Below are 61,651 nucleotides of genomic sequence, written 5' to 3' on the forward strand. Positions count from 1 at the left end.
CTTCCAGAAGTGAAACATAATGCATGTATCGGCCCTGCGATTCACATGTGCTCAACAATATAATGTGTTCTTCCTTGGCCCATGTTCACCCTTTCCACCTAGTCTAATGAACGTCAGAGCGACAGTCTTTGTTGTAATCCTGCTGACAAACAGACCGACAAACTGAACCAAAAATATAACCTCCTCGGTGGATGTGAGGATAATAAAGAAGATTAAACCGAACAAACAAACAGAACAATGTAACCCACATGTGTCTTTTTGGCTTGCCATCCCAGAGAATCACTCCGAGTGATACAGACAAATGTACATACACAAATACACACACGCAGACATAAGAACACCTTGACATCATGTGCTGCCATGGTGATAGGCTGAGTCTGAGTCGTGCCATGGCCAGACAGTTCATCACTGTAAGAGCACTTAGTCTTTGTATGCATGCTGTGTGTGTGTGTGTGTGTGTGTGTGTGTGTGTGTGTGTGTGTGTGTGTGTGTGTGTGTGTGTGTGTGTGTGTGTGTGTGTGTGTGTGTGTGTGTGTGTGTGTGTGTGTGTGTGTGTGTGTGTGTGTGTGTGTGTGTGTGTGTGTGTGTGTGTGTGTGTGTGTGTGTGTGTGTGTGTGTGTGTGTGTGTGTGTGTGTGTGTGTGTGTGTGTGTGTGTGTGTGTGTGTGTGTGTGTGTGTGTCAGAGCCAGCCAGTTGTATACAAACCACACAAGGACAAAATGTCAGCAACCATGAGAGAAAGACATTTTTTCGATTGCTCGTTATTGTTTTTCGGAGCTTTCAAGTGGAATTAGTACAAAATAAGCGTCAACATTTGTTGTTATTACAAGTATAGAAATGGTTTGAGAAACAGGCTCACTAGTTAAAACAGAGGGTATTGCAAAAAGGTATTACCAAATTACAGAATATTCTGATTAATGCCATTAATTAATGCTCTAAATGTTGTATATAAAGTCTTAAACTTCATTTAAGGGGGTTCTGTGCACACCATTGATGTTGTTTCTTGTGTCTGTGTTCTGGGGCCACATGTCCTCGTGTGTTTGGGTACTCAATGCAAAAGCTTGATCTGTGTGTCCTCTCCAGAGGACCCACTCACCAGTCACTCACCTCTTGCCGAGTTCAGACAGTCTAAATGTTGAGTTGAAATGTCTGGAGTGGACTTCTCAAAGAGAATAGAGGGCTTCTCAGCCACCGTATCACTGCAGAAATGTAGTCAGACAGTCTAATCACAGATACTGTCCGTTCCTTGCTCTAAAAGTTTCTTCCACTTCACCAGAGCTGCCTGTGTTTGGCCGCTTCACACCAGCCTTCATGTTACCTTCCCTTTCATATTCATTTCCTCTCTCTTGATATGCTTGTCCATCTCTCTCTTCCTCTGTATGTTTCTCATATATCCATTTCATGATATGCATCTGCCGCTGTTTCTACCTGTGTCTGACAGTCTGATTACTTTCCTCTCTCTTGCTCCCTCTCCTTTGTTTATATGCAGCTACATGAGGAATGTATCACTATGTTTCCATTGGCCAGCAGGGCCTCTGCAGGACATATAGATGAGGTATGGGGGAGAGGTGTGAATATGTGAGTGCTTTGCCTGTGTGTACATGTGTGAGTGAGTGCATGAGCGTAGGGCTGGCATGTGTGTGTTGACCATGGAGGTATACCATGGGCCATTTGTACCGGCCCAGTGCGCGTACGAAATTGCCTCTGGGTGAGGGGGTGCTCACAATGTTCTGGACCATTAGCTCAAATAAGTCACAGCCAAAACTCTTAGTATCTGTCTCACTGGCCAAATGACAAACTGTGCATCCTCCTAAATCCTCACTGCCACCAAACCGGCAGGAAGGGAGAGGGAACGGGGGGAAAGGGAACGGAAGGAAAACATGCTTTAATTACTCTCAAGTGGTGTATGGCCTTGTGATCTTAAACAACTCGTTAATTCATGCAAAGATCTGTGAACCAACAAACACACACTTTTAAAAACTTCTAGAAAGCTTTGTGTCATGATGTAGTGCGTTAAATATTTCCTTAACAATGCAATTAAGAGATTGTATTCTACATTTAAGTGCTAACTTTCACTAGCCCTTCTTCATCTGTGTCCGTTTTGTTGATCTCACAGGATCCAACTGAATTACACATCCCGCGCCAAGTTTTAATTCCACTAAAATATCACTTTCTATATTTTTAACTTGCAAGGTCATGCATGGCATAAAAGAATCACGGTTATCAAAGGACAATGCGCTGCTAATTCTGCCTTTATCTTTCCTCTGTGAGAGACCAGTCCTCTGTAGAGCCGCTGTCAGTACAAAAACACAAAATATTCAACGGACACACACTAAAGTTGAAAATACGTTTAAAAGTAGAGCACAGTGTAAATCATAAAATAAAAGACATCCCTCATGTGCGCACACGCACACATCCAGATACTCACGCACATTTACACTAGCCAGACGACTATTTGGAGCCACAGCTCTGCCTCATTGTTTATTCTGCTTTCTCCCTTTCTTCTGTTGTTCTTTAATTCATTTTTCATCTGCTCATCGTGGCTGTGTGTCTGGGGCGGCAGGCAGAGCAAGCGCTGCCCTCTGTAAGGATATTGTATTACTCTTATGCGCACGGACAGCACACACAAAGCAACTCTCAGATGCATGGGGAAATACACTCGTGTGCACAATGGTACACTCGCACACACGAGCCCGTCCTCTTGAGTAAATCATAAATAAATCTTAGAGTTCTTGAAGGCACCCCTCAGTCAGAGACAGACCTTGTTTTATTCATCCTCTCATTCCCCCGTTCCTTTCCTCACTCCTCACTTCAATTTTGCATGTGGGTACTCTTCCTTGTTGCCACCCTTCACCTGACTCTCCTGTCTGAGATCAGAGGTGGATTTCAATCTCCTCTTGGGGACACAAAGAAGCACAGCGCACACAACAACGACACATGCAACTGGATACAGTGCACCTGGAGCGCGTTTCAATGTGTTGCATCATATCGACCATCGCTTTGCTGGATACCTGGGGGTCAAGGATGTTTGGCTTCTTGGGTTGCATCTAGGTGTTTGTGTGTATGTGCTGATGTTTATTACATCAACATCCGTGAGTAAGATTGTTATATGCCTGAAAATGTCAGCGTTAAGATGTTGTTTGTTTGGTACACAGAGAAAAGGGACACCCACACTAACGCCTGCTACGGCAAAAAACACTTCTATTGAAAGACCTGTGTTATGAGCTTCACACTATGACACTTTAATTCAACCGTGATTTAAGTGCCGTTTACAGACCCCAGCTTAACAACCTGAGAGGGGATATAACATACGTTTTTAGAGTTTAAAACTGCACTGTAACTTTTATCCATGTATTTTTTCTTTTAATGTTTATTTTATTAGCTTTTCTTTGTTAATGCTTAATGTCTTTCATTTTTTGTAAAGCACTTTAAATTGCCTTGTGTTGAAAAGTGCTATATGCCTTGCCTTGCCTTGCCTTGCCTTGCCTTGCCTTGCCTTGCCTTGCCTTGCCTTGCCTTGCCTTGCCTTGCCTTGCCTTGCCTTGCCTTGCCTTGCCTTGCCTTGCCTTGCCTTGCCTTGCCTTGCCTTGCCTTGCCTTGCCTTACGACACGACAAAAGCCTCGGCCAAACCTGGTGGAAACATTTTTAAAAGAAAACAATTGATAGCAAATAAAGTAGAGCAGATACAAAGGTGTGTTCATAGGTTGTAATTGTGTTGTGCTGTTCCGTATAAAAACATCTCCGTCGTGCCTTTCACAACCTTCAGATGATGTGTAACGTGTACTGTGTTGCAGGTGTGTTGTTATTATTAGCTGAGCAGGATTTCATTTGAGTTGTAGGCCGACTCAATGTGTGTAAAATGTGTTCAAGGACTTTTTAAAGTTAACAAGTATCCAGACTTGTAAAATATTTTGGAACCTCAAACTGGCATAATACTATGTTGCAAGTCACTATGAAGCTGTAAGCAACAAGTCTGATTGTGATGCTTAAGTCGGCAGACCTTAATGCATAAAGGTAGGAATGGGTGGTTTACTTCAGCAGTGACAGCCATCAAACCAGAAAAGACACGTAGGCGCACAACCTGCAGAAACTCCAACTCAACAGATCTCTACTCAACTAAAGGTATCCTCAAATCCCAGAGGAAGTGTTGTCATTGTCTTGGCCGATTGACTGTCAACCAAACCAAATAAAGACAAAACAAGGATCTATTGGATTAGACTTTCCATAAAGTCATTTCATAAAAAGTAAACTGTTTTCAAAAGTCTTCAATGTAAAGCAAAGTATCTTCAAAGGAACATATTCCCTCTCTCACGAGTAGTGGGAACGCGGCATTGGAGGGAACTCAAGTGCTGAAGACTTAGAAGTAGGGTTGGGTACCGAGAACCGGTTCCGGTTCGGAACCGGTTCCAACATTTCGATTCCAACGGTATCATTTAGAAATGTGAATTTCGGTTCCGCTTTTCGATTCCTGAGGAAATGTTTCTCGCCGCTCTCCGTAGCCTGCTGCATGACTGCGGCGGGGCGGGAAATGTAGCGTTGTATCTACATTTCCTACAGTGTAACCTGAGACCAGGGCCGGCCCGTCGCACTGGCATTATAAATGTTCGCCTAGGGCGCCAGATCTGTGGAGGCGCTGCGCTGACAGCTCTGGGAGAAAAAATAAATGTTTTGACCGTTGGTGCTCATCCTAATTTTCGGCCTTGATGTAACAACATTCATAATTAAGTAAATGTAACACCCTTTTCACCCCGGTTACACTTTTCATTTGCCCTGTACGATGGGCGCTGCAAGTGATGAAAATGGGGGATGTTGGCTTATCTGGCAACCGCAGCTCACAGCCAAAGTGCGCGTGAGCGAGGGAGAAAGGGAGGGTGCACTGGAACCGGCGCTGTTGTTATTAGCATCTGGTGCTAGCTGCTCTGACGGAAGAAGAAGATGTTTCTACAATGATGTGGAGGGAGAGTCCTCTCCAGTCAGACTGAGAGGCTGATAACTACAGCTCAGTGAGGTAAAGGACTCTGAGGGTTTAGATAGTTCACTTTAGTCTAAGTTATCTCAGTGGGTCTCAAACGTTTTGATCACAATTTATGTAAACACATATTTCCAAGGCTCTCCTTTATAATTATTGGGATAAAACAGGTTTGAAATCATTCCAATGTATACTATAGGACAGTAAACCAGACATATCGTTTTAAACTGGAGAGATAAAAAGATATGCATAAATAAAATAGTAAAATAAGATATGAATGAACAACAAAAATAAAATGCATTACATGTAGGCTATTTGTTATTTAATTATTAAAATGTAAACTGATCTTTTTCATATGGGTGTTTAGAGTTGTACCCCCTAGATCTAGTCTCTAGTAATTCTGCGTGTGCACCAGATTGAAGCATTTTACTTCAAAATGTTCAAACATTTCTTCCCGGTATGCCTGAGAGGCAGATATGCTTGTTTTTCTCAACAAGAACTGTTTTTAAAAGTTGGACTGTTGCAGCTTCAGTGGTTCTCAGGTTAAAGTTACATAGCAGTGAATATAAATAGACTGATTAATGTGAATATTACTTTAAACTAACCTGTGTAAAAGTTTCTCAAATAAATGTAATTTTTTTGGTGGAAGAAGCATGTATCATTTGTTTACCCTGCCCCTCAAAGAATCGGAATCGAGAACCGTTAAGAACCGGAATCGAAAAGTAGAATCGGAATCGGAATCGGAATCGTGGAAATTCAAACGATACCCAACCCTACTTAGAAGGCAATCACATTAAGCCAGAGTTTTAACAGTTAAGACCTCTAACCAGAAAAACAGCTTTGAGTTGGAAAACGTGTGTAAAACAGTGAGTCGAACCCCGGCCTAACCGCCTCATTTGTCTTCGTCTCTCCGCCAATGGAACAATGGCTTTTGTTTAACCTTGTTTGATTTCCCTCTTAGCGCTGATCCCCTGACGAAGAGGGCTATTATTGGGCCTCTCAGAGAGGCATGTTTCACTAACGAGCGATCACTAATGAAGGCTTTAATGTAGGATTAATTACACTCCAAATTGAATGTCTAATTGCTTTTATTCCCTCCGATGAAATATGCTCCGGCTGCCACTTCAATGCCATCTGTTGTAATTATAAAAAGAGAGACGGAGGAGGGGGAGGAGGGTGAGAGATGGATGGTGAGGTGCAACAGATAAGACGTGTTTCAGTCGGCAAAGTTGATTCTTCATTCCTGTTCAAAGATGGTGGCTTTTGCATAATAAATTCCTCCTTGTTCCCGTCACCTCACTTCCCCTTTCTCACCTCTCCTCCCCCCCCCCCCCCCGCTGTGCCTTTGCTCGCACCTCTCTGATAGATGATGCTAGGTTATCTGTTTCCCCTCGCTAATTGCGTCTTCTGATGAGTTTAGGCAAACACATTAGCTAATTGCACGTGTGCTTCTCAGACACTGCTTGATTGATAAAGTGCATATGACGCGGAATCATTGCACTGTTTGATGGTTATTCATCTAAATGGCAGTCCACACACACACACACACACACACACACACACACACACAGAGGGGGGCAGAGATGACAGAGTTTGATTGATGTTCTGTTTAAGAGATTGTTTCTGATCTTATTAAAAATCATTGATTTCTTTTAACTGTTTTTCTACGGTGGTGTTTGATTTCTGTGAGCAATTTGTATTGTGTTGCCTCCGGAGTTGTGCCTGTGCCGTACAAGGAAAAGAAGTTCAAATCCAAATGAGCAGGTTTCTCTCTCTAATTTATTCACAAGTTAAAAGGAAATGTTATTTGTTCCTTCAGTAAGTTGACAAGCTCATTAGTGACTTTCCTCACCACTTTTGTGTCACCATTAATACATTGAAAAATGCACAGATGAGGCGACAGAACACATATTTGTTGACCTTGGAATCTAAGTATGAAGTCGTCTTTTAAAAATATTTTCTTTTGGTGCAAATTTGGCATTACTTTCGACAATGACCGGAAAGAAAATAAATGAAATGAGGCGGCAGAAGTGCAACAAAGGCCCTCGGCCTCAATCAAACTAGCCATTCTCCCTTTAGGCCACCTGACGCCCAAACCTCGTAATTTCTGAAACCCTGTGCGGCTCCGTTATACAAAAGCCAAGCAGGTGCAGTGATTAGGTTCCAGGTGCTTTTCATCATTTAGACTTGTGTTGACATGTCTTTTTCTCCTGTTGCCAGTTCCCTTTAACTGTGAAAAATCACATCTGGGATATGCCATCATTATTAGACTACAGTGGCACATGTAGAAGGCCAATAGGTGGGCCATAAGGCTATTATGTGCTATAATGGTATTATGTTCTCGAGCTGGCATTAGCATCCCAGTGAATGGGTGCGTGGCAGGTGTGCTTTGTAGCAGCACACTGCCTCCGTCCGATAAGACAAGGACACAATATGACGAGAAACAACGCTGGCTGTCAGCAATTGTCTTCATAGAAAAGATGACAGTCTTCAATGTGTGTGTGTGCGTGTGTGCGTGCGTGCGTGCGTGTGTGTGTGTGTGTGAGAGAAGGAAGGACTCCCCCAGGAGCAAATGGCTTTAAGCAACACAAGCGCCTGATCAATACATCAATATTCAGCTTAGGAGGTCTGACTACACATACACATTATTACACACACACACACACACACACACACACACACTCAAACATTCAAGCACGTACACATTGTTGCACAAAAGTACACACAAACACACACGCTTCAGGCTCCGTTGTGAGTGTGACCCTTAGCTAATCAATTTTTCGCCACATGATAGGGACGCCACGCGCCGCCATCATCACTGCTGCATAATTAGACTGTGACACACACACATACACACACACAAACACTATTGTTAGTGTTATAAAAGACTGAAGTCTACAAAGACAAAGATGGCTGTGATTAACATCTTGTCCACTCTATCCTAGAGACCAATACACACACACACACACACACACACACACACACACACACACACACACACACACACACACACACACACACACACACACACACACACACACACACACACACACACACACACACACACACACACACACACACACACACACACACACACACACACACACACACACACACACACACACACACACACACACACACACACACACACACACACACACACACACACACACACACACGTGTATCTCCTGACCTCACCCCTGCAGCTACAGCATATTGGATGGATGTCAGCTTATGTCGCCATATGTATTGTGGTTATTGTTATTCTAATGACCGACACAACAGTATGGAAACCAGAGGAGAAGGAGCTTGTGTCTTCAGATAATCCGACTGTCCGGACTCCACACACACCGATTGGTCACAGTTAGGGGTCTGCCAAGTCAGATAGCACACCACGCACGTGTGTATGCCGAGTGGTGATTCTGTATGGTTGCGTGTGCATAAAAAGAGAAAGTATGACGGGGGTGGAACGGACATGTTTGAATCTCATACCACGCTTGTGTTACTTATTATGCATGTTTCATATGACGGCTCGACAGACCTTTGTCCAGTTGGAAAATAACGAAAACATTCATTGAACTTATCCATGAGTTTAATTTTTTTTTTTAATGAGTAAATAAGTATGTGCTTTACACAGGTGCAGTATATATCTAATAAAACGGATATACTGTATTGGGCAGGTCTTTGAAAAAGGGTTTATACGTTTGGCAGAATACTGAAAGCTGTTCTTAAAAAAATAATTGGCCATTGGAAATGTGTTTGTGCAGACTCAGTATTAAGCTATTAGTTTGATTGAGGTTATTTCTGTAACCAACATCCTAGTTCGGTTCAATTGAAGTACAGAAACCAGGATTCTACTAAAGCCTTTCTTCCAAGACCAAAATTCAATTTATTTGTAGTATTGCAAGCTAACTCATATCCTGGAGTATGACCTTAACAAGAAGTGCACTCACAGTGCAAACCTCTGCGAGGCCTTTAAAAAAAATAAATAATTTGTACCTCGCAGATGTTTTCAAAATCAAACAGTTCTTCATTTGCAAATATTCAACCTTCCACCAAGTTTGATGCAAATCAGGCGAGTGGTTTTTTGGTAATCCTGCTAACCAACAGACACAAATCATCAAACTGAAGCAACAACTCAAACCTTAGATTCTACGAGAAGTACGTGAGAAATTATGTTTTAAGTTTGGCTTTACAGACTTGGACTTTCTTCATGTTAATTGCTCTGTGCTGTTATGAGGTTTATAGTGAATCTTCTCAATTGAATCATTCCTCTCTCCTCTCATTTTTCACACACACACACACACACACACACACACACACACACACACACACACACACACACACACACACACACACACACACACACACACACACACACACACACACACCACACACACACACACACACACACACACACACACACACACACACACACACACACACACACACACACACACACACACACACACACACACACACACACACACACACACACACACACACACACACGCCCATCCAGTGAAGTAAACATAATGCAATTGCATATCTGGCTAACACGATTCAATTACACCGAGGCATTTAAACCAATCACTCCCATGGTCTTCATTCAAATCAGTGACATCACTCTGACCGTTTGTGGCACCACTTAGGCCATAATGAGCCAAATGAAAACGGAAATGTGCCACTGAGAACATCACAACAGGCTATGGTTAACGAGTTAAATGGGGGTTCTGTTTTTATTGTTCCGATTAATTGACTCGTGCATGTCTGGCAAACAAACAAACAAACGGACGAGGCCTGCATTAGTGGAGTTGTTCAGCACCTTCATAAAAAAGTACATATGAGGTAAAAGTGGTAAACTATACTCAGCTATGTGCTAATTATGAGAGGAGATTATCAATAGGCATTTCATACATGCAGTAAGCCCTTGGTCAAAGATTTAAAATGGACCACATGCAGTAAACAACTCAATGGCTTAAAATGAGGTCAGTTTCGGAGCTTTGATGCAAAACATTATTATTTTGTTCATGCTTTGATGTTTGAATTCCAGCCACAGCACAGCACAGGTCTCTGAACTTCCCCTTATGTTGTCAAGACAATTTATTGTTTGTGGTTGATGTCTTGACCTTATTTAGCATGCAGATGCACACGGGAGGGCGGAGCGAAGCGTGGAAAAGAACCTCAGCTGTCAGCAGACTTTAAAATGGCAACAGTTATTAACTTTGAAATGTTAAAAGGCATCGCAGTGTGCGGGGTTGCGGTACAGTAAGTGGTTCCATCACTTAAGTGAAAGCTAATTGTACCCCGCATGCATGCTGTGTATATATATATGGCCTGGGGATATGCAGTACTTTGTTTTCCACTATGATTAAACCGATGGGGGGAAAACGCAAAAACTGCATGAGGTGATATTGGAGCAATAAGAGAGAGGCAAAAGCGTACAACCTAAGGACTAATCCAATGATTCCCATAAGAGGAGAGGGTGATTGGAATAGCTGAAAAGTAATGAAAATAATTATTTCAAGGTTTAACCTTTTTACAGGGTTTAACCTCTCAGAGGTCACCAGACATGAGCTGTATTCCTGAGAGAGCTGAGGGATGCTTTATGCACAGGCCAAGGTGAATCATCTTGAGCCGTCTTGCCTGCTTTTCTCATACATTCAGCATGTACTGTATAGGCCACATATATAGGACAACTAATAACAAAACAGTAAACATGTGCATAGAATCTGGGAGAGAAAGATGTGTTTATGTGTAGAGAGAGATGATTAAAACATATTTGAAAGAACTGTATTTATTGCCCATAGATCGGAGAGCATGTCATGCAAGTGCTTTTTCTTTTCACCTAACAATTTAAAATAGTTTTTATAAAAGGATTTATCATTTCAAGGTGGCATTAAATGAAAACAACCACAACATACTATGTTGTATTACTCAGAGCATTCGGTTTCTTTCCCTTTCTTGGCATCTAGCTCCTTTGTGTAAACTAAACACAAAACATGTAAAAAGTGCAGTAAAATGTTAGCTTTTAATTGGCTTTATGTAAGCCATAGGCAAACAAATGCATTCCAAGGTGGTGTGCTTTTTCCCTGGCTTTTGAGGACTAAACTCTAAGGCATTGAAACATCAGTTGAACTATGTGTTCTCATTTCAGAACATCACTTGCCCAATCACACGGCTCCTTTCACTTTAAAGTTCCATCAAAAGACTTCCTTTGATATATTTTGATGTATGGGTCAGCGTGTACTGTACCTAGTCCTTTCAAGGTGAAAAAGAGAAGTATATGTTTTTCAAACTTCACACATTACAGATGACACTGCTGCTCTGCTCAGTCACATTTGCTTGAACTTCTGTAAGACAGGGCCGGATACAAAAAGGGAAATAATTCAATTTCTTCCTCTTTTTTTTGTCTAAGGTTGCAACCAGACATGTGGTTTTGAGTAGGCCAGTATTCTTGGGGAGCCTATACCCTCTGACACAAAGATGTCTGTGTGCCTTTCTGGAACACTTCACTAGAGTTGTCACATCGTCATAAGTGCACACAAGCAGATGAATCAAATTAAAAGATTTTCAGAATAGGAACCGAGGTGAAGAAGAGGACAGAGAAGAAGTGTGGACTGACGTAAGAACAATCAACAGAGAGGGATCATGGAACTATTAGAGGCACTTCAAGTGAGTGAAAAGAGGCATATGTAACTCGCATTGTAATTTACTGTAGCACGAGAAAGTACAGCAATAGACGTAATGACACACCAACTGTTCAGATGATTGCACCGGAGCCAATCAGCTATTTTGAGCCCCGGATAACTAAACAGAACTTATTTGCTTCAAGTTATTTTACAATCTGATAACAAAACCGCAGTTAGATAATCTAACAATTACAGGCCAATACAGTATATACATATCTGTTCCATATATACACACAGCTAAATGTTCCTGCCTTTCATGTGTATTCATCTTCACTATTGTGACATGTCATCCATCTTTCACAGAGCGTTCATCTGAACACCGTCGTCGAGGATGGGACCGGCGGAAAATATAGATCGCAATGTCCATAATGTGTCCCCTTACGTGTATTAATCAACTCTATTGACCTCACTTTCTCTCCGCACGCCACTCCGATTGTTTGTTTACCATTAGGGGCGAGTGTCTTGGTTGTTCAATAGCCCACCTCCATCTGCATATAAACAATGAAACTATCAGCTAGGTAACAAGAGTGGGGACAGCAGCTCAATACTGCTATGAGAGGTCTCCAATAATCAACTGTGTTGGAGGCAGGCGGGACGCAGGCAAATACAAGCAGAGGTATTGACGGGCGCTGGCTGCCTTCAATCAGCTTATATCTACTGACAGGGACATCAGGCGCACTCTGCATGGGCCCAGAATTATCACTGATGAAGACATCAGTTGGAAAAAAAGAGGTGAGGGAATAAGGGTGGAGCGGGGAGGTATAATGAAGCGTTGAGGGAGCTTGCCACAAAATAAGACTCAAAGCAGGTGCCGCGAGCATTGAAGAGTAAATACGGTGAAAATGTTTATGTTTTATACTTTGGCCATCAGTCTTATTGTAAAAAAAAACGTTTTGGGAACATTTCCTTTGGGGGAAAATAAATCTCTAACTGCTATTATAATTGAATAAACAGTTTGATTGTATTTTATTTTTAACCTTTCATCAAATAAATAAATGAACTGTCCATCATGGCTGACCAAAAACTGGAGGAGCTCCCTTTGAATGTGGGAGACATGGGATCAATTCAAGCCTGATTGCATGATACACACACGTCCACACACACTTCAAACCCCCGTGGTATCGAAGCTGCCAACAACATTTACATAATCAGTTCTTGTTATGTTGGGCATCCTTGTTTTGGTAAAATATGCTTAACCTCTTCACACACACGCAGACAGACACACACACACACACACACACACACTAAAACCCAGCCACGTAGCACTGTGCTTGGGTCATATTAAGGTCATGAGTAAATTGGCTGAGGGCAGCAGGCCTCACCGCTCCTAGTTTATGGAGGCAAATTAATTAGTGGGCCATGCAGCACTGTGAAGTCAACACATTACGGATGCAGCTCACATCACCCCGAGTGCAATAGGATGTCTAAATATTACGAAATATAATGTTGCTACTTATCTCTCCGCCCTGGTGCAGGGGTCAGTGTTGGAGGAGAGCATACAGTCAAAAGGTGAAAGTCAAAAGAACAATAACAGATTTAAAAATGCAAATGGCTCTATTCCTGCTGCAGGAAAACAAGGATACATCCTATTAAAGAAGGGTAGATAGAAAACAAGTCCAGAAACAACATGTTATTATAACAGTTATAATATGAATTGAGATATATGTTATGTAGTTCAGGTTATTTGTAAAGCTGAAATGGTTCCAGTGCTTTATATCAGAGACAATTAGGTTTTTTGTCTTTTACATTATTGTTGACTAAATATATTAGGGTTTCATAATATTCAGTTATTCTGAAAAATCCAGCCGTTTTTAAGTCACATTGAGGCCTAAAACATGGTGATGGCTATATTCCTTATTGTAATCAGTAGTTGGAACCTGTTACTATAAGAAGTGTGATACCAACATATGGAACGCCTTTCGCCTCCACGTATGTGTCTACAGCTTGAAGGGCAAACTGTGAAAGACAACATGGAGAAAGTGTGTTGGTCAGTAAACACACACTTCTTCTTGTCCTCTGATCCTTTCAGAGCTGTGCTGAATCATCAACAGGAGAGAAACTCCCTCCGCGGCGCTGTCAGTCAGTCTGAACAGTGCAGGCGCTGCTGACGGGGGAACAGTTGGCAGCTCGGGGGCCTCGGGCCAACCCTGGCCATATGGCAGACGCTGTAGCACCGCTGTGTCATACTCTGGCATGTTTTAACGACCAATTAGGCTCATTAGGCCTTGATTAGAGACGGCAAAGCCTGGGGGAGCTAAGAGGGAGAGGGGGGGGGGGGGGTGACTGTGATGACTTATCAGGGAGAGAGGATGGTGGGGAGTGTATGAATGAGTAATCACATCAGTAATGATGAGCACTCGCTGCACCAAAGATTAGGAACAGGTGTTCGTTCTTTGAAATACTAGATAAACCAGTTGAATTCAGGTGGAAGCCTTGATCTTGTATCGATTTGACTTATTAAATCCCTTCCTGTCACGAAGCGTAGATGTAGATGAAGGGTGTGAGACAGAAGGGCTTTGCATGTTGAGGTAGCTGGCTTTGGGAAGAGTCGTTTCTCTCCGTTCCACTGACAGAGCTGATCAGATTCTGATTGAACTGTTGGAGTATGATGCATCCCAGCAATATGTTCTGTTACCAACATCACACCGATTGGCCCAGGAGTGTTCCTTCTCGGTCATCACTGATAGGTCATGTCACCTTTGCCTTTTTAGCATTACTGGTATTAAACCGAATGGCCTAAAGACAGATGGCACAATAAAACGATGCGGAATACTACGAGGCAAGTTCAATTTAATATCGTCTCGAGATGATATCTGGAAGTATGCTGTTTTTTTGCATTGATACGATATTGACTTAGTGCACAAGCAGAGGAGTTAGGACTGGAGCGATTGAGACATAAACCGAGTCAATGGGGGAGTGGATGAATCATGGGTAATGATTAGGAGAGTAAACCGAGTCAGAGCAAACAAAGAAAAAGCACACGGAATTCAATTTAAAAACAGGCCTATAGTAAGAAAATAATATACCATCTCTCCTAATACACTTTCTCAGCCCCTCCCATTTCTCCTCTTCAAACATTTGTTTTCACGTTCCACATCACTGAACTGACCACAAACAACTCGCATGCAGAGGAATGTGCTTTGACTGATGATAAGCACACAGAAGTGAAGACCGGCTAACTGCCAATCGCCATCGTCCCTGGGCATGTAACAGCGGAGGGGGTGTGTGTGTGTTTTCCGTGTGTGAGTGGTCTGCAGGGGGATTATAGCTCTAATGATGATTCTACATATGGTGGCTGGATAAACCTGCCTGAGCACTGAGATCATAAATCCAATCGGAGGATGATAATCCTTTCGCCAGATGAGGAATTAATACCAAATGTTGTGCGGTGGTCAGAGCGACGTGTTGGTGATGGGGAGGAGAGGCTTGTTTACCAGCGATGGGTACAACAGAATGTCGGGATCTAGCCATTTTAAATGATCTTTTAACAAAAGTATTGGTATATAACAGTATGTGGTTAATATGATATATAAGAACATATCCTTTGCTTTTAACTGAATTCCTACATAATCGTGTTTGTATTCCCGCTGCCTACAACGTGTGCATCCCAGAGAGAGTGCCATTTTTTTTTCTTTGTGTTATTGTGTGAAGTCACCCTGCACTAATCCTACAGTGTTGTTATTAAGCTCAGGGCCATGGAAATGGGCAGAGTGTAAGACATGCAGAGTGCATATGAGCCAGATTAGCACCGAAACACCCCCACAAACATTGTCGCCATATTCAAATTCATATTTATATCTGTGTTCTGCTCAATAGGCTGTTCTGCTGTGCTGCGGTTTCTGTAAGAGTCAAATGAAAAGCGCTGGGTTTAGTTGTTTGGTGAAGGAAAAGTATTTGAGAGCGCGGGAGAGGAATACAGGAAAGCACGTGGAGAGGATGGAGGGACAGTTGCTGAGAGAAACAATGAGACACATATGGATAACGGAAAGGGTGAGGCGCTTATTAACAGAATCAGATAATAGGGATGACGGCTACAGACACTGAGATTTTAAAAAGAGAAAGTGAGATGCAGGCTACAGACACTGAGATTTTAAAAAGAGAAAGTGGCACAGAGAGAGTAGTAGAGGGAGGTTACCGTTCAAAAAGGGAGAGATTAAGAGTCAGAGGGAATGACAAAGGGGGGAGAAAGATGGGAATTCATACTTTGGTGTGTGAGAGGGAGCGACAGAAATTCAGATAAAAAGAAAGATCTGTAAAAAGAAATTGAGTTTCTCATAGAAAAAGAATGATAGAGAAAGGGTGGGGGGGGAGAGAGGGAGGGAGAGAGAGAGAGCTCCAGATCCAGTGTTTGACATTTCACCTTGCTCAGTTGATAAGGGGTGTCACCCTCTGGTCCTCAGGGCTTTGACTGCTGTCTGCAGTCATCACCCCTCCCCTGCACAGGAAACTATTGATCAACCAGACAGCACTGCCTCGGCGTGTGTGTGTTAGTGTGTGTATGTGTGTGTGTTCGTGTGCTTTGCTGTTAGGTGTGTAAAGATATGTGTGTGCGATGCATATTTGTGTGTTCCAGGACCTAAATGCATGGATCTGCATTTGGCGTGTAATCGCTCAGCCCAGAGCAACGTCTTCCTCTCTCTTTGTTTTTACGTCACCCCCCTTGTTCCCCCGTAACGTCTTAACTTATCTCATTATTTGTGTAGTAGGAAGTCCATTAAGGTTCTGTGGCTTTGGCTGAGTGGAGTGAGAGATCACAGGGCTAAGAGACAGAGACTGCCATTAAAAAGCTGCGGTACTCAGTGCGGTGTGAAGAATGGCTTCACACACTCAGATGTACTTAGATTCAATGACAGTGAAACAGTGTGCTGCAAAGGCATCAATTACCGCTGCTTTCCCCCTTTGTGCAACGCTTTTTGAGGATTTTCTTTTTCAAATATTAAGGAGGAAAATTCAGTTTTTATTCTGTCACTGTGCTCTCGAGCAAGGCATCTAACCCGTACACTGAACACCTCCATGTTCCTCCGTCTGAGGAACCTTTAAATTGCATTATAGAACAAATCTTATCTTAAAATCATTCATTTATCAGACTGACTCCTCCATTGTTCCGATACTGACCAGCTACGTTTCATGGAAGAGGCTCAAATATCAGCAGCAACAAAGTGGGAGTTTATAGTCCGGACACTAGATGGGACTAGTAAGAGGCTGACAAGTGTTTCGAAAACAAGAGTTGGTTGTTCAACACCAAAATGATATATATTAATATTGAAATTCAAAGTATCAGGCTTTTTCTAGAAACATAGCCTTGCTTGCATTGTTGTTCGTTTCCCGGCACATTTACAATAATATTCATCGGAAGTTTTGACTATTTGCTCCCTTATATTTTGTAATACAATGACTGTATATGCTTCGTGAAAATAGGGTTGAAAACATGTACTGAATATCTAAGGGAATATGCATTTTCACATACCTAGTCCACTATCACAATGCTATGCATGCTATAGTGTTGCTAAACAACTATTGAAGAATTCAGAATAGAGTGATACAAAGATAAATATCGGGGTCTAAATCCACACTGTGATGGATTGCATATCTGACGTGAGTCTAACGTCGATTCATTCCATACTGGCTTCTTGTGAGATTACTCTTAAACACTATTTTATGCTTTGGAAAATGGTCGGTGGTATTGTATGTAAAGTATGTGTTTTGTACCAAATGGACTAAAACATGCACAACCGCGAGGGTGGTCCTCCATGGTCACCATCTAACAACACAAAGCTGAAGTGATGCGTTTGAGCCCATACAGGCGTGATCATCATACCCAACCTCAATGCCACACTTCACTCTCACCCCAGTAATAACCTCCGGAATATCGCACAATGAACTTCACAATAAGCACCAACCAACCCCACCTTGGTTCTCACAAAAGACACACACACACACACACACACACACACACACACACACACACGTATAAACACCAGCATTGGGAGAAATAAATGATGCACCTGCATGCAGCATTGCACATTCCTCCAGAGCTGGAAAGATGCGAGGCCGCGCTCCACTCTGCATTAATTGTGTGGCTCAGGGGAGAGGGAGAGGGAGAGGGTGGATACAATGTGGGCAAGCACAGATTCATGTTAGAAATGACACAATTAGTTCAACTCTGAAGTGCGTGTTAGTCGCGCATGGCTTCCCTTCTCCGACTCACATGAGGTGATCAGACAGGCAAATACTCCCTGGGCTGGATGTATAGTCAAATGAAACGCACTCATATGCACACGTGCGGACTCACACAATCAACAAAAAGTGTTGACGGCAGACACGGCATACTAAACATAATCATGCTTTCTCGCGTAGACTTTTAAAACAGGTCTAAAGGCTCCACACTCCGTAGTTTGTGCTACAACATATCTTTGGAGGGGGAGAAAGGAATTCCTTGCACATAACACATCCCGTGAAGATAATGCAGTCACGACAGTAAATCACTCTGCTAGTGTGGAAAAACACTGCTCTAATTCCAAAGCCTCTCACACTGAAAAATTGATCTTTATTTTCAGGGCAATGCACTTTGAAACAAAAGGGAAAAGAAACTTAATATGCAGGAAATGAAAACTACAGAACATGGAGCACTTTGAGTTTGCAGTTTCAAAGCCGGGAGACACAAGCGTTTGAATCCCCCCCCCCCCCCCAAGAGATGGCAAGGGAAAGGCAGGGTCTGATTTTATTAATTTCATCTGTAGTTATGTTTCTCCTGAATAAAACATTAATACTCCCAGGAACAAGGGAATAACAGAAACAGAAAGAAAGACCGCTGCTTCTCTTTTAATTAGCAAGCGCAACTCTCCTGCCGTTCCAGCTATCCTTGTTTCGCCCTTCAAGTGTTTCTCTGTCAATCAAGCCATCCTTCCCCTCACTAGATTAAAAGCGAACTCTTTGTCAACTTTCAAATCACAGCTTTACTTTAAAATGACATTCGAGTTGCACTCCATAAATAGCGCTAAAGACTCTAATGCAGAAAAGGAAATGAATATGTGGTCTATGAGAAAAGCCTCTGATTCTGGACACTTTCACATCTTATAGACTCATAACGCAAGTGGGTGTGTACTGACTTCATTGCCCAGACTGCATTAGTGCAGAATTATCCTCACTGGACACAGCAGATGGGAGCTGAACTAAAGTCATCCAAATAATCAAATGGAGAGGAAATCACACCAGAGAAATTAGTCCCCGTGGAAATATTAGACAAATGTGATGGTGATGCCATGGCAAATAAAAACAAATACCATAACATGAGGTCATTATAAAGTCAATAATGTTATTGGATTGTTACATTGATGTTCATTAGGGAGAGCATTAAGAGTTGCTAATGTTCACGCCTGCTATCAATAAAATGTAATCTGAATTTTACAGTTTGTTGACATTGAGGATAGCAGCTAGCATGAAGCCAGGCTAATAAGAAGCCCCTCTTCTCCAGAGGCTAAAGGACAATGTATGGAAGTAGCAGGCTGATAGTGTTGCAACGCCTAAAATCTATAAGTTCCGTCCTGGCATACGAGGAATCTCAGAGATCATGATATTGAGCTATGAAATCAAGGACACACACACACACACACACACACACACACACACACACACACACACACACACACACACACACACACACACACACACACACACACACACACACACACACACACACACACACACACACACACACACACACACACACACACACACACACACACACACACACACACACACACACACACACACACACACACACACACACACACACACACACACACACACACACACACACACACACACACACACACACACACACACACCTTGCCCCAGGGTGCAGCCAGCCTGAGATCACACTGGCAGGTTCACTTGTAAAGCTACAGCTGTAGGCTCTCAGACAGAGAACTACAGACAGTCGCTGCTGCAGGTAGAAACACTGAGCTTCTAGAGTTTCATTCCAAAACAAGATATTCCCCGTTTGGAAATGTGTGACAAAATGATTGCTAGCATGAAAGTGAAACTCACATTTGAATGTTATTGATCGCATTAGCTTTCTTTCTTTACCTTATGGGAAAGTATCTTCCAACAAGTACACACATATACTGTGTTTTTTTTTTGCCTCTATAATCTGATGCAACTCTATGAAAAGAGCTCTGAGCATTTCAGGGACTGCACACTTATTTTGTAATACACATTTTGTATTCTTAAATTCTAAGTAGGTCTAAGTTTAGCAAAGACCTAAACTAATACGTGAACATTTTAGATTTGAAGCAGCGTGTTAGAAAAAGTTATTGCAGTTCGTTTTCAACCTTGGAAATGGGAAGAGAAGACATGCCGAGGCGGGTTTGAGAGAGGCAGTGCGAGAAAAGGGAAATGGGTGGAAGTCAGGGGCGCAACGAGGGGTGAGAAAGTCCCACGAAGAGTGAAGGGCCTCTGTAATGATTGAGAGGGATTACCAGAAAACTCAGTGGACTGGGTAAGGAGAATAGAAGTGAGGGAGAAAGTATACTGTATGAAGGGCAAGAAGATGAGAAAGTGACGGAAGCTGTGTGTGTTTGGGTTTGGGGGCTAATTCGGAAATAAATGGATTCAATCAGTATAGGAAGCCATGCGTAGGTTTAACACTATTATAATGAAAATAATGCAGAATGCTTAAAGGGATACTGTGACATTTCAAATGTGGGATTTGTTTCACTTCAGCAGAGGGCAGAAAGTTGCTCTAAAGTTCTGCCCACACATGAGCACTTTCAGCAGGAGCTTCAGTAGGAGACTTGGTGTAAAACTATAAAGATTTAAGCAGGTATCTATTTTTTACGAGTCAGTATATTTATCGGAGTGAAAAAAAGGTGTGTAAAACCTATAATCCATCTCCTCAAATAATATAAAACAGCATGACATTAATACATACTGAGGTTTTGCAGGATTGGACAAAAATATAAGGTTATTTTCCATCCAATGTAATGCCAAGATGAATTGATGCTGGCTGTGTACTTAAGGTTGTGAGAAAATAACATTGAATTGATACGAACTTTTACTTTAAAAGAACATCAGCAAAATATGAAAAGGATCAAATGTAATGCTTTTTTTCAATTGATACGTCCTTTGCGGTTTATAATCTCTCATTAAAATATTGTAGATTGAGGATGTTTTGAGATTATAAAATAATAATAAAACTAAATGGAATATTTTTCACTTTAGTCTCATTGCAATGGTTCTGTTAAATTCACAAAAATATAAAGAATGCAAACATTTTAGAATCTTAATTGTTCTTATTGACGAATATAATATTTTCTCACATTATTTGTCCCCAAAATGCCCTGGTATCGAAATCAGTGTGCAACACTATGAGATGAAACTATACTGACATTATTATTGTGTAAAAAATATAATAAAGTCATTTAACATCGAGCTGTGCAAACTGTATTATCAACCTGTTCTGATCTAAGCTATAGTCAAGCCTTGCATATTAAAATGCATTTTGTTTAAGAGTAAATGTCCTGTTTTGTGTTGAACAGAAACGCAGGCAGCTTTGTGCAACACAGGAATACAAAATCGAATGTCGGATGTGAGCTCGGTGCTGCGGTCTGTGTCTGTGGTCCACCTATGCCTCCTATTGGTCCGATCGCTGCAGTCCACAACAATTTGAATCCTCTCCGAGCAGACGCAGAGAGGAAGGGAGGGAGTCAGGAAAGACAGATGAGAGACAGGGAAAAACAGGGGAGAGAAGGGAGGAATAATGGTCAGTGACAGAGTGGGAGAGGAAGAAAGGAGAAAGCCTGTGGGGGGAAGGGGGGAGCGATAGAAAGAAATTGGGTGGGAGGAGGCGGGGGCGGGGAGGCTGGAAGGAAGATCTTATGAATGTTGACCACTGTCCCTCTACATAAATCTGCACATTAACTGCATCAAATGAGGCTCCCCATGTTTTCTCATCTTCTCCTGCCTCACTATGCCTTTTTCTCCCACACACACACACACACACACACACACACACACACACCACCACCACCGGTCGCCATCTCACATCTGATTGGGCGATGTCATTTATAATGTCTGTCCACATCAGGGGACAATTGCAGGGACCTCGGTCCTAACAACACTTCCCCCTGTCACGCCCCAGTGCCTGATGGGTAGAAATAAACCAACTGCCACGCCGCAGAGGAAGCGACGGTGTCACACAGCTAATATCGACTATGAATAATGACACATTGCTATTACAACTGTTCTGCTTCTCATCTGCCTGATAAACATTTGGGAATTGAAAAATGCAGAGCCGATGCTAATCTCGTTTCATAAATGCAGCGAATGCGACGCGAAAGAGAATGTTGAAGAATTGTGTTTGTTTTCTCTTCTATGTTTAGAAAGCCCACACAGGCACATAGTGAAGAGAGGAGTCGGAGGATCAGGGGTGAACATTCATATTAAATACAACAATGTGTAATGTGGTTAATATTACAAGCTAATGCAAATGTCAAAAAATATCAAAAAGTATAGACGTAGTTCAAATTATGGAGAAAAGAAATTGTGAAAAAATGATTTCTTCGACTTCAATATCTACAGCATAATGTCGAATATAGACTTTAATGTTTACATTTACAAATCAAGACTTTTTATTTTACTACAGCGAACAAATCTTAAATATATTCATTTAAGATTTACATGAATCAAATTTCTTCATAGAATTACTCATGATTTAGGAAATGCATACCTGACAAAAATATTATTTGATTTACAAATCATGAATTAATAATTAAATAATTATCTCTCCTACATAAAAGGAAATCAATTCAAATATGTTGCCGAATTCTTGAAATGTGTTGGCGTAAAGAAATAGAAGAGTGTTTGTATAAGTGTAAAATAATGCTGTGTTGTATTAGCTCGCATGTTTTTCAAGTTTAAGTGTTCAAACAGATGTGAAATTAATGTAATTCTTATCATGGCAGACACCTTTTTATATATATTTGATAATATTAAATACAATTTAACCAAGAAAGAATTAACATATTTATTTCAACATCCTAGAAACAAAAGATCCTCATGAAATAAATACAAGATTCATTGTTGAGGTAAAGAACCAAAAGAAACTAAAAAAACAGATGCTTTTCTTTTCATTACTTCATGAGAAAGACATGAAAGATTGAGGAAGCCTTTGAAGGAGATGGCTTCCCTGGTGCCAGCCCCTCAGAGACAGCTTGACTCCCCCATGTGACTCAGACACATTAAACGGGCCCTAATCAAGTCTAATGACACTCTAGATTTCTGACCACACCAAAAAGGGGCAGCCACCAATTTGCATCGCCAGTCTGGTGTTCAGTGGCGAGCGAGCAATCTCCATGTGTAATGTTGTTTTCCACTCTTCACTCCTGGTCAATAGTTACAAGCCTTGAAGCCTGAAGTGAGTCTATTTTGGGAGGGAACCCCCCCCCCCTGTTCAACAAGCCTAACTCGGCCATAAACACACCAACTTTTATTCTTACTCTCCCTCTCTCTCTCTGGGTAATCCCACTTGTGTTGGCTGTGAAGAGGAAGGTGAGGGAGAGAGAGAGGAGGCCACAGCCGAGGAAAGGCTTCACGTCACCAGAGATCAAGAGGGTCATCTCCCCCTTCTTGTCTAAACACCGGCTGCCTCGTGTTGCCCGTTGGGTCTGAAATCTGAGGCTGCACAGGTATTTCATTCAGGTGTTCACACATATGTGAGTCCGCTGGATTGCCCAGAAACAGTTGATTGTTTGCTCGTCCCCAGGAGCTGCTTTATGCTAATGTTCGCGTCGATGCCTACAAAGCCACCGCCGCTGTCCAAAGGCACATCAAGGAAATGAGAGAGCAAGCCAAGCCTTTGTGTGCGCCGTGTACAATAAAGGGAGGATTTAGAGGCCTTGCCGGCCAACCGCAGGGGACGAACAAAATGAATGAAGTGAAGCGGAGTAAGGGTTGGGGTTGGGGACTCTGCCATACCGGGTTGGGGTGAGTGGGGGGGCTTGCTAATGCACCCCCTCCATAACCTCCCCGTCTCATCAGGACAGCCTATATATAACGCAGACACGTTTGGTCTCTCCAAAAGGTCACAAAAGGGTAAAACTTAAGAGGAAAGATGAGAGCACTGCCGTCATAAAAAAGAAAAACGTGTGTAAGGGGAGAATAAGTGGCTATTCCTCTTAAGCCGCAGATAAAATATTTCAGATTCAACGATGCAGTGTCCTGGCCACCGAGGTTCTGGATTTATTGCCGGGGTCAGAACTCGGTGCCGATCAATAGTCAATCAGAGTTATCAAACACTAATTATGTCAGGATAGCGTCCAGATGGACTGCTCTGATGTATCGTCCTGTATCTCAGCAGAATGTGTCTAGTTAGGAGTCTGGCGATGTCTTATGTTCATTCAAATTATTTAACATCAAGAAGTATGCATTTAATTAAGTGTTGTTATATTTTAATTAATCATGTACATGTTGTAAAATATGCTGAATAGTTTAAACCATACCTAATAATATAATAGCAATAGAGTAGTAGAGTAATTTAATATGTAAATGTTACATAATTAAACGGAACAATATTATAATATTAGAATAATCTATTTGATATTGATCAAATTAAACGTAAAAATGCATGATCTGTAAGAGATGTTTTTAAATCGTTTTTGCCATAGAAGAAAACAAGAAATACATTATTTGTGATTATTAATTGAAATGCTTCATTTAGGATCTGAATAAACATCAAGTAAAAGCAGAAATGAGACATTGAGCAGTGCCTCATTGCATCTGTACAATCTCACAGATCTGCTTTCAAGAAATACAAAACATGACTGGGGGGGGGGGGGCGCTGGAGATATGTGGTGTAATGGAAGCACTTAATAGACATGAAAGGTTTATACTTGAAAGCCCCATCATCCCCCTTAATGCATATCCATTTGTTTATTGAAAAGGGTCTTCATTAAAAACAAGTTGGAACGGGGAAGAAAAATGAAAAATAATAATGATGTTGATGGCTTAAGAATTGCATCGAAATTAAGATATTTATCAGAAGCAAGTGCACTGTAATCCTCTAAGTGCTTAGTGAAGTTCTTTTATAATGCCAGCGAAAAACAAAAGCAACTCTCACAGAACATCCTTTATTCCACCTCTCCCTGCTTTATTTCACCATCCATCTCTCTTCAATTTCTATGTTGTACCAGAGGAAAGGGTCTAATTGCACCTGAAAAGGAGAAGGGGAGGAAAAGGATAACATCCTCGACAGCAGACCTTTTGAGATTGAATTTTGAATTTCCCCTTGGTTTTTTTTGTATTACTTTGTCTTTTAGATTTCAAGGGCGTCCTGACGGTGTGTCTATCTGTCGGCCAACGAGGCTCTTGTTCCTCTGTCTCTGAGCGTCTTATACCTCGGCCCAGATATGCATCTCCTGACCTGTATGATAAATTCATACTTTCACCAGTGACATCAGCAATGCCTGCACAACTGAAGGAAAAAATGGTGTATCTGTATTTATATATGTGTGTGTGTGTGTGTGTGTGTGTGTGTGTGTGTGTGTGTGTGTGTGTGTGTGTGTGTGTGTGTGTGTGTGTGTGTGTGTGTGTGTGTGTGTGTGTGTGTGTGTGTGTGTGTGTGTGTGTGTGTGTGTGTGTGTGCGTGTGCGTGTGCGTGTGGTGGGCCATGGGGTGATTTTTCTGCCCCCGTAACCATGACAACCCTCATCTCTAGAGCGTTGTGAGGGAAAGGATGGCGACTCACACTCAGGGAGATTCTGATGTCTGAGGTCCCCCTGATTTCTTTTGTTGTGCATTTACTGTGTGTGTCCACGTGTGTGTAAGTGTGTACGTGTGCGTGTGTTTGAAGCACACCGTTTTATTTAATGTAAATAAATTGTGTTTAATTATTAAACTACAAAGTTAATGTCAGGCCTGGTCAAAACTTAAGTAAATGTTTCATTTTAATTAGACAAGTGAGGTACATTTAAATTAAAACAATTTAGATTAAACTTTTTCATGTAATAATTATTCAAGAATTAAGGACGATAAAAACATATATTGTCTAAATGTAATTATGCAGAGCTGCTGGTGACAAGTCAATGCTTGTTAAATATGAAAATGCATGTATAAGACACATTCAACCTTATATTTCCTATTTCTCTCTAAATAAACAGTGTTATAAACGAAAGTCCCTAAATTCCATCTACGACCATAAACATTCCTCAGATCAAACTGCATAGGGCCCTCTGAATTCATATGCAATGCGGCCGATGGTATGTAGGCAGGGATCCAGATAGGGGAATATGAATGTCAGAGGCAACATTTTAATCATTTGGCAGGGTTGGAAGCCCAATCTCCAAACATCCACATTTTGACACACAATCTCCCTCTCTCTTCCCGCCCTCCCTCCGCTCTATCCTCTGGTTTCATCATCTCATCTCACACCCTTCGTGTCTCAGGGACCTATTAAATCCTCCCTCCCTCTCTCTGCCTCCCTCTCTCTCTCAAATGTCACCTTCATTTTTCTGTTCATATTCTCCGACTGGAGCTCCCTGCAGAAGGTTTCATTTTGTCGGCCCACGTCATCACCTCCACTGCCCACAGCGCTCACAGTGGTCTCTCACACACACTAGACAGATGGAAATAGCAGGCCTGTTTGTATGCGTGTGTTTAACGATGCGTGCCTAAATATGCATAACAAGATAATGATTATGACTGATATTGTTTTTCTACCCTTTTTTATGTGGGTTTAAGAACAGGAATTGCACTTTAATTTAATCCTTTCAACCACCAGAAAACTGACAAAAATAACTGCTATCCTTATTTGCCCCATGCTGGATCAAAGTTGTCCTAACTGCAATCTCATGTTGTTCTGGAATAGCTGTTCATAAAAAAACCAGCACTACAAATGGTTTGTGTTAGTGTGTATACTCGCAGGCTTGGACAGTTTTGGCCGCGCAGAGGTGTTTGTCTGCCAGGCCTTGTGGAGTTGATAAGTCTTGTTTAACAAAAACCATCTCTACGAGGAGGATTATCAGTGCATTTATTTAAAAAAAAAACAGCAGACATTATAAATATCTACTTCTAAAGATGATGAACTATCCTAAAATATAAATTACTTGTTTTTTAGAATCTATAATGTCTCTGTAATCCCATGAAAACATACCACCGAAAATAACTACAACATCAGAACATACCTGCCTGAATCGCACACAACTTTCCGACATTAGCCGAGTGGTAGGTTCCTTTCATCGACTGTCTCGTAATATTATGTTGTGCCTGGTAGGGTTCATCTTAAAATCTAAAGATTAGATACAAAACGGGGAGATATTCGATAACATAACACTTCTGTTGTCATGGCTCTGTCCTCTGTTTCCGTGAACACTGCATCGTGTGAACCTTGTTTTCCTGAATAAAAACACGTATCGGTGTACGGAGGCAGCGATACCGAACACCTTTCAGTTAATGCCCCTTGATAATGTCACTTCGCTTCTATCGAGCATTGTAGCTTACCTTTACTCCCTTCCACCTCTCTCACACACACACACACACGTATACACACACGTGCACACTCACCGCAGGCTTTGCAGGCTCCAGCTGCTGCCAAGCACTGCATGAGGGCATAAATTGTTAGGTGTTGGCCAGTAATTCTAAAATGCAATCTTCTCTACTCCTTCCCTGCTATCTCTCTCCCTCGCTCAATTTTATTCTCTCCCTCTCTTTTCACTCCCCCTCTCCTCTCTCTAGCTCCTTCCTACCTTGCTTGCCTCTTTACTTGACCTTTCTCTCTGCATCTCTGGATGTATATATGTATGCTTTTGGTTTTGTCTCTCTGTATGTCTATCCTCTCCCTCTCTTTATTAATGATAGAAGGAAAAGGTCACTTGATAAATGAGAGGCAAAAAAAAGAGTGTGTTAGACTATAGCTCTGTTATTACTTACTGCTCAGCTGAGTGCAGGCCTCCAGCCCAATGAGTTATTTTTTAAAAAGTAAGAAATGAAAAGACAGGAGGGTGAAAAGAGAAAAAAAGACCCCGTCCATCACCTCTCCACACCCCTGAAGAGATGGAGTCAGGGAGTATATGAAAGAGAGAATAAGAATGAGACGGAGAGATAGCCGGCAGAGGGAAAGACTATTTGTCTCCTCTCTTGACACAGTGGGATGATAATGCATTTTAATGACAAGACCTGAGACTGGTTTTATGAGCGGAGGGAGGGACGGACACGGACACGGACACGGACACACACACACACACACACACACACACACACACACACACACACACACACACACACACACACACACACACACACACACACACACACACACACACACACACACACACACACACACACACACACACAGGAGCAATCGCCCCTCACACCCTCTCCTATAGCTCTCTTAACACATTCTCCAGTCAAACCCAAGGAAGCAGCGTACCGGGCCAGACATCATTCTGTTCGGAGAGGCGGGAGGAGTTCTCGCTGAGAAATCAGCAGGAAACTATGGGAGAAGGCAATTTAGAAGCAATCAGAGGGAAATTTGAGGCGGATTAGGCCGAGAGCTTATAGGAGCGGGGACCCAACGCTGTATCCATCCGTCTATGAGAGGCCTTCATCAGCAGTCATCTCCTGGCCGGACAAATCAATCTCTCCTCCTCACCCCTCTCCTCTCTCCTTTACCTCTTTCACTTCCCTCTCCTTCACTCATCTCCTATTGCTCCCCAAAATGTTAGTCAGGCAGTCTTATCAAGAGCAAACTACATTCAAGCCACTGGTGTGTTGCTGAAGAGCACACACCAGCAGGATCCCTGTGCCCAGTGGATCCTGCAGATAACTACCGACCAGTCTTCTTTAACATTACCATTTCCTTAGTAAAGTTAGCTGTGTGTGTGTGTGTGTGTGTGTGTGTGTGTGTGTGTGTGTGTGTGTGTGTGTGTGTGTGTGTGTGTGTGTGTGTGTGTGTGTGTGTGTGTGTGTGTGTGTGTGTGTGTGTGTGTGTGTGTGTGTGTGTGTGTGTGTGTGTGTGTGTGTGTTGTGTGTGTGTGTGTGTGTGTGTGTGTGTGTGTGTGTGTGTGTGTGTGTGTGTGTGTGTGTGTGTGTGTGTGTGTGTGTGTGTGTGTGTGTGAATGCTTGACCATCCAGGCAATGTGTGTGTGAATTGATTCAGTCTCCAGACACTATTCGCCCAATTTCCTACATTATCTTCTCTCTATCATTTACCATACATCAGTTATCATTGAGACTCATTTATGAGGCCCGTTTCATCTTTAGAGAATTCTCCGACGATAGGAAACTGATCTCTTCTGCTTTGGTATTACGTTCGACGATGGCCCGATCTCAGAGCAGGGCTGAAATTGGTTTAATATTCTCTCGGTTTCAGCGTGTTGCTGCCATAGTACTTTGTATTACAACCGGACCGTCAAAGGGTTGACTCACAAGAAGAAAATCAAGTTAACCTGAAATGTTGAAAGTGTATCAAAAAGGTAGACCTGATGACCTCTTGCGCAAAAGAGCTAAGGGAACATTGAAGTCCAGAAGGCTGCTCAGAAGTCAAACAAAAAGTAAAAGTTATACCCAAATGCGAGTGTGTGTATTTGATGAACAGCTGCAAGCCCAAAGCGGTTATGTACAGTTAATAGAGTTCGTTCTGTTTATGTTTCTTGTTCTATGAAGCTCTATGTTTGGATCAACTGACTTTCAAAGTCATTAAAGCAGAAATTATAACATGGAAATTAACAAAAGGTTCCAGTTTCATTACTTTAAATGTGTTTCCAACGGTTATATAACTGCAATACAATTTCACTGATAGGCACATGTGAAATCACCAATAGGTTTCTGGACACTACGAGTATTACCGTGCATCACATTATGTATGTATGGAACGTTTTTAATTCTCTTTACAGCCAATCCTCCTTTTTAAAGTTTCACTATGCGGTGAGTACACGGTGATGTTCTTCCTCCACGACGTGATGGTTTGAGCTAAATGCTGGTGTCATTAGCAGACGTTGGCTCATAGCTGGGAGGCACTGGTGATGCTTAACGGTTAGCATTAAACTGCTAACGAAGCGCATGTGAAGCCATGCATACATGACAGTTATTACATTAAACAACACCCGGGTGCTGCTTAGAGCAAGACACTGATCCCTCGTTGGATAATGCATAATTACCCCAGACGTGGTACAACTGACCACACACACACACACACACACACACACACACACACACACACACACACACACACACACACACACACACACACACACACACACACACACACACACACACACACACACACACACACACACACACACACACACACACACACACACACACACACACACACACACACACACACACACACACACACACACACACACACACACACACACACACACACACACACACACACACACACACACACACACACACACACACACACACCACACACACACACACACACACACACACACACACACACACACACACACACACACGAGACTATGCATACACAGATGCTGTATTAGAATAATTAATAAAAATAGGTCACATTGTGTCACACACCCACCCACTCGGTTTGGGATGAAGATGCTCTGATAAAATGCCGATTTCGTTATACACCGAGTATTCCTGAAAAGCATGTCGAGTTGTTTTTTCTCGTACAATACATTAACACCCGAACTATTACTAAAACGATCTGTAAAGGGGAAGCACACATTTCTTTAAACGTATTATATATTTGCTTTAACACTTGATTATCTGCCTTTGAATATGTATAATTATCTTACTGTTTGCATTTTTTGTAAGCAGTAATATTCAACATCTGTTCTGAATTAATACATTTACCTTGTAGCATATATATTAAGCACTATAGCATTATGTTAAGCACACATTGAAATACAGTATTTTAAAGGGCTTAGTTACTATGAGTAAAAAAAAGTAAATGATTATAAAGATTATGAATAAGTAAGATAATGCATCTGTTTGAGGTTTGTTTAAAAGATTATTGTATACTGTGCTATAAATGAGGGAGTTTCGAAGTGCTTTGTCAACTTTAAAGATATTGTTTGCATGTCCCTAACTTTGTATTGTTCCCATTTCCCCTCAAAAAACACTTTTAAAAAAGATGAAAATAGATGCATGTCGCTTAGCCGTCAACATTGTTTTGTTATCAAAAGGATCCAAAGCCTGCAGTCACGCTAGGAGTTAAAGAGATCCCCGTTTCTTTGTGTGCCTTTGGGCTACAGTGATAGTGATCTCCTGCTGAGATGGAATTAGCCGTAAACTCATTTGCGGTGCCATGACCCGGATTATGCGAAAGGTGGGTCATGGCAGATATGACATTGTCCTTATTAATATTCAATAAAACAATGGAGGATGATACGCTGGCAAATCAAAGGCTCAGCAGGTGGGGACTCGTCTAAGTTCTGTTAGCATTGAAAAGATAAAGGATTAGCGTGGTGATTATGTCCACTACGAAAACTACTGAAACAACAAAGCAAACAACTTCTATTTAGAAAAGCACAGACAATACATCTAAACTGGGTGCCGAAATAAGTCAGTCAATTGTATTTCTTGGAATAAGTTTCTTCCAAATCTTAGAGAACATTTTTACTTTTTCTACGAGACACAAAAAATAGTCTCCTTTTATTATCCATTGTTCAATCCCAGGTGGAGAAGCACAAATGTGAAAACTTAGCCGTATACCTTTTGGAAATGACAGTTACATGTGCCACCTCTTAAATAAGACAGCTTAAATGACTCCGAGAGACAGATGGCTTCCAGTCAGGTGCCGCACGACAATATATTTGCAATGCTGCATATTCATTATTAAAGAATCACTGGTTGTTTACGCGAGACAGAGGACGGAAAATAAAAAGAGAGGTGGGGGAAACGGAGTGTGCATTGCACGCGGAGGCCATTCTTTTGCCGTGCTCCAAGGCGGGGAGAATTAGAAAATATCATTCTGTCAGGGTGATTTGATAGTGCGATGAAAAATGTCAGAAGTGGAGATGACAAATCATGGTGCTGAGGAGAGGGGACTGGGAGACAGGGGATGCCATTTGTCATGAGTGCCATTTGACTGCACCCCTCTCCCCCTCCCATCTGCCTCTTCTTCCACATCTCACCCTCTCTCTCCCCCTTCACTCCTCAACTTCCTATTTTACCTCCCGTCGTCTACCCCACTCTCCGTTCCTTTCTCTTTTCATTGTGATGATTTATTTGAAGCGTATTCTCTCATCTTTCTTTATCCCCTCTTGATCTGCGTGCCTCTCCACAATAAAACATCACTTTTCCACCTTTTAAATGACCAGCATTACACTATTTCTCACTTGTTAACTACATTTCACCCGTTTCTGACTCAGCGCACAAGAAGAAAGCATCAGGGTGTATTTATAGGTTTTGTTTTCACCTCATTGTGTTCCATCATCTAGCTCCTAGAAGTCTCTGTTCTCAGTGAATGGCAATCAGTGCAAAGCGCACACACACATTGACCTAAAGGGCACACCCACACACTTATATACACACACATATTGCAAGGTCAAGATGTCAAGCCTGGTGACATTTCAGTGTGTAATTTGTGTTGTGCGTCTTCCGTTACTAACCTCTTTTTCAAGATTAGAAAGACACGCAATGAATGTGCATCATTTTTCATTTATCATTTATTTTAGGCACAAAATGACATTTAGTGACTAAAAGGAAAGAGATGCAACTTGTTGAAGTGATCGCACTTTAATCACAAACTCTACATGTTATGTCTTCCTCTGCAACAACATTACAAGTGACAATAAGGAATAACACTTCCAAATCCACTCCTACTCCTTTTACCCCTGCCAATTGTCTCTGTGTCTCCCTCATTGCCCTCAATTCACCCTTTCTCTCCTACAGTATATCCCTCCCTCCCTCCCTCACCCATCCTCCCCCCCTCCTCCTTTACCCTCTTAGGCTCATCAAACCCCTCCTTCCACCGTAGCCTCAAGGTGCTGTGTGTGCGCGTGCTCGTGTGTGCGCGTGCGCGTGCTCGTGTGTGTGTGTGTGTGCGTGCGTGCGTGCGTGCGTGTGGTGTGTGTGTGTGTGTGTGTGTGTGTGTGTGTGTGTGTGTGTAAGAGAGAGAAAGAAGGAGCATACATGCATGCATTCATGTGTGTAGATGTGGGTGTGTGTATGTATTTCTGTCTGTGTGTGTGTGTGTGAGCTTATGTGTATGTATGTATATGTATGTATGTGTATGTATGTATATCTGTGTGCATGTTTGCATCAGGAGGGAGGAAGGAAGGGGTTGCATGAGGGGAAAGGGGGGGGGGTGCTTTGTTGGGTCTGGCCATCCTCAGTGTAGCGTGGTCTGTAGCACCGTCCAGCGCCTTAATGCCGGGGTAATTAAGGAACAGCTTCAAGGTTGCATGGACACAAGACAATCCAGGCCTAATGAAGTATCGATCGGCCACATAGGGGCCCATGCTTGGACTAAGGCAAGCTGACATTCATTTAGAGCAGGACCACTGCAGGGAGAGCACACACACACACACACTGAGTGCACACACACACATCACAAAAGCAGGCTGATGACAATATAAGAGACTCAACGGCACTCGGTTTTAATCACATGGGAAACAATGAAGAGCCTCGTTTAGAGCCGCTGGGTTTATCTCTCTCTCTCTGTCCGTGTGTGTGTGTGTGTGTGTGTGTGTGTGTGTGTGTGTGTGTGTGTGTGTGTGTGTGTGTGTGTGTGTGTGGTGTGTGTGTGTGTGTGTGTGTGTGTGTGTGTGTGTGTGTGTGTGTGTGTGTGTGTGTGTGTGTGTGTGTGTGTGTGTGTGTGTGTGTGTGTGTGTGTGTGTGTGTGTGTGTGTGTGTGTGTGTGTGTGTGTGTGTGTGTGTGTGTGTGTGTGTGTGTGTGTGTGTGTGTGACACAGACACGTGTGTGAGTGCCTCCATCTCCCTATCACACTCTGAACAACCAATCGGAGGGTGAAAGCAATCTCCCACTGAAAACAGTACTGATTATACCAGTGATGATGATGGTGATAATGATCGTCCTGCCATCAGCCCGGTCATCACTGTCTGTTGTGTGTAAAGAAAATGTGTCACACCTGTCAATCAATGTCATCACCATATATATTTTTTTCAACAGGAGGGTAATAACCCAATTCACATTATCTCAACTTATTATATTTACATTTTCTCACATTTAGTAAAGTCCGACAACCTCATCAATGCATTGTAAGCTCGGCCTGCACATGATGCCCATGTAGATGTTTTAATGTAATATTCGTGGATATAGATTCATCAGTGGAGCAGCTCCTGAATGTGCCTTTATGTCTAATCTTTGTTTCCACACCTCAAACTGTAAACACGTTCTCTCCGTGTTGTCGACAGTGTTAGTGAGCAGGTACATTTGGTTTCACAGTCCTGCTCAGGGACACTTTGACCCGACACATGGCGGCTGCCGGCACAGTGGCCAGAAATCACACCATTTTTTTTGTTATTTTATGAAATGGTCTCCATTCATCTGCCATTTCAAACCTTTCCCATGAAAGCTGAATGTGTGCAGCAGCAGGACTCGGTAATGCACACTGTGTTCTTTGGACTGTACCCTTCACTCACTGCTGACTCCTGTCTACACAAGCCTACTTATTATACTCTATTTAACAAGTTGGAGCTGTCAAATGTGACTTTGCTCCAGTAACAAGAGCGCTTGTCAGTCAGATACTTGATGTATAAAGTATGTGTATGAAACTAACTTTGCACCACAGGAAAACACAAACACAAGTAATAAAACATCTATCAAGCTCTGACCTGAAATGACTCCAACGGTGTGAATGTTTTGTGCACATTATTAGAAATATGAAGTGTGCGTGCGTGCATGTGCGTGCGTGCGTGTGTGCGTGGGTGTGTGCGTGTGTGTGTGTCCATAGGGTCCACTGTTACAGTTCCCACCTCAGCCAGAGGCTTGGTGATTATGGCTCTGATTGACATATGCTTGGATTCACATCTATTGGCCTACTTCTGCGCTGATTGAAGACTTGACTTCTCATCTCCAGACAACTTTATCAAGGCATTAATGGTCAGACAATCAGACCGACAGACAGAGACAAAAGAATAAAGAGGAGAGAGAGGGACAGAGACGCAGAGAGGACGGGTTGAACATGAATGATCTTGATTGTAATGGGTATACAGTACGAGCTGTTTTTCTTCCAAAACCATGATGCAAAGACCCTAAATCTTCATCTCCCTGCTTTCATTGCTGTTTCTCTTGGCGCGACCACACACACAACACACCACACACACACACACACACACACACACACACACACACACACACCACACACACACACACACACACACACACACACACACACACACACACACACACACACACACACACACACACACACACACACACACACACACACACACACCACCACACACACACACACACACACACACACAACACACACACACACACACACACACACCACACACACACATCACTTCTTAAACCATACCAAAAAAAAGATTCTACCAGTATAACTTTGCCATTATAACATTCATAATTGCGCCAAAACTGCACTGCTTGCACTCTTTACTCCCACGACAATAGAGCCGCATGTTCGCCGCCTATTATTTCTCGTCCTTGTATTCAAATGTATTTAAATGAGAGATGTTTAGATCCACTCTGTGCTGGCAAAACAGTCGAATGCTGAGAGCTGCGCAAATATGGGGCCGCTGACCAACTTATATCTATATCCATGATTTTCAGGACACAACCCCACTCTCACCCCCGCATGCAGTCCCAGCAACTTTTAAACCTGCAGTTAAAGCGCTGACTTCACATTACTATGCCTCCCTCCCCCCTCCCTTGATCTGGCGGCGTACTGTGAATTTTTGAGCAACGCCAAAATGCTCTCATTTTAACTGATCGCTCCAATCATATGCAAATGTGGCAGGCAGGTGGGGGGATATCTTTCAGCGGTAATTGGCAGTTTTCTAATGGAGACTTCGGGTGACAGTTGGAAATATGTTTTAAGCCTTAATGAGTTTTGACGGGTCAGATCAGAAAGTGCCTGGTGTGTGTATGTGTGTGTGCATGCTTGTGTGTCTGCACCGCCACGCTGAACCTGATGCATTTTTAAACAGCACCAATTACCCCACATAGTGAGTTTTACTGAAACATTGTGTAATACCCATCACGTATAGAGACATCAGCATTCATTAAGCTCACAGTCACAGCCAGGTGATATCCAAGGTAATCCCGAACAAAAAGGGAGAGCGCCTCAAAATGGATGCTAAATGCAACTGACTCCGGGGGTCAAATATAACCTTTCATATGATAATCGCATGCACTAACGCCAACTTCATAAAACTCATTTCAGATGTTTCATAAAAATGGAAAAATAAAATAACAAAGGATAGTGGATCAGAGTGTTTTAAAAAGCGCAGTAGCAGTTTTAGGTTTCAAACAAAGGATAGCGTATGAAAGAATGTAACAGAGCCACACATGATGATAGGACTGCTATCAAACGTGGCATGGATGCATAAATACTAAGCCTGGCTGGTATACATTGATTTAAATGCTTCCGTCTGTTTCTGTCGTGCAAGTTAAGCATCCATAGACTAACCGTCACACAAGTTGTGCGACAAATATTCTGCAGTTATTTAGTATTGGTCAAAATGCAGGGACATCCGGAATCTTAATATGCATGCATCTCTATCCCTGCAATTTACAAAGCAACTTATCATTTGGCCCAGCTATAAAAGTGTGGCAGAGGCAACAGATTGCTTTGACACTCCAAGTGGTTTTAGATTTATTGTGCATAATAAACACATAAGCCGGTTTTGAATGAAATCATCCAATGCATCTACATCTAGTTTGACTTTATCTGTAGTGGGCGCATGTATAAACGAAGGGCTGAGGAGACGGCGCTACTTGCGCACCCTGATGGATCGTAAATCATGGGAATTATAAATCACGGTTTGTTTGGACGTACAGGAGGGGAGTGAGGAGTGAAACTGCTGTCCGGTTTATAAAAGTGTGCATTAATAAGAGATGCCCTCCTGGGTGGTCGTAAATACAGAAACGCGAGGTGGCAGCTGATGATTTGGGTTTGGGGAATCAGATGATGACGGATTCTGACGGAGGGAATGGCCGCTGGAGTCTCGTCTACTGGCATCACTTAGAAGGACAAATAAATACATTATTGTCGTGCATGCCGAATCAGTATTTGTGACAAGCAACAGCTCTTTACTCCAGGGAGGACGGCAAGGTGACTTAGTGGACAGGAGGACTGTTAAATAAAGCGTCGTTGTGTTGTGAGAGTTATAATGTCATGACGCACTCAAAGTGGTCATTTGCTATTAAAAGTCACAGTCTCTCAGTTCACCATCAATAGAACATGCACGTGTCCCGTCTCTTACAATTTCATTTTAAGGTGAACGTAAACATTTAATTTAATTCAACCTTCATGACTTTAGTATTTCTTTCTGTACAACATCCTCAACTAAAGCCTGAGCTTCATATTGACATACAGTAGTTGTCATGATTTGAATTGTACAGCTTAAATTAATAACTGCTAAAGATTATCCTGAATGTTGTGTTGGAACGCAATATCTCTGAATGCCTCAGCCTGCAATCAAGGGTTTCTGTGAAGCGACAGAGTTGAAAAGAATGTATTTAGCAGTACTTTGCTAAACAAACCTCCATGTCAATTTATGCCATGTGGAAAAAGTAGGACAGCATAATCCTTTAGCACAAACCCAATCTGGGCGATCTGAAGAGTACGTGATTAATTCTTCGGTATTAATCATGTAATTCTTTCATATAAAACAAAGCTTAAGCCTTATTTGCTAAGATATTTGACCTTGGCGGAGAGTTAAGACATTACAGCTTGGATTTAAAATGCATCTAAAGATTAAAAAATGATGGTTGACTATTACTGAAGATTATAAACCCAAGGAAAATTGCTTTTTCATTTTGAAACAAAACGGAGAGGGCTGCGGGGTCAGGTGGTTTGTGAGGTGACAACTTGAACGAGGAATCTGCATTATTTTCAGACGGAGAGGAAAGTTAGATTGAAGACACGTTACATTCCTGTGTGTCGTTTTATTCATAATTTGCCCCACACATTTCTCTTTTTTTTACCCAAACATAGAAATTAAAGTAATACCCTTGTAAGAGAAACACGATTTGATCTAAATTTATGCTTCACTGCTTGAGGCTACGCGGCACCTCAGACACAGAGTTTATTTGATCTCTGCTCGTTGAGGGGAAAAAATCCTTTATGACTATCAAATGTGTCTCACTCTTTCCCCGTGAATCTTGTTTACCGATGCTGCCGTGTGTTTATCTGTGAATGGAAATGACTCTGGAGACACCATGCACTCCTTTGCCCCAACAACAAGACACATTTCTTTCATTTCGTGGTCTTTACAGAGAGTGGGGGGAAAAGTAAAGGTCGTTTTCAAAGACATGGGTTTTATAATTCATGCTGAAGTTAGATGCAGGTCTTCAACTTGAACCAGGGGTCTCGCAAAAAAAATGTTTTATTTAGATTCATCGGTCAAACGGTAAATGTCTTGAGGGTCCATTCAATAGGAAGCCCTGTTTTCTATTGATACAACTATAATAATCATCAAATAAATAAACAACATTCCTCAGTACAAGAAACACAAAAGCTTTCTGTGCAGGTTACGCAACAGTCAATACAATCATTGATGTTGAACGCCCACACACTGAACCACGCACTCATTATAAGTTGCCTGTGATCAGTCCTATGTTGCATAATCCGCACACAAAAACAAACATAATCCATTTTATTTCAATAACATCTTCACTGAAACATTTATAAAATGGCTGACAGCGTTCTTGTTTGATCCATTTCATTACAATAATAAACTTTGACTTTATTTAGTTTCCTTTGATTCTTGCAAATCAATTCTTACTTGATATGCCCTTACTAATATTATACATTATTTACCGTGGGTCTTTACCTATAGTTGTAGTAACTATTCAAAACAACTCAAAAAGTCTTATAGGAAAAGTGATATGGCACAACATATACGCGTCATGTCTTTAGGAGGTTACTGCAATCAGTTTAAACAATCATTCAAGATTAAGGGAACAAATAGGCATAAACACAATTTGCACTTTCATTTTAAGATGTATTTGTTTTTATTTGTCTTAATTCAAGTGTAATCGTTGGCCCGGTGCACTGTAAGCATAAGCATCACAAATAATTCTTATGATAGGGTGAATATTCTTACTTATTTGGATTGCAGATTAAAAATATGCATGTTAACATGAAGACGATAGATTGAGCTCTTCATTCAGATGATGAGTTTGATAATGACGGATAAACCAGAGAATATCAACGTTTGGACATTAGTGTAGCGTTCCTCTATCTCTGAGAGAGTCAGGGCTGTAAACAGAGGGATTAAAGATTATGTTGGCTGGTAATGGGGCTTCAAGATATCACTGTGAAACGACACTAAAGTTGCTATAAATTGCCAACTTTCCATTTTAAAAGAAAATTGATTTTTTAATTAAACCTATTCTATTAAAGGTGGGGTAGGTAAGAATGTAGAAACCAGCTCGAGTGCGCTAGAATTTGAAAATACACAGCCGGAAAAAATCTGCCACTTCCTCACAGAGCCCCTCCTCCAACACACACGAACGTGCACATGACCAATGAGGGCACGAGATAAGTTTATGCATGGGATGGTAACTGGTGCGGTGTTTGGCGACCTCTCAGCTGCCTATGACACAGTCAACCATAGACGTCTCCTCAGTAAGATCCTGGAGACCACAAGAGACACCCGCCTGACAGAGCTGATTGAAAGCATGCTTGAAAATAGGCACTTCTTCGTTGAGCTAGGAGGAAAGAAAAGCAGGTGGCGAACACTCAGGAATGGCCTCCCACAGGGAAGTGTGCTTGCACCACTTCTCTTTAACATCTACACCAACGACCAAACAAAAAGTGTAGACACCCGCCGCTTCATCTATGCAGATGATCTTGGCATAGGTGCACAAGCCACTGATTTCAAAACTGTGGAAGACAGACTCTTTAACGCTCTGGCAGAGCTAACACCTTACTATGAAGAGAACCACCTACGTGCAAACCCATCTAAGACACAGGTGTGTGCCTTCCACCTGAGAAACCGTGAAGCCAAGCGCCAACTGAAGGTCAGCTGGTCAGTAACCTCCCTTGAACACTGTGAGCACCCAGTCTACCTAGGGGTAACCCTGGACAGATGCCTCTCTTTTAAGACCCACACTGAGAAGAATAAGTGCAAAGTGAGGGCGAGGAATAACATCATCCGCAAGCTCACCGGCACGACCTGGGGTGCAAACCCACAGACTCTGAAGTCAACCGCACTAGCCCTCTGCTACTCAGCTGCCGCGTATGCCTGCCTGCCCAGTATGGGAACGAGCTGCCCATGCCAAGAAGCTGGATCCCGCCCTCAATGCTAGCTGCCGCATTATCACAGGCTGCCTGAAATCAACACCGACAGACCGTCTGTACATCCTGGCAGGCATAGCCCCACCAGAGATACGACGAAATGCAGCAAGCAAGAAAGAGCGCCAACAACAGTCTACTGACCAAAAGCCGCCTTAAATCCAGGAGAAGTTTCCTGAAGAGCGTCCCACCCCTCGGAACACCGAGCATAAGCAGTGAAAGAGTCGCTCGGTGGGAAGAAAGACTTGACAACCTCCCATCAGCAACAACAATGGAGCTAAAGGCGAGCAAGGCACTGCCCCCTGGAGCAGACACCGACTGCGCCGTGTGGAAATGCCTAAACAGAATAAGATCTGGTGTTGGACGTGCAAAAGCCACTCTCGCCAAATGGGGATACCTAAATGACGGGGACGTAGTGTGTGACTGCGGCATTGAACCACAAACCATGCAACATCTCCTGATATGCCCCCTGCTGGAGCAACCCTGCACTACATCGGACTTGGCAGAGTTTAATGAGAAGGGACAGCAATGTGGCTGACAGTCAGGTAGACCATCCAGTTATTTTAGCCGGGCCGGCTCAGATGATTGGTCGTACTTTTTACAGTATTACGGCTTCCACAGATGACATTTTTTTAAGGATTTTTTGTCAAAGCACTTCAGATATTCATTGCTATCGGGATGTTAAGAGCATTCCATGGAATATAACAAAAAGTGTATCTCGAGCCGGTTTCTCAAACTTACCTACCCCACCTTTAATTTAAACGTCAGCTCCCTAAGTCGTGTTTCTCTCAGATGTTGGGGTTTTGACTTTGAAGGATGGGGCATTTGCGGTGAAAGAAAGCGGGGCCCCGGCCTCTGAGCCGAGGAGCCCAGGGGACGGCTCGACGCGACGCGCACAAACAACGTGTGTTAACTTTGTGGCTCTGAGCAAAAGGCCTTCAAGGTGTGTGCAAAAAGCAGCGCACACAGCTCAAAAAGAAGGGTCTGCTTTTGATGTGTGTGCGTGTCAGTTTTCAAAAGCAACCAAGGATACCCATAGGCCTGAATGATATGAAGCTCTTTGATATGGGCATCTCAGGGTGTTTATAGTTACAAACAAACCTGATCATGATTAAAACATTGCTACAGAGGTGGCCAGGGATATCTGACCCAATCGTGTGTGTGTGGGAGTTATGCGTGTGTGCCTACAGTATGTGTGTGTATGAGCACGAGCTTGGCATCGCAGCAACGGGGGGGGGCTTATATCTCGTGTTGACATCATCAACTGTCGCCAATGTGAAGGTGAGCCGTAATGACATGTGATCAACATGTCTCACCTGGAGGGCGGACAGCCAACAGCGCGCATGTCTCTCAGCATGCTGTGTGTGTGTGTGTGTGTGTGTGTGTGTGTGTGTGTGTGTGTGTGTGTGTGTGTGTGTGTGTGTGTGTGTGTGTGTGTGTGTGTGTGTGTGGTGTGTGTGTGTGTGTGTGTGTGTGTGTGTGTGTGTGTGTGTGTGTGTGTGTGTGTGTGTGTGTGTGTGTGTGTGTGTGTGTGTGTGTGTGTGTGTGTGTGTGTGTGTGTGTGTGTGTGTGTGTGTGTGTGTGTGTGTGTGTGTGTGTGTGTGTGTGTGTGTGTGTGTGTGTGTGTGTGTGTGTTTTCATCATGGCCATGTTTCAAACAGAGCATGTTTCAAAGGGAAGACTAATCCTCAGAAATGAGGCATGAGATCAATATTCCCGTGTTTAATTGGATGCCGACTGATTTGGCTCAGAACTGGTTGGCACGGCATCCCTCGTCATGGAAATATAGCCCACATGTCGGCCAATTTGACTCTGGAGGGAAGCGTGTAAGGAAAATGGGATACGGGGGAGACGGACAGACAGACAGAGAAAGTAAAAGGAGTGGAATTGGGACTTGACTTCAAAGTGTGAGGACGTTATGATTGCTCCAGCCATTTAAGAGTGGTTGGGGAGAGAGGAAACCTCGGGGGGTCGTCCCATCATCATATGCCCCACTTGCCGCTGTGATTTGGCGATTTTTGTCCGGAAGCCATGTTTTTAGAGGAGCAGGAGGGAGTTTGGGAGGAGAGGGGGCATGAAGAGAGAGAAAGAGGGGAGGAAGACAAGGACAGCAGGAAGAGAAGATGGGTGGGTGGGGAGGGGAGGGGTGTCCAGTACCACTGTCAAATGGTTGAGGTGTTACCATGGCGACAGTAATGAAGGGTCTCAGGACACCCTCGGGGGATGGAGGAGGAGGAGGGGTCTGGGCAGGGGTGGAGGAGGGAGAAAGGAGAGTGATGGTAAAGAGGATGGGGGGGGGCAGAAATTGAAAGCTGGAGAGAGAGAAAATGTGAGAGGCCTGCAGGCTTCTTTTTTTTTTTTACGCTCAGACAAACTGACTATGTTGACACACATTACGCTACAATGCCGTCATGGAAATGTACTCTATGAAGTGTTGTTAACATCCACCAATCACATCATTCTGTGTAAACTGTTCAGAAAAGCACAACTCCGGTGTGCTTTTAGGGTTAACCGAGTTGCATTTGCCACAGAAAAGGGAACACATTTAAATATGTCAAGTCTTAGTTTATAAAAATATGAAATAAATCAGCCCACATTATTTTCTGTGACACACAAAAGTAAAAGACAACAAATGCTCAACCATTTCCACCTGCAGACGGTCAATTCATAGCCTCATTGCCGTTTTCATATATCAACTGTTCCTATCTCCATCACAGCCATTTGCCATGGACTCGCTTTTTAAATAACCAACCACAATTAGAAGCACTAATTTACTTGTTGCAATTAAAACCACATGTTTGCACTTCACCAGTCGCACCCGCCATGTTCTCACAGCTGTTCCCGTTTAATTTGACTCTTTTTAAAAAGGCTTCACCGTTGCACACTTACACTGTTAGTAAGAAATGTTCCAATTAAAACTGATTGGATAATCACATGAATTAAAAATCGGTTTGACTGATTTGCAAGTTGTAAAGGCACAACGAGTCATGCAGTAAAACTTAAGCATAAAAGTGACACACAATGAGACATTTAGCATTATCAAGCGGAGCTGGAGGATACGTTTTTAAGAGTATATTCAGCATGTTAATAATGCCTAGATACGGTCCATCGGTTCCATGAACTCTGGTTGGAGTTAAACGGGCCTGCTGCTGGTGAGTTCCCACATGTCGGGGGTAGTAATATGTTTTAATGAGCCTGCTTCTCAGGGTGAGGGACCGAACTTCTAATTCTGGCGTGAGCTGAAAAAGACGAAAAACCTCTGGCCTAAAATAAACTTCTCCAATCCAGGGTGGCCCGGGAATTTAATTTACAGAGCGGCACATGTGTGGGAAAACTGACCGTGTGTAATAATATACTAACCAGTGAAGTTTAACAGCTGTTGCTATGCGACCATGTCATTATGTCCAAGTTATGATTTGTAGCTGTATATGTTGCTATTTCATCTCGTGATCCCTTGATATCATAAATGTAATTGTATTACATACATTTGTTCATAATTTACACCTTGAACAACAAACTTTGATCAGTATGTCCTATAGAGGCAGATTCAAGATCACAAACATTGCATCTTATGATTACTAATGTGCTGTCTCTCTGTAACCAGAGGACACACCAAACAAATGGATGATAAATAACACCAACAATATAATAACATCTGCTGTTGCGATTATATGCATTTCTTTGTGATGTACCCTAATCAGATGTGCATTTAATGCTGCATGTAAAGCCGCCTAAGAGCCAATCATCTTGGCCCGGAGGTGATCTTCATCTGAACTTGAGCTGGTCTCGCTGTGTGGTCTCAGTAAAAGTCTAAACAGATCCACACGGCGCTCTGCAGCCTGAGATCTCTCATCGCCCATCGATAAAGTGATCAATACGTGGACATGTGGCTATTGACTAGGGTAATGATGATAGCTGCACAACCGCACAGCCACACACACACACACACGTATGGAAACACATTGGGAACACACATTCCTAACCTCAGACTGGTTCGCACATTGCGCAGTCTTACCAAAGTGATCTCAAAAGGTAACTTGGGAGCAGAGATGGATTTCAGCTAAATGAAGGTGGTGTGTGTGTGCGTGTGTGTGTGTGTGTGAGGGAGTGTGTAGGTACAGGTACAGTTTGTGTGTCATAACAAATAAACAGCACTCCTCTTGTCAATGGTTATTATAGACTTTCCGAAGCACCCCTTGATTTGCTTTACAGTGACCCTGACATGTCAGTCCTCGACTGGCTGACCCACACCGACTCTCGCCGGCAGACAGACAATCTGACTCCATCAGTCACTTCCTGCTCTGCTTTGATTTACTTCAATTGCAATTGCGACAACAGAAATCCCCCAAAAATGAATTCCTGCTGTGCTTTAAACAGTTGGCCTTGACTTTGAGTTGGGAACAAGAAATGGGTCATGGGTCTGTTTTTGGCAGGTCCCTACTGGACAAAGAAGCAATATATTTTAATGAGCCCCAGCCCCGTGATAAAAGATTAAATTACTCATTTTAGTTCGGAAAAAAAGTGAAGCTCAGACAGGGTCGAATAGGATTGAGTTTTAGAGGGTTGTTTTATCCTACTTGGAGGACTAAAGGACTGAAGAACCTGGCACGACCAAGTGAGGAGGAATACTGTTCTTTCCTTTGACGTTGGAATTGAATTAAGCACTTAGATAAACACCTTCTTCACTATTCCTCTAAGTAACATGCTTTTGTGACTGGCAGGACTTAAATGAAGGAATCCAAATCACTTTTCCAGTCAGGGTAAAACAAGCCCTTAAAAAATGATTTGAAAACAGTATTTCACCTTGCTCTGAGAAAATCTAATTTAAGGGGAAAATAGAGATATACAGAAAACCTGGCAAAATGAAACATATTTGTACGGTGCAAATGGTGTGCAGTGATCACCCATCAGAAAATGCCCTCACAGCAAAAAGGAGGGCAACTTAATTCATTAAAATAATCTTGGCATGTCTTCGTGTTGGTTTGAGCCATGACACACATCAAGGCATTGTTCAGGGAGGCCCAATAAAAGCAACACTGACTTAACAGGCAATTGTGTCTGTCTTGCTGCGAGCGCACTCTTAGTCACGGACAGTGAGTTTATTGGGCGGATCAGTGTCAGGAGCACATGCGCACACACACACACACACACACACTCGCACACACACAGACCGGCTTTAATAAGCCCACACTTTAATTTAGGCCCCGTCACTACAATGAGGCTTCCAACATCAGACAGCAAATTGTTCTTGTTCAATGAAAAAAAAACATCCTGTCTTCTTGTCTGGAGAGAAAGAAAGACTGGCGGACAAAACAAAAGGAGGGAGGGGGGGGGGGGGGGGAGACAGTGAGTGTGCAGCCATGTGTGTGTGGATGAGGGCATGGATGTGTGTGTGTGTGCAAGCAGGCCTGTCTACAGTGTGTGCACACAGCAGGGACAGGGAGTTGTGTGTGCATCCACCTCCTTGCACACCTGGTGCTTCTGCATATGGATGTGTGTTTCTGTGTGTGTATGATGTGTGTGTGTACGTGTGCATATGATGTGTGTGTGTACGTGTGCATATGATGTGTGTGTGTACGTGTGCATATGATGTGTGTGTGTACTTGTGCATGTTTCAAACTATCAGGCGGGTATGTAAGAGTACTCCAGGCAGGAGTGTGTGTGGGTGGGTGTGTGTGTGTGTGGGGGGTGTTCCATGTCTCTACAGCCTCTTGAATATGTTCAGTTAAATAAGCCGATTGTTCTTTAAAAGCTTAATCAAACCCTAATTAGCATAGCTGTAATTGCACTTGCCTCGCGGCTGTGGCCCATTGACATGGATTCCCATGTTAATTATTGTAATTGCCTCGCTAATGCTATGAATACTTCAAAGTTATGCAAATTGTGATGATGAGTAATCCACCAAGTGTTTGAAATGGCTGTCATTAACACACATGCACACACACACACACACACACACACACACACACACACGTGCACACACACACACACGCACACACACACACACACACACACGCCATGGACAAGCTGATAGTGAGTTGTTGGATATGTTTCCTTGTGATGGAAACATTCACACGGACACGCAGGTGAAGATATAAAACACATTGAAGTACTCAACACTAAGAGATGCATCAGTTAATACAAAGGGACACACACACACACGCACACACACACTAATATTATACCCCCCCCCCCCCCCCCGCCTACACACCATCCAACTCTCAGATCAAAGTGTTAAATCATAAAGATGAGACGCTCTGAAAGAGTCTAACACTTCAAGCAGGGTGGTGGTTGTATTAGTACAAAGAATTAATGAGGGCGCACAAATACATTCACCCTCTCACTCACAAAGTCACACACACACACAAACACACACACTCTCTATGGCACGTCGGACTATTCTATGGACTAATTACCCTTGGTTCATCTCTCTCATCTCTCTTGCTCACACACATCATTGAAGGCCTGTTGACTGCTGTAATCCCATGCTAATACTCCAGGGAGTCAAATCCATGTGACCTCACAGTCTTTGTGCATAAAGAGGCGCTATAATGAGGTCGGTGCTGGAACGCGTGTGCACACACACACACACACACACACACACACACACAAACACTTGGTTTTGTGTAAAGCTTGATCTGTCTCTGTCTCGAAGTGAAGATTAATGACTCAGTAAATGAAGGGTCTCTATCAAAGTGTGTGTTCACGTAGTGCAAAGAGAAAGTGGAAGATGTCTATTTGCAAAAAATAGTAAATGTCATCAGTGTGCAGCTGCAGGCAGAGTGTCTGACCAACACACACACACACACACACACAATCCTACCGACTACAGTTTGAGGGGGTAAGAGGATCTATTTGTTATCTTTTAAAATCACTTGTAATCAAATATTTAGTTTTTGAGCATTTTCAAATAACATAAGACTTATTTCAAGATCAGATTTTATACTTGTTCTAAAGACCCAAAGTTGAGTTTTATTCACATTACAGACATTGTGGGCTTTTCTCTGTTTGAAATAAATTCACATTTAAACTGAATTGCATTAGATTAGCCATACAGTCACAAAAGCTCAGTTTACAGACATTTAAGTTCAAGTGCAATTTCCCCATGTGCTTTTAATAAGCACACATTCAACTTGGCCAAGTATAGCCAAGTGTAGGGTATTTGCATTATGTGTACTGTAAAAAGCCTTAGCCATTTGAGCACTTGCAAGTATAATGTCCCATATATGCTCCGAATGAATGGTTAAATGAGGGACCAAAGGAAAAAGTGTTAAATTATAACCCATGTACAAAATTAAATGAAACTCTGTTAAGAGTTTGTGCCTGAATTAACGTCACCAGACTTACAGTTTGAGATAGCTGTAAAAACACCACAGTACATTGATAACAGTGGAAATACACTTTACACAGTGTTAGACAAATGTGAATATCATGCTACCATTTGTTTTTATTTCCATTCATTGATTTGTTAAACTAATATGTACATTAAAATACATGACAATAATACTTTTCTGTGCCACTATTGGCAAATGCACAGGTCAGATTTGTGCAGTTCTGACTCTAAAGAACTACTTCCAGAACTTGCTTATAGGCTATAGAAATGTTAGCGGTGGAGTTGCATTGTGGGTAATGTAGACTCTGGTTATAGTAGTCAATGAGTGCTAATTTAGTGTTGCTCTTTTTGTTTTTCCTCATCATAGGTGCTTTGTTGACTCTCAGCTTCCAGGCTCAAGGTCTCAATTCTTAGCCAGGACACAGGATGACAAGCTCCACATGTCCATTGATGCCTTCAGATTTTATAATGAGGACAGAGGGGAGGTGAGGCTCTATTAAATTGCCTCAAACATGATTGTGTGTGCATGTTTCCCAACACCTGTTTTCCCTCATAGCTCTACATCACATGTCACCTGAATGCTGTGCCAATAAATAGCACAGATGCAACAACCAAGGCGTGCACTTTTGTGAATGGAAGGTAAGTGAGATCCAGTCTAAAATATGTCGAATTACTCACAAAAAACAAAGTCTTGGTGCTGAATGTTTGTTATTTATCAGATGGCAGTCCGCTGATGGTAATGACTACGTATGTGGGCAATGCAAAATACCAATTGGAGTTGAGCAAACTCCCAGTAAGCCCAGCAGCCCCGGCAAGTTTAGGCCTCGAGGGTTTGTGAAGCCAGAAGAGCGTGAACCCCTCTGGAGGAGTGGACTGAAGACCAGTACAGGTGGGGAGCTTGTAGAAACTTGTATGATGAATATTGGCTGCAGAATAGAAGTCGTCATAATGATCAATTGTGACACATGTTTTGGCATAGGTTTTAGACGTGATGATGATGGCTGGGTAACTGAATTAACATGCATTGTGCAGGTTTGTGTTAGTGTGGGAACATCAGGCCAGAGTGGGTCCGATGATGGTCTTGCCAGCCAAGCAGAAAAGCCGGCCCGTACCTGCAGAGGAGCCTTCTTCCATTCTTGATCAAATCAGCAGATCTACAATGTATGGCAGCCAGTGGAGGAGTGGAATAAACAGAGTTGGTAAGTCAAAGTCGGTATTGAATTATCCTTTTTCATTTGAAGCCTTTAACAATCTCTAAATTGAGATTAAAATGGCCCATAATGAAATCTTAATGTTTTGCTGTCAAAGATCAGAGGAAAGGACTGCTTCCTGATTCATCATCGACCCAAAACCAGGTGGGCGTTGTGACTTTAGCTTCTGAGCAGAATAAAGACGAAGAAGACAAAAGTGGAACAGAAAAAGGTAAAATGTGAAAAGTCTCAACTCTTTTTTTAAATGGCACTCTGCAATGCACCTTTTACATTAACACATTTCTTCTACGACTACAGATGAAGATGCTGAGGAAGTTCCTGAACTTCTAGAAAAAACCTCTCCTGAGGCCCACCTGCAGCCGAAGGCAGCGGTGCTGAACAGTACCAACACAGCGGCGCTCGATGAAGTCCTCCCAACTGCTGCGGTTAATGTGGCTGTGCCCCCACTGTCCAACACCACTGCAACAGAATCTGACCTTTCTGAAACAATGGACCCAAAGAGATAATAAATGATTCAAACGTTAATTTGTTTGCTTTTTAATGTTGCAATACACAAGGAAAACTGATGACCTGCTCACAGCTAAAAACAATTAAATGCAAACAATTGTTTCCTAATGAGCAAAAGTATTCCATATAAAGGTAAACATTTAGGGGGGACCCAAAATTGCAATTTGTCTTTTCTTGGGCTTGTCTGCTGCTAGGAACGGTACTACACCATGGCATTTATTTTCTGGGGTGTCATTTGCTTTAGTTGTAACAGCTGTATAAAGGTGATTTATTGGAGGTCAGCCAGTTTATATTTGGACTTCAGTTGCTGCAACAAAGCCTTTGTACATGAGTAGCTTCTTTAAAAGGGGAGTTACCATGGGGTCCTGGCAATATAATGACCTGAACATTAAGATATAAACATGGTCTCATAACTGTGTGTCCATTGGGTTTTCTGACTGGAGACTGCATTCTAATAGAGTACCCAGACCTCTACTATGGTAGTCAATATGTTTTAGAGGTACAATTTGATGGTTTACAAAGTCTTTCTGGGGACAGATAGCTGACCAGTCCATGAAGACCTGAGAGATCTATATCAATACTTCTGAAATTGTGATTATTGTAAGATGCTCTGAAAAACAGCCGCAGCAAACACATCTGAAATGTGTTTTAACAGGGATGTCACCGAGTCGTTGATGGAGACAGCGAAGGAAGAGGGCACTCGCATACATCCACAATCATATACATACATATACACATGCATCAACCACACACACACACACACACACACACACACACACACACACACACACACACACACACACACACACACACACACACATAGTGACAGAGTCCACACGGACAGCTCCCAGGAGAGAGCCACTACAACTTCCACCACTTTATTATTGGTCAATTTGGAGGCTTCTTTCACAGGGGTGACATGGCTTAGGAGATGTCACAGCCCAACCAATCAATACCACTCTGAAAGCTCGAGACCCACAGCCAGAGTGTGTGGTTGTGCGTGCGCGTGTGTGTGTGCGCGCATGTGTCTATGTGTGTGAGTCGCTGAAAGCTGCAGCAGCTGTGGCTGGACTCTACCCTTCTGACCTGTTTACCGGACAGTAATTACATGGGAAGAGACGTCCGTCCAGCTCCTGCTGACCAGCTCCACTAATGAAGTGAAACACAGACAGACAGGAAGACAGGATGGACAGAGACAGATAGACACATACATATAAACAAACAGATGGACGGATATATGGATAGATGGAAACAAAAATACATAATATCCGCTTCCTTCTGCTACAGATGCTGTGTATCGTTTGTGTGCGTCTGCATGCCCGTGTGAACGTGTGCATGTGCGTTCATGTACGTCCGGCACATACCTATATGCGCTTTGTTTTGCCGTTGCCTGTGGCAGGATAGGCCTGACTAGTGGATGAACAAGCCTCACAGCGTGTAAGCAATCCCATGCGCGAGTTTCCATGACAAACCTATTGATTCTATGGATTTCCACCCAAAGTTGTGATAATGATACATCATGGGCGGCTTTGGCAGGACAGACTGCTGGGAGAAGAGGTGGCAAAGCAATTTGCAGCTGTAAAGACTAAAGGGGGGACTCTGATTACTAATACCCCAACGAAACAAAAAGAGAAGGAGAAATATATCCCTCCATGTCTCCGTCCATCCCTCTATCCCTCTCTCCTTGGGTGTCTTGTTTCCTGGTGTGTCGATATGGATGTATGAATTTGTTACAGATGGATCCGGCACAATGGATTGGCTTTGCTGCTTTGTTAAGGATAAGGGGTGCGCAGGCATCATAGACTTTGCTGTGTTTAGCTTGTGTGCAGCAAGAACGGAGCTCAAAGATAAACCCGGTGTATGTATGTGTGCCGTTTTTCTTTGCCAGGCTCAGAGCTTCTTATCTCAGCGGCTGAATCCCGAGGTGTTTTGTATTATTAAAACTATATATTTCATTTTCTAGCTGAAAGGTACTTTAAATAAATGTACGAGATCTTCTTTTCACGCTACACTGCTGTAAAGTACCACTCTTCAACTGTAAGATGTAACGGCGCGTACTTTGATGAGTTTTAGATTTCAGAGTGATGCAACACGTTCAGTGTAGCAAAGCGCACTCCTTAAGGATATTAGGACGAAGGTTTCCAGGTATTACACAATGTGAGCTGCAAGTTTAAGGTCTATTTCATGTGTGTATCTCAGTAGGCTGGCACGTATAAAACAGAGGCAGTTGTGCTTCAGTCAGCGCAGGTTATTCCGAGTTTATAATTTCATTCTGGGAAAAACCTTACAGTATCGAACATAATCCCCCTGAGTGAAAGCATACCCGAAAGACTTTTAATTCAGAGTTCCTGAACAAAAATAACTATCTTTTAAGCCTCTTAAAAATGCTGAAAAATTAGATTTGTGATGTGCCAGTGCAAAAACACAAGTTTGCATGAAAGGAAATAATTTATGGCCCATATTTCACTCTGATTAAAAACCTAAGCAGCGATTATAGTGACTACTCAGCAATCTTCTCTGACATCAAGGCATGTTTTTTCCTCATTCTAATCCACTACATTATAATTATTCAGTCATTTCAACTTTCATAGGGGAAAAATAATCATCTTTTGGTTATGCAAATGATTGGGCCGCTGAAAAGGCCTTCCTTGGCAGATGGCTGGTATTTAAAATGGGGTATGTGGTCATTTGGGTATTTCTGTCCTAAGATAGATCTTTGATTTAATGAAAAAGGGGCTTAGGCTCATTCTGAGGAATATACAATACAATTACTTTATAACCACATCTATGATTATAGTAAGTACATTGTGTCTGTGTGTGCATCCATGTGGCTGTAAAGTTCTGCTGCTACATTGTATTCAACACTTGGTGACCCACATACACATGCTTAATCACACTTTGCTTAGTATCTGATTGCAATTATTGATGTATCTTGTTGTTCATTAATCCTACATTACTTCTGCATTGTCATCTGCAATTGTATATAAATAATTGCTAGCTGTAACACCGCACATGTTTATCTTATTTCCAAATCATGAAACAAAATGGTTATAAATTAACAAGTAGATTGTTGTAAAGTGCAAACATTGTATCTGGTATTTAACTGTCTGATGCCGTCTTGTATAGCTGCGTTTCCACTCTTGTATTTATGTCTCAGTCATAAAAGAACAGTCTCCAGCCCCTTTGTCTTAAAGAGAGTGTCTCGCTGCCAGTTGGTTATCCAATCCCCAGCCGTTACGGCCAAATCAGGATAATAACACCTCCCTTTAAACCAAATGACCGCAGCGTGGGACTGCCGGCTAAAATTAATTCCACCTCTGACTAGAGGCGAGAATACCCCACTGCTTAACCCCCTCCACACACCCACACACACACACTTAAGCCCCTACACTCACACACACAAACACCTTAACACTCACACACACGCACGCTGATGCATGCACACGTACTGAATATGGAGGAGTCCTTATTTGCTCTTGCTACTCACGATGCAGTCTTGATCAGAAGGCTGTCAGCAGGCTGCAGCATTTGGACAAACCGCTGTGCAGTGAAGCAAAGATTTCCTTTTTATTATCCGGCCCTGTAATCAAACACAGAAAGTTGCAAATAAGGTGGACAGGCTAAATATGGGCCTCTTCTGTCTTTCAAGACAAACGTCAAATGATCAAGACGAGTACAAAAAGAAAGGTCGTTAGTCATCTTGATATGCCTTTAAATAGACTGTTTCACTTCACCACACTTTTAATTGCCCAAAAACTTCCATATTTGAAATATGTATGTGAAGGTAAGAAGTTACTGTACACTGCAGCAGCTCAGCACGTAGGCTTTTAAAATGTGTACGTTTTGAATGGAACACTTGATACCACAGTATTAGCTCCCCTCTCAGCAATATTGATTTACAACATCGATATAGGCTGGCTCCCTCCTAATACATTTAAACTCTAAAAACAGCAATATGTCACAGCTACTTGACTGTGATTCTTCAAAATAAACACCATGTTCTAAAAATGCAGCGTGATGCGTGTCTGTTCAGAGCCTTGGGTTTTGTTTTATGCTGGCTGGTTGTTAAGTGACCTTTTGTTAACTCATATTTAAGTGACATTCGTTCTCCTGTCTTGGGGCACACTTTGTCTTTGTTACCAAGGGTCGCAGCTATTCAGATTCCCATGTTGTTCATGCTTTGCACAATCATCGAACCAATGGAGGCTCGGCCTGCCGCGGCCTTTCAGGTGTTTCTGCGCAGGCAGAGGTATCAAATGATCAAGATGCATTGCTGCTCATTTGTCTTCACAAAACTGTAGGAAAGAAGTCCAGCTGGAGCCACATTTGATTCCGGGTCCAGTGATTTTTCTGATGAAGATATAGAGGTGGTGAGTGGTCTGAGGTAAGAACTACACCTGTTTTATATACACAGGTATATGTGTAATTAGACACCTTAATTGTACTGAAAGGGCATGACTCAAACTATGGGTGATGGTTGGATCGGATGTGAGCATGTGTGCGAACATGTGTGCGCCCCCCCCCCCCCATGTGTGTATGTGTTGTTTCTAGGGCAAGTCTAAACTCTGTCATGTTGATTAGCTGTAGGTGTTAACACACCAGATCCTGCCTCATCTCATTCTCTTGCCGACTGATCAATGTCACTCTCTGTTGGGCTTCCTTCTCCTCTTCATCACTCCATGCACTCTCTCTTTGTCTCTCCACTTTGCATTGGTTACATTAAGCCATTTGTCAATTTTTGTTTGTGTTATTTTTGAATACTTTTTTTTTTGAGAGCCACCTCCTAAATGTGTCCTGAAGGTGTGTATGATTATGTGTGGTCCTGGTGTTGTGTTGAGATGTCCAGCTTGTTGCTAATTGTTCCCTTTCAGCTGCCACAGGGTTGGCGGCATCAACAGATTGTCGGCTCTCAGCTGCCAGCCTCCCACCAACTGCCTTTGTGCCTCTGCCACTTGACATCTCCATTCGCTGTGTGTGATGATGTAAATAATTACACTCAATTAGCACTTAATTAACAATGCTGAAACAAAAGGACAAGTCCCATGGCGCAACTCATCTCCTCCCTCTCTCTCCCCCTCCACACACACACACACACACACATCAGGGAAAACAAAACATGTCAGCTTTTGACAATGTGCCATCTGTCCTCGAGCCAACAGATAGGCTTAGACACACGCACACACAGATACAGCCCCTCTGCGCCCATAAGACATGCAGAAACACTAATCGGGTCCTTAGGCGAACATAATTACAGCTTGCCATGTTAATTACCTAACAATTAGCAGCCATCTCTTCCAATGGGCAATCAATGAATTAGCTTGTGAATCCAATGTTTGGCAGACAAGCCCACCCAATCACTCGCTTCTCCAACTTATTCTTTGACACTTTTGGTACATACAGTATCTTCTACGAAAAAAATAAGCACCTACACGGAAGAGAAAATAGGAATTAATTCACACGTCCAATTAGCTTATCTTATATCCCAAGGTGGATTGTAAAACCGTTTTACACCTTCAGTAAGCAATGTGGTCAAGAATTTCATTTCTGCGTCTCCATATATGCACCCGATGCCCGAGGGCAGCAGTTTAAAATTCAATGTAAGACAGGCTGAGGGGAGAAAAACGTTAAAAAATAATCACAATAGAGGAAATTGAACAAATTGTGTGTCTTGTATTGCACTGTCTTTGTAATTCCCGCTCGTTATCGAATGAATAATGAGAAGATCTTGCTGCTGTGAGGCCAAATATGAATCTTAATGCCAATTTTGATTGGAAACAAATTGGTGGAGCAGGTGCAGTCCTGAGACTAATGATCAATACAAAAAAAACTCATATTTCATCATTTTTTAGAGGACCAAAAAAGCTATCAGTTTGAAAAATGTGCACCCTTTACCAGAGAAATCATCCATCACTGCTGCTATTGAATTTCCAATATTAAAACTCCAATATGGAAGTCATATAGGCTGATAACACAATCAGATTGAAAATTGAGAAAAATTCACCTCCTTCCGATAAATGTATATCACGGATTAGTGCACTTGGATGGTTGCTTCCTCTGAGGAGAAAGAAACGAATGCGTTGACCTCTTGGAAGGTGAGCAAACGTTGTGCTGTCTCTTGTTGCATTCAAGCCAAATGGAGCAGCAACAGTGCAACTAAAAACACCGCCACGCGCCATCAGTACATTTACAGAAGCTCACATTATTTGATGTATATAATGAAATTGCGCCTCTTTCTCTCGCCCTTATAGAATGTTTTATTCCTCTCATTACTCTTCATATTGCAGTGGATATTACTCTTGATATTAGAGAGGTACAGATTGGCCTTTAGCTTCTTTAGATTACTGAAATCTGAGGCCACATGCATGCGGAGGTAATTCATTCACCTTGATTGCCTTGTGTTATTTGTATACGTCAGTAGAATATGCCTGCCTGCTGTGGAGCTGCTGGGGACATATTATACACCGTGGAAATCAAGGTGTGATTGGCAGACGTTTCTACATACAGCCCATGCTAATAAATTAAAAACATTAGACGACAGTCCAAAACGCAAACACCTTCTTTCTCCCTCTCTACGCATCGCCATCACAGACCACAGTGGCCATGCTAGTCCAAGCCACAGACAGCTCTCTAATAGGCCCGGCTGTCTCCTTCTTAATTTGCTGAAATTGCAAAATCAATAGGTGTAGTCGTAGACGCCCGCTCCCTGTTTTAGTGGGAAAAGATAAAGTCTATGGGAAGGCAATCTTCACTTTCAATTTGCTCCCTGTTCAGCATCAGGGCCGAAGTGCTTATCGCTCTACTTAAAGAGACCCTATGCCTGTCTCTGGTGGGGAGTACTGGTGGACAGGCAAGGGTTCATTAGGTGTACTGGAACGCTTGGGAAACACACTCTCACACACATCACTCTGCTGATCTGTACAGCCCAAATAGTATTAGCGGTATTAAATATTGTCGGCTATGCACATGTGTTTCGTTTTCTAAACGAGACTGCTCCTTCCGTGTCATTTTTCTTGTAAGAACATTTTGGATTAAACTTCTTCTTCTCTCCTATCAACACAGCAGCCCCACCTACGACTATAGCTGGCTCGATGTGAAAACTTTAATGCTTAGTATCTCAAGACTCTTTATGAACTCAGGGAGGGGTCTTCTAATTCCAAGCTCACAGGGATTATGTGACAACATCTTGGCTAAATCCTTTCCTCTAAAATCTGTCGCTATAAGCCACTGGAATTGTAGATTTTCATAAGAGAGCAGTCTCTAAATTCAGAGACAGAGTAACCACCTGCACATCTGGGCGGCTGCAATATGGACGACTGTTTTTATGCATGTGAATACATCAGAGTGGGCATTTATTTTAGATATAGCTCTGTAGTAAAAGGTGAATGCATATTTTCAAGTGTGTGTGCGTGTGCGTGTGTGTGTGTGTGTTCTAAGCAGCTCTTGTCAGTAGGATCTTTTGTCTCAGCGAGGCTGGTTGTCCTTTCCTAATCTCCCCTTGATGCTGCATTTACCCATAATCCTTTCTTTCATTAACTGCCCTCCGCGTACAGCGCCACCTTTATTGCAGTCTTTCACTTTCTAATTGCAAAGAGACAAGAGCAGGGGGAGGTGAGAGAGGCTGAGTGGGTGGTGGGTGCATTCAGAGCATCTGCACGAGAACTTGTTGTTTGTGGAGGCCAGACCATAATCGAGGGGAGAGAGGGTGGGGTTGGCTTTGTGCTTGATTGCAGAAATAATTTCACATGTTGTAGAAAAGAGCTTAAAGAAAAAAAAATGTTAATCTGGATATTAAGAACATTATATGTCCGGGTTAAAGGGGTCACAGCCGTGCCTGCTCTTGGCAGGAAATCCATAGAAATTAGAAACAGGATTTTGATGATGAAGATGAGCCAGGAGGAGCGAGGGAGGGGGAGGTGAATGTGTGTTCCACCATTATAACTACAATCGTACAAATTCGTGGATTTTCTAATTACTTTGTGACTTCAACATTTTTTTCAAATTGTGCCACAATGTAATGCAATAAGCAGATTTAGCAGCAGAGAGGAGGAGTGGCAGAGACAGAGAAGGAGAGGGGAGGGAATAGAAAATGTTTCCAAAACATCCACCGGTGGGTTGCATTTAAAAAATGTTGTTTTTATGTTGTTAGCACGAAGCAACAAAAAAAAAGAAAAGAGGGAGGGCGGAAGGGAGAAATAAGGGAGGGGAGAGGTTCAATTTTGAAAACATTCGTACCGATGCATATTTATGACCCTGCGTCATAAATGCATTTTATGATAAGGCAAATAATTCACACAGCGCATCGCAGACATCACTTTAACATATTCTATAAGCAGAGTTAAAGACCGCCTTGTTTGCCATTTCCTATTTCACAATAGCCCCCCCCTCCTTCTCTCTCTCTCTCTCTCTCTCTCTCCTCCCCACCTGCTCCCCCCAGCCCTCTCTCTCTCTCCACCAATGAGCGCCGGCTTCAGTGAGGCCCTATACTCGGTTACACACTGGCCCCTATTGGTCGTCTTACCACTAAAAAGGGATGCATGCAGAATTGCATTTATACAAATGTTCAAGCAATTGTTTTTTTTGTATATTTCAGAAAAGATTAAGCTGCAGGGAATTTCATTTATCCAACATGATGTTATTTTTTTAAGATTTTTTTTAAATCCTTGACAGAAAATAAAGGACAAAATGAATGAAAATATGACATACATGGTATAAATAAAATACTATTGAAATCTTAAATGTAATGTTTATATCATTTAAACTGTACATTAATTATAATAAATTATGTCTGAATTGATTGCATAGTTTTCATATTGATCTCTTTTCTCATAGTGTCATTTTCTCTTTTTTTCAGCCAGACATAAATATTTGCTCAGGTCTGAGGGAATGGATATCACAGTCAGAAACATGGCAATTGATCTCAATAGTAATATCCCTCAATTAATGTTGGGAGTTCTCTTTTTCCAGGGAGGAACAGTGCGTCAGTACATTTCTGCAGCTAAACACATGATTATACTTAAGCCCCTGTAGTTAGGTGTGCCCAATTTCCACACACTAACACAGAAGGAACACAAGGTCACACACTGAGAGAGTCAGGCAGAAAGGGCCAGAAATGGAGGACAGAGTGAAAGACGAAGTATCGAATATAGAAGGAAGGTGTGTCATGGCCACATTTTTGGTAGAGAAAAAAAGCGATTTTCCAAACTGGATAACGGATAACCTCTGCGTAGCTGATGTCACGAAATGACAAAATGTTCTCTTGTATTTGGTAATGGACTCATATTAAAGCCAAACATCCAGATTCAGGAGGTGGAAGAAAACTAATTGAAATTTGAAAGAGTGCAAAATTGCAAAGAAAAATAATATTGAACTATTTTTATCATAATTTGTTAGTCATAAAGAACAAAAATGTTCTCTGGTTTCATCCTCTGGAATCTAATATATGAGTATCCCTCCTTTATCATTGTAAATTGATATCTTTGTGTTTTGGACCTTTAGCTGACATTTGAAGACGTCACCTCGGGTCCTGGGAAGTTGCAATGGGCAGTTTTTCAATATCAATGTTTTTGACACTACACACACTGAATGATTAATCCAACAATAATTTGTCCAGATGAATTGATTTTATAAGTGTTTGTGAGTTGCAACTTCAAAACTTAAAAAGCATGGCAGCAAGAGCAATATAACAATATCTATTGTAATGTGATACAAATGTAAATGAATGTAATAACTGTGACTTACATTTACAGCAGTTTGATAAAGCACGTCGATTTTATATGCCTTTAAATACACTTGATTAAATGGAAAGCTCAACTCTTCGATCGTTTTTTTAATTAAATTCCCAGAAAATAATACATAATAAATGTCCACATCATTATTTGAAATGTAGTGGATATTTATGCTACTGTGCTAAAAACAGTTTTGTAAGTCAAGAAAACCAAAAGGATTTGTAACTTTTTCCTTCTTCTAATTCCAAAAATACTTTGTGGAGTAAAAGGAATTTCAAAATGATTCTGTATAGAAGAATAGTCACCCCTATTCATTCCACTAAAATACATTTATTTGAGCTCTGTCGTATTTTCACATCAGTTTGTGGACATAGTTTGATGCATTCATCTTTCCAAAGTACAACCACAATAATCCACAAAAGATCCAGAATCAAATGTTCTTTTAAGACGTCTGATATTTAACTGTTGCATTATAAGACCTGACTGTGGCGTTGGAAGGCAGTTGTAAAGCAACTTTGCAATGCAACAAATCCATGCTGAAGTTGTCATAAAGGCCTTTTTTTATATGCACCGCATGTGAGATTGCATCTGTCACCACACACTCAGACGGCACATGCACATTTATCCTCAGCTCCTCACACTGAACAAAAAACACCAAATGTATACATCAATACAGCCATATATTTTGTTTGCTCTGACAGCTTCTCAACAGTTACTCTTCCCTATGCAAATGAGCCGACTCTCCCACTCCCAATCGTGGTGAAGTGATATGAGCCGCTGAATATAAATGATTAGGAATGATTGATAGACCCTCCCACTCACCGCCCTCCAAAGACAGATAGAAATTCAGACAGACATATGCATCTCTCTCGCTCCTTCCTCACATTTACTCTCTGTCTCTCTGACTCTGTCTCACCCCCTCATTGCTAAAACCACCCTTTCACAGTTATGCAAATAAAAAATAAAAAGTGAATGGTCTACAAGTTTTAAAAAATAACTTTACAATGCTTTATTTGAGCTCTCTGAGCCGGGAATTATGTTCTTAATACCGACCTCAAGTTAGGTTCCAACTAAAACTAATGGCTTTGCTTTCTTTGCTTTATTTAGAATATTATTCAAATATAATTCACGATAGAAGGTGCCAGAAAGAACAAAGATATTTCGAGTAGCTTCAAGAGAAGTTGAACGTCAACTAAACTACAGGACCTGACCACCAGTATACATGAATAAATCAACTCAATGGTCCATGAGAGTTTTCAATAAGTCACTGCAGCCATTTTAAATCCCTCAAGGTGTCAACTCCCCATCACGTCGAGCCCTAACGTTTGGCAAGTAACTGCTGAAAAATCCATCTAACTGCTCCTGCAACACCTCGACTGACAGCACAGCTCTCCTCACTCAGTGCATTAAAACGTGACTGCAGGTGTACCGTACCTGTGCGTGCACTTACCGGGAACAAACCGGCAAGCAATGAAGAAACGAGAGCCGTACTCAAGGGGGCCAAACTCGGGCAGGGGCCTCTTTAAAACAGGCACAAGATTTAGAGAGTTTACAATCAGAACATACCAAAACCACAAGACTGAAAATACACAACGCTGTGGACAATGCAATGTGAGCACATACTAAGAGATGAGACTATATGGAACAACGGCATGCCCGCGCAGACAAACACCAAATATCTACAAAAGAACGTATTTACCCGACTGTTTCCATCCGTTCCCTTTCCCAAATGCCCGACTGGCCAGGTGTGTGTATATGTGTGTGTGTGTGTGTGTGTGTGTGTGTGTGTGTGTGTGTGTGTGTGTGTGTGTGTGTGTGTGTGTGTGTGTGTGTGTGTGTGTGTGTGTGTGTGTGTGTGTGTGTGTGTGTGTGTGTGTGTGTGTGTGTGTGTGTGTGTGTGCTACTGTTGGAGGGGTCTGTGTGTGATTTCTTTCAGACAGGAGACTGGAAATGGGGTAGAAGCCATTACACTGGGAGAATCACCCAGAGCACCCCGAAATGAGGGGCAGGGGCCTGTCACAGCACGTGTGTGTGTGTGTGTGTGTGTGTGTGTGTGTGTGTGTGTGTGTGTGTGTGTGTGTGTGTGTGTGTGTGTGTGTGTGTGTGTGTGTGTGTGTGTGTGTGTGTGTGTGTGTGTGTGTGTGTGTGTGTGTGTGTGTGTGTGTGTGTGTGTGTGTGTGTGTGTGTGTGTGTGTAGGCAGGGTCCAGCCGGTGACCTTCTTCCAATGAGCCCCCCATGATTTATTTACTGTGCCCTTATCCAACCTCTCGCAGCGCGCGCACACACACACACACACACACACACACACACACACTCACACACACACACACGCGGGGGAAAAACACATGATTTCTAGTATTTCAGTGATAAGGGGGAATCTGCAAATGTGGCTTTTTTCCACTCGGGACAGAACAGGCAGGAGAAAATGGTGTTTGGTGCGGGAGGACACATCTGTCACACTATCTCTTACTGCAGTAGCATCTTATTTCCCCTCCATTTCTCTGCTCTCTCCTCATTTTAGCTCCTTCTCCAGAGCCGATGTCTGCCCCTCACCCTTATTCTCCCATACTCACCCTCCCTGTCTTCCCCTCTCACATTGTTGCACCGCCCAGAGTGGAGGGTGTCGATGCCATATCCTGCTCTCACTTTCTCTCACTCTTTCCTTCTTCTTTTCCCTTTTTCTCTCTCATTCATTTGTTTCCTGTCTCCCTCACTTTCCCTCTCTCTGTGTCTCTCTGCGAGGGGGGTGGGGTTTAGCTGTCGTGGAGCGAGATGAATT

The 61,651-nt window shown here is 42.4% G+C and overlaps 1 protein-coding gene across 1 annotated transcript; it reads left to right on the top strand.

Annotated features, from left to right (window-relative positions):
* The first annotated feature begins 47,769 nt into the window (after positions 1-47,769).
* LOC117465983 (uncharacterized) lies at positions 47,770-49,153 on the top strand. The gene is made up of 6 exons (XM_034109108.2): positions 47,770-47,913; positions 47,985-48,067; positions 48,148-48,317; positions 48,472-48,627; positions 48,737-48,850; positions 48,937-49,153. The coding sequence occupies exons 1-6, from the start codon at positions 47,869-47,871 to the stop codon at positions 49,143-49,145; spliced, it is 777 nt and encodes a 258-aa protein (XP_033964999.1). The 5' UTR covers positions 47,770-47,868; the 3' UTR covers positions 49,146-49,153.
* Positions 49,154-61,651: the final 12,498 nt, after the last annotated feature.

This window comes from Pseudochaenichthys georgianus, chromosome 20 (genome assembly GCF_902827115.2).
Source record: "Pseudochaenichthys georgianus chromosome 20, fPseGeo1.2, whole genome shotgun sequence".
NCBI lineage: Eukaryota > Metazoa > Chordata > Actinopteri > Perciformes > Channichthyidae > Pseudochaenichthys > Pseudochaenichthys georgianus.

Bases quoted from the DNA above. Each gene is read 5' to 3' on its own strand.
- LOC117465983 (XM_034109108.2), top strand. From the start codon at position 47,869: ATGTCCATTGATGCCTTCAGATTTTATAATGAGGACAGAGGGGAG. The intron at 48,068-48,147 runs GTAAGTGAGATC...GTTATTTATCAG, and splicing joins TGCACTTTTGTGAATGGAAG to ATGGCAGTCCGCTGATGGTA. The intron at 48,628-48,736 runs GTAAGTCAAAGT...TTGCTGTCAAAG, and splicing joins GAGTGGAATAAACAGAGTTG to ATCAGAGGAAAGGACTGCTT.